Genomic DNA, 72,089 nt, shown 5'->3' on the forward strand with positions numbered 1-72,089 from the left:
TCTCATTGCCTCTTTGGTTAATTGCTTTTGGGGAATAATTGTAGAATAAAATGGTCTCTGAGGTCCCTTCTAGCCTAGAAATTCTCTGATTTTGGGAAATGTGGCATGAGAGAGGCAGTGATATTTTAAGCAATTTCTCTAGCCTTGGGAAGACTGGCACTGGCACCAGCCAGCTCTTTTTTGGTGTAAGAATCCATCTAGGATGGGGCAATGTGGTGTCATGGAAATAAGTTGGTAGAACTGAGTTCTAATCTTGCCTCTGGGATGTGGCAGTAGCCACATGGCCTTTGAGTAAATAAATTAATCTCTCTAGAGGCCTCCATGATTTCTAAGTCTCTTATCCCTTCTAACTCCGATAGATCAATATCATAAAATGCACCCTACACTGGGGCAGCTAAGTAACACAGTGAATAAAAGGGCATTAGGCATGGTGACAGGAGAGCCCGAGTTCAAATTTGACCTCATATACTTACTTCCTAGCTGTGGGACCCTTATTATAAGTGACTTAAGTAAGTCACTTATTCCCAATGGCCTAACTTTTACCTCTCTTCTGCCTTGGGACCTATACAAGACAGAAAGTAAGAGCTTAAAAAAAGGAGGGGGCAGCCCACTCATTTTATAGTTGAAAAGCCTACGGTCCAGAAAAGGGAAGTGACTTGCCCCCTGTCACACAAGGACTAAATAGAGGCAACAGAATTTGAACCCAGGTCTGCTCCCTCATCTAGTCCTCATTTTCCACTACTTTGTCCAAGCTCTGATATTCCAGCTCCATCGATCCCTGTTCTAAGACCCTTCCCAGCTCTGAAATACCACCGTTCTAAGGTTTCTTCCTCCATAATTCTAGGCTTCCCTCCACCTCTTGACTTTCGGAGGCTGCAATCTTTTGGGCTTTTCACTTCTTCTGCTTTTCCTCTTCCAGAAGGCCATTTCTTTCTTTCCAATCGGAGTTGCCTTTGAGGTTAGCGAGATGTGGCTATTTCGGGGTTCAAGGCTCAGTGGAATGAGATAACATATGTAAAGTGCTTTGTAAACCTTAAATCACTCGAGGACTGCTAGCTATTAGGAGAGCGGCCTTGGGTAGGAGAGTCCTCAGCCCTGCAAAAACTCTGCAAGGACTGTTGCATCAGCCTTGGCTGTGGTGAAGGACGATCACTCACAAACAATTCTGGGTACTCCATCACAGCCAGATGGCTGGGGGTGGGGTGAGGAGCGGAGCCCCCCCCCCGGGGCCCTGGCAGACTCCCAGGAACCCCAGGGGCCCCAACCGAGCCCAGGGAGGTCAGCAAGGGCTGAGTCTTGAGGCAGAAGCCGGCCACGGATCGGAGGAACAATGGTGTGGCCGGGAGATTTATTTTTATTTTTATTTTTTTGGCCCCAGTGGCAGAGTCGCCACCTTCCCTAACTCTCGGGGAGCCCACAGAGGGGTTTCAGAAGTTGGGGCTCTGTGGGGGGAGGAGTGAGGGAGCAGCCACCGGTTTCCTCAGTGAAGAAAACAACCTTTTCTGAGATGCAGAACAAAGAATTTAGCAAACTGCCTGATTTTACCCAGATGGGCTAGCTTGAACGTGGCGGGGAAGGTGCTCGAACCCTAGCACGGAGGCTCCCTGTCTGTGCATAATTCCGGGCTGTCTCTCAACTTCAGAATGCCCCAAATACATCAGAGCTCTCCCTTCAGCAAGCTCTGGCTCTTTGAGCGAGAAGGGACTTGAGAATCAGCTCCTCCAACCCCCTCAGTTACTAGAGCACGTGTTCTGCAGTCGCTGAGCCGACTCTCCGTCCTCCTGCCAAGCCGGGGCCCCAGGGTGTAGGACTCTCTTCCCTCTCCCTTCCTGGCTAGTGGCTCTACCTCTGGGGCTTTGCTAGACCTTTCTCTCTTGGCTCTATTGTTGTTCAGTTGTTTTTCAGTCTCGTTAGAGCCTTAGTGACCCCATTTGGGGTTTTCTTGGCAGAGATACTGGATGGGCTGGCCATTTCCTTCTCTGGCTCATTTTACAGGAGAGGAAACCAAAGGCAAACAGGGTGAAGTGACTTGTTCAGGGTCACACAGCTAGTCTCCGAGGTCTGATTTGAACTCGGGGAGATAAGTCTTCATGACACCAGGCTGGACACTTTATCCACTGCGCCTCCCTAAATGCCTGCCCTCTCCTTACTCTACTAGTTTGATTTTTAAAAAATATATTTATTTTTAATAATATTTTTCCATATATTTACATGGTTCATTTTTTTTCCTTCCCCTCTTCTCTCCCCACTCCCAAAGCCAACAAGCAATTCCACTGGGTTGTACAAATGTTGTCACTTGATATCCATTTCCATATTATTCATTTTTGCTATAGAGCAATTTTTTTAAGGCCTAAACCCCAAATCACGTCTTCATATATACATGTGATAAGTGATGTCATGTTTTTGCTTTTGCATTTCTACTCCCTTAGTTCTTTCTCTCAATGCGGATAGCATTCTTTTTTAAAAATATTTATTTGTTTGTTTTTATTTATTTTTTAGAATATTTTTCCATGTTTCCGTGGTTCATTTTCTTTCTCTCCCCTCTTTCCTCCCCATTCCCAGAGCCAACAAGCAATTCCAATGGGTCGTACAAATGTTGTCACTTGATACCTATCTCCATATTATTCATTTTTGCTATAAAGGGATTTTTTAAAGCCTAAACCCCAAATCACATCCCCACGTATACATGTGATAAGTGATGTCATGTTTTGCTTTTGCATCTCTACTCCCACAGTTCTTTCTCTCAATGTGGATAGCATTCTTTCTCATAAGTCTTTCAGGAGTGTCCTGACTTGTTGCATCTCTACTAGTAGCAAGATCCGTTACATTGGATTATTCCACAATGTTTCACTTTCCGTGTACAATGTTCTCCTGGTTCTGCTCATTTCACTCTGCATCAGTTTGTTGAGGTTCTCCCAGTTCATATGGAAAGCCTCCGGATCATCAATCAATTTTTTTTTTTTGCAATATGTCTGAGATTTCTTTTCTTTTCTTTTAACTTTACCCCTACACATGAAGTCATACAGAAAATATTTCCCCAAGCCATGTCGCAAAAAATAAAAAGCAAAAAAAATAAAGTGGAAAAAAAGAGTACTATCAATCCACTGAGCCACTCAGCCCCCCCAAATCATTCTTTATATCTTAATTATATGCCTATTTTGAGCTTATCTTGGTATACTTTGTGAGATATTGTTCTATGCCTAGTTCCTGTAAGACTCCTTTCCATTTTCCCCAGCAGTTTATCATATAATGATTTCTTGCCCCAGTAGTTGGGATCTTTACATTTACCAAACACTAGGTTGCTGTGGTTCTATACCCCTGTATATCACGGACTAAACTGACCAACCACTTTCAATCTTACCTAGTACCGGATTGTTTTGAAGCTTATCACTTTATAGTATAATTTGAGATCTGTTACTACTAGGTTGCCTGCCTTCACTTTTTTCCTTCTCATTTTTCCACTAGAGTTTTTTTCCCCAATTCCCTTGATATTCTTGATTTTTTAATCTAGATATATTTGTTATTATTTTTGCTAAAGGTGTTTGAATTGTTTGAATTGCTTTTTTAGTTGACCCTCCTGGGTTCTTTAAACATATCATCACATCATCTGCAAAAAATGATTGTTTTGTTTCCTCTTTGCTTGCCCTTATTCCTTCCATTTCTTTTTCTTTTATCATTATAGCTAACTTTTTTAAAAAACTTGTCTTCCATCTTAAAATTTATACTGTGTAATAGTTCCAAGGGAGAAGAGCAGTAAGGGCTAGGCAATGGGGGTCAAGTGACTTGCCCAGGGTCACACAGCTAGGAAGTGTCTGAGGCCAGATTTGAACCCAGGACCTCCCATCTCTGGGCCTGGCTCTCAATCCATTGAGCCACCCAGCTGCCCTTGTACCTGACATTTCTAATATCATATTGAATAATAATGCTGATAATGGACATCCTTGCTTCATCTCTGATCTATTTTTTAAAATGTATCTATTTTTTTGTTTGTCGCATTAAAGTTCCTAGGTATTTCCCTCCCTCTCTTCTCACCTCCCACTAGAGAAGACATGATTTGACCAAAAAAAAAGGTTATATATAAAACTATGTAATTTATCAGCTCTGGAGGGGAACATTCATGGTTATTCTTCAAATAACATTGCCATTGTTGTATACAATGTTTTCTTAGTTCTGCTCATTCTATTCTTCATAATTTCATGTAGGTCTTTCTGTGTTTTTGTTGTTTTTAATTAACCTGCTTGTCATTTCTTACTACACAGTAGTATTCCGTCACAGCCATATGGCACAACTTGTTTAATCATTCCTCAATTGATGAGCATCCCCTCAACTTCCAGTTCTTTGCCACCACAAAGAGAGCTACTATAAAATTTGAGAACAGGGGGCAGCTGGGTAGCTCAGTGGATTGAGAGCCAGGCCTAGAGACAGGAGGTCCTGGGTTCAAGTCCGGCCTCAGACACTTTCCAGCTGTGTGACCCTGGGCAAGTCACTTGACCCCCATTGCCCACCCTTACCACTCTTCCATCTATAAGTCAATACACAGAAGTTAAGGGTTTAAAATTTAAAAAAATAATAAATAAAATAAAATTTGAGAACATACAGGTTCTTTTCTTTTTTCTCTGATCAATTTAGGAAACAGACCTAATAGTGGTATTGTTGAGTCAAAGGGTATACACAGTTTTGTAACTCTTTGGGCATAATTCCAGATTGCTCTCCAAATGTTGGATCAGTTCACAGTTCCACCAACAATGTATTTCCATATCCTCTCCAACATTTATTGTTTTGCCCTTTTATCATTTAAGCCACTCTGATAGGCATAAGATGATATCTTAGAGTTGTTTTGATTTTGCATTTCTCTAATCAGTAATGATTTAGAGCATTTTATATGGTTATATGTAGCCTTGATTTCTTCATCCAAAAACTGTCTGTTCATGCCTTTTGACCATTTGTCAATTGGGGAATGTCTCATATTCTTGTAAATTTGACAAAAGTTCTCTCTATCTTTGAGATATGAGATCTCTTTATGTGAGGAAACATCCCTAAAATTTTCCACCAATCTTCTGCTTTCTTTATAATCTTGGCTACATTTGTTTTATTTGTTCAAACCCTTTTTGATTTAAAGTAAATACAATTACCCATTTTGTACCTCATAATGCTTATCTCTTGTTTATTTTCATCCCTGATCTTCTTGAGAAGGTTTCTAGTTTATTACCATTACAGATGTTTGCTCTTGGTTTTAGATACTACCTACTTTTCATTTTTTAAAAACTTTCATTTATTCCTGTGCCTTCTAGAGTTTTTTTTTCTTAATTTTTTTTTATTTTAAACCCTTAACTTCTGTGTATTGACTTATAGGTGGAAGAGTGGTAAGGGTAGGCAATGGGGATCAAGTGACTTGCCCAGGGTCACACAGCTGGGAAGTGTCTGAGGCCGGATTTGAACCTAGGACCTCCTGTCTCTAGGCCTGGCTCTCAATCCACTGAGCTACCCAGCTGTCCCCCTTCTAGAGTTTTTAATAGGAATGGGTGTTCTATTTTATCAAAAGCCTTTTCTGTATCTCTTGATATAATAATATGGTTTTTGTTACTGATATGGTTAATTATGTTTATAATTTTCCTAATACTGAACTAGCCTTGTTTTCCTGGTAGAAATCCTACCTGATCATAGTATATGTTTTTTGTGACATAGTGCTATAATTTCTTTGCCCATATTTTATTTAACATTTTTGCATCGATATTCAATAGGGAAATTGATCTATAGTTTTCTCTATTTTTATTTTCCCTGGTTTAAGTATCAAAACTGTATTTGTAGGGGGCAGCTAGTTGGCTCCAAGGATTGAGAGTCAGACAGAGAAACTGGAGGCTCTGGGCTCAAACTTGGCCTAGCTGTGTGACCCTGGGTAAGTCATTTAACCCTCATTGCCTAGCTCTTACCACTCTTCTGTCTTGGAATCAATATACAATATTGATTCTAAGATGGAAGGTAAGGATTTAAAAAGGAACACAAACATATTTGTGTTATAGAAGAAATTTGATAGGATGCCGTCTTGACCTATTTTTCAAATAGTTTATATAGAATTGGGATTAATTGTTCCATAACTACTTACTTGCATTCCCTTATGAATCTGGTAGTCTTGGGGTTTTTTTTTTCTTATGAAACTAACTTGTGATTTGTTCAAATTATTTTTCTAAGATAGGATCATTTAGGTATTCTACTTCATTTTCTGTTAATCTGGCAATTATATTTTTGCAAAAATTCATCCATTTCACTTAGATTATCAGTTTCATTGGCATATAATTGGGCAAAGTAGCTCCTAATAATTGCCAGTAGCTTATCTTTTTTTTTCCTCATAAAACCAGTCCCTCATTTATTAGTTCAATTGATTTTTTTAGCTTTAAATTTCATCAGTTTCTCCTCTGATTTTCAGGATTTCCATTTCGGTATTTAATGGAGGATTTTTAATGTCCTTTTTCTACGTTTTGTTTTGCTTTGTTTTTACTTGTATGCCCAAACCATTGATCTGCTTTTTCTCTTTTATTGATGTTTAGAGATATACATTCTCCTCCAAGTGTTGCTTTGGTTGCATCTGACAAATTGTGGTATGTACTAAAAGCTCCGTAATCCTTGCCCGTGTCCTCCCTAAAACCTTCCTGGCTCTTCTGCCCCCAAATTCTCAACACCTCAGTCCCTTCCTCCTCTCTGTTCTGATCCGGTCTTCATCATATTCCTTTTCTTTGCCCTCTCCCATTTCTTCTCCATCCAGTGATCATTTGCATAGCATCTGGTACACAGCATCGGAGGTGGTAATAGAAAGCTAGAAATGCCAGGCAAGTAGACCTACCACCCCCTTCTTGCTGGACATCTCCCTTCAGGCCCTTATGGAGACAGCTTAAAACTTTTGACTTCAAGTCTAGGGAATAGCAGTGCCATGAGACATGTTATCATCCCAGCCCCTTCTTCAAAACCACAAGCACCACTTGGTGACCAATTGCTCCCACTAGGCAGATAGGCACAAGAACCCTGGGAGTGGCAGCATCCCCCAGCCCACTGGTCCTGCTTCCATCCCACAGACATCATCTGGGGAAGCGACTCCTGTGGAGGAGAGGCCAACTGCCATTCACAGGACAGGCAAGTCAGCCTGGCTGAAGCAATAAGGTACCCCGAGAGAGACAGGAGGCAGCATGTGCCAGGCAGGTCCAACCAGCACCACCACCTTGATTATCATCTTCTCTTGGACCCTGATGGAAATAATCCAGGAACCCAGACCCAAGAGCCATGGGAATAGCAATGCTTACGATGCCAGGGTCAAATGGCTCAATAGTAGAAACTGATATGATTTTATCAGTGGAAATGACATGAAAGAGGAAGCATTCCCCCCTGCTTACCTACCTCTCATGGAGATGGGTGTTAAAACAATCGGCACCCGAGGAACAAAAAGCCGAGAGGGAGCAGGGGGAGGGGGAGAAGAGGTGCTGACGGTGAGGGGCAGGCAGGGCAGCAAAACAAAAAATACTGACTGAGGTAGCAGGTACTCTGCTCAGTGCAGAAAAATTGACTTATGAATAAAAAAAAATTAGACTATGACATCAAAGGATCATGGGACTTTTCCATTTGACTTGTAGCTGAAACCTTCCATGTGTTGACTCCTCAATTAGAGGGTGAGCTTCTTGGGAACAGGGGCTGCCTTACTATTTTTCTATTTATATTCTTAGCAATACTTTCCACATAGTAAGTGGGAGGGCGGAGTGCAAGTTTTTCAGCTGGGATGGGGCTGGGTGGTCAGAGAGAGGTAGAGAGAAGGGTGGGGAGACAAGAGACAGGGAGAGGAGAAGTTGGTCATCCCCACTGATACTTCACTGGCCTGATGCTCCTCAAGAAGGACAAGTCAGAAAGAGACAATGAACTTTTGGGTGAACAGATTTATTCAGTGTATTCATCCAGAATTCTGAGCCCATCACCACGGTCTCTGGTCATCAAGATTCATCTGTCCTCTGATTGGCTGGTCAGAGTTGCTGGCAGATGCTCCATCCTACTCACCCCTCTAATTCTCCAGACTTCTCCTTCTTTTGGCACACAAAATTCTGATGGATCTCATAGCCAACCTTGGCTCCCACACCAGCCAAGGCCGTGCTGCTCATCCCAGCTCCTGGAAAACAAACGCAGAGTTCCTCATGGGGTAAGTAACTGAGAGAAGGAAGGCCCACCCATCTTGTGGGGGCCTCAAGGAGAAAGGTGAACATTTTGCTTTAGCAAGAATATTCTCTCACTCCATAGTAAAAAAATGCCACTCACTCTTACTACAGTGGATTGGCTGGCCTCTAAGGCCCCTTCTACCTCAGTTTCTACAGTTCTGAGGTGATACCATGAAGGGACATAGAGCTTTTGACCCTAAAGAGTTCATTCAGATATACAGAGAGGCAGAGGGGAGAGCCCTAGACTTGAGATCTGTTACAGATCTTGTCACAGATGAAAGCAAGTCCTTGTGACCTCAGGCAATTGATTTCCCCTTTATGGGCATTAGATGGAATCCCTTTTCTGGGTCTCTGGGGTCCCACTTACCAAGGCTTTGTAGGGTAGCCACAAACCCACCAGCTGGCACACCACCACCATTTATCACTGCTGACCAACTCATCAGGGTTGAGGCCACAGAATTGGCAGCTATGCCAGCACCTGTGAACCCCAATGCTGGGAGGCCAAAAGCCAATAACCCTGCAACAAAGAATGGCTGAATCAGGTAAGGGCTCCATACTTGGAGGCATAAAGACAGTGGCCTCTGCCTCCATCCCCAGCACAGATGTCTGTCCTTCAGCCGGGCACAGAAGTGAGTCAGGGTGGGAAGGACAAATGACTAGGGATGCAAAGCCAGAGGCCATCTACCAAAGATCCTCAGAACCTCAGGGTTTGCCGAGCTGTCAAGAGAGGCAGTTGATAATAGCTCTAGGATCATAGCAATAGAGTTGGAAGGAACCTTAGAAGCTACTGAACTTGACCCCCTCATTTTACAGCTGAGGAGACTGAGGTAGAGAACAATTAAGTGACTTGCTCAGGATTACACAGTTAAGTCTCTAAGCCAGTGTTGGACCCAAGGTCTTCCTAAGTCCAAGTCAAGTACTCTGTCCAGTACTCCATACTGTTCCTCATCTGATTCCCTCCAACGTTCATATAAAGTCCTACCGAAGTGTGAGAAACAAGATGGCGCAGTGGGTAGGAGGACAGCTTTGAAATCAGATGAAAGCAAGTTCACCTCCTCCCTCTGACCCCTCCTTGCTGTCTAAGTGACCCTGGGCAAGTCACTGAACTTGTCCAAGCATTCAGTGACTCTCTTGAACCCCAAGTTTCCAGTGAGTTCTAGATCTGGAGAAGAGGAAGAAGTATACACATTAGGAGATCTCCACACCAACCAGATCACTTGCCTGGACCCAAAAAATCAATCTATGTTGTCATTATTAACCCCATTTTACACATGAAGAAACTGAGGCTCAAAGGGACCAAGAGATTTGTCCAACTTCCTACAGGTGTGCTATAGAGGCAGGACATCCAGCTTCAAAGTCCAGCTCTCCTTCTGCTCTCTTGGGGCTCAGCGGATTAGGTATAAATAGCCCTACTAGTCACCAACTGACTAAGAAGCCCTTCCTTTGTTACTGGTTGTGTGACCCTGGGCAAGTCACTGTACTCGAAAGTCAGTTTCCTCATTTGTAAAATCAGGGTAAAAAAAAAAGCATCTACCTCACAAGGTTGTTGTAAAGACCAAATGAGATTATAATGTAATGTAATATCATACTATAAAATAGAAATGTAATCTAATCTAATGAAGTAACATAATAAAACATAATATAACAACATATTATAATTATATGATATATAACATAGTATAGTATAATATTATTGTTCACAAGTGTCCAACTCTTCATGACCTTGTATGAGGTTTTCCTGCCGAAGATATTGGATTGGTGTGCCATTTCCTTCCCAATGGACTTGGCCAGAGTCACATAGCTAGTGAGGGTCTAAGGCCAGATATGAACTCAAGTCTTCCCTCCCTGTGCTCTATCCATTGAGTCATTCAGTTGCCTCTATAATGTGACATAGTGTAATCAATATATCAAGCTCTGCAGGCCATAAAGTATTCTGTAAATGCTAGCATAAATGATCTATTATAAATATGTATCTGGCCTTAGATACTTCCTAGCCGTGTGACCCTGGGTAAGTCCCTTCACTCCCATTGCCTAGCCTTTACCACTCTTCTGCCTTGGAACCAATACACAGTATTGATTCCAAGACATAAGGTAAAGGCTTAAATAAATAAATAAATAAGTGTGCATGAGATGAGTATATATGTCTATGTTATGTGCAGATATATGTACATATATGTGTGCATATTATGTGTATTTTTAAAATACATTAATTTTATTTCTTCATATAATTTGCAAATTATATAAATTTATTGTATATAATATACAATATATAATTTATTGTATTCTTTCTTTTTAAATACACATACATACACATACACACATACTAATCTGATGGACTAAGGACATGAGCTCTGACCCTTTACTAAAAGACATGTACTTTTGGGAGATGATATAGTGACCCATTACTAGCCATTCCCCACACTTGTGTGTGTGTGTGTGTGTGTGTGTGTGTGTGTGTGTGTGTCTGGCTGGATGATTCCTTTGGTTATTATAAGAGGTGTTAACTTCTCGAAAGGTCCTTGTTTGGGGCTTTCTCTTTGGGGATGAAAGCATCTAGCACCTTCTTTCTTGCAGGTAGGGCAGCAAATAATGACCCTGACAAATGGATCTTCCCAGTTGTGGCAGCTACCTCACAAGGGCCAGGATTCCAGGATCCTCGAGGTAGAGGCTGGCTGCCTCGGTGGGAGACGGGCTTCCCAGAACAGTCCTTCCCTCATTGGACAAGATGATTAACCTGCAACCGAAAGGACTAAAGAGCCACCATGCTTGGCTGGCTGGAAGCTACGGTACGGACAGGGCAGGTCTGAGGGGAAACCCAGACAGAATGAGAAGAGGCTACTTGAAATAGTGTTTTATGATTCGTCTTGTCGTCTTAAGAATTTTCCATGGTGGAGGAAATAAACCGATGCCCAGATCATATACGGAATAGCTTCTCTGGCAGGTGGAGTGAGCAAGCTGGCATAACAAGAGAGCTGGGAGTGGGAGGCAAGGTTGGTGCCTTCCTCCTGTGTTTGTGTGTGATATAGAAATATAGATCGATTGATTGATCATCTGTGATTTTGGCAACATATGGAGTGCTATGAGGGAACATATCTTGACTTAGAGGTAGCTAAGTGGGCACCAGAGTACACAGAGGGCTGGGTAGTTCAGTTGCTTTCCCTTGTGTCTGACTCTTTGTGATACCAACTGGAGTTTTAGTTTTCTTGGCAAAGACACTAGAGTAGGTTGCCATTTCCTTCTCTGGTTCATTTTAAGGTGGGGAAACTGAGTCAAACAGGATTAAGTGACTTGCCCAGGGTCACCCAACTAGACACAAATCTGAAGCCAGATTTGAAACAAGAAAGATGAGTCTTCCTAATTCCAAGTCCAGTGTGCTATCCACTCTACCACCCAGCTGCCTGCCACTACCACTGCCTACTGCTAACCTTAGCTTTAAAAAAAGAAAAAGACACAAACCCTGCTGCCTATGGCATCCTCCCCAGGTGGTATCCTCAGGAACCAGCTCACTTAGATCCCCCTTGACTTTATTCACATAGACCTACCTCCTCCTACCACCATATATGGAAGGGCATCCAAGATCCCACAACCATCATCAGATTCATCAGAGTATTCATCAGAGCCTGTTGGAAAAGAACACAAAACCCAAAGTGAATTATCTTCATAATAGCTGATAACAATAGCTAGCAATTATATAGCACGTTAATGTTTATAATGCATTTTAAAATATTGTCTCATTTTATCCTCACCACAACTTTGGGAGAGAGAGATGCTATTATTAGCTCCATTTTACAGATGGGGAAACTGAGACCGATCAGTGAAGGGACTTGTCTAGGGCCACATAGCTAGGGAGTCAGGATTTGAACTCAAATCTTTCTGCCTTGAGTTTAAGTGCTCTCTCCACTATGTCACCTAGCTGATAGGGTGTCAAAGGGTGGCTTAGTTTTGTCACTTTTCTTACATGATTCCACATTGTTTTCAAGCACGGGCAGACCAGTTCACATCTCTCCTAACAAGATATTAGTTTTTTTTTTTTAAACCTTTACCTTCCATCTTAGAATCAATACTGTGTATTGGTTCTAAGGCAGAAGAGTGGTAAGAGCTAGGCAATGGGGGTTAAGTGACTTGCCCAGGGTCACCCAGCTAGGAAGTGTCTGAGGTCATATTTGAACCCAGGACCTCCCGTCTCTAGGCCTGACTCAATCCACTATGCCACTCAGCTGCCCCCACCATATTAGTTTCTTTCCAAAGCCCCTCTGACTCAGACTGCTTCTGTCCTTTCTCATCATTGTCACTTGGCCGCTTGTCTTTTTTTTTTTGGTGCCAAGTGGTAGTGTGGTAGGACATAGCATCTGGACTTGAAGTGGTAGAATCACAGATTTAGATGTCATTCAATACCATGGCCTCATTTCTCAAATGAGGAAACTGAGTCAGAAGGGTTTCGGTCCTGGCAAAAATACTCAGGAGCTAGCCATGTACTTGAGTTTCTTTTTCTGCACAATGGGGCTTTCCCTATTTGCCTCACAAAGCTCCTCAGAGACACCAGCTATTCTAATGATGCCTCCCAGAGGCATTGCTCTATACCCATTTGCAGAAGCCTGTCTGAACCACGCCTTGTCTTTCAGCCCCACAAGGTCCAGCACCCAGAGAACCCAGTTCTAGTCACTGTCCCAGGCTCAGCGACCTTGAGATTAATCATAATTAGGGTGAGGGGCTCAGAGCGCTTTCCAGAGGGTGCAGAATTTGGGAGGCAAAGACGGAAGCACTCATCAGCGGTGGGGAAGCAGTAGAGTTCCTGGTTAGCAGGAATAATCAGTCAAACTAGGAAGCCGATGGCAATGGTGTAAGCAATGGTGGTTCCATCCGCACTGGGCTCACCCTTGCCCCCACCCAGTGTTCTGAAGTCTGGGTCTTTTCCATGGATTGCCAGGGTCGCCCTCCGCTGAACTAAAGGACCCATTTCATGCCCATTTCCCCGACACCAACCTGGCCACGCCTGATGGAGCCTGCTTCCCTCCCACTCCAAGCCGTTCTTACCAGCATCCACGAAGCAGCTGGACAGCAGCAGATAGCCCAGAAGGAGCAGCATCGACTTCTGCCACATGGTGGCACTGTGGCTCCTGATGCCTGTAGAGAAAGGCTGAAGGGTTGAATTCAGCTGGTGGGACCATAGAGCGCCTCCAAAGTGCCAGGCATGGTCCTGGGGCCGCGGGGATCGGCACTAACTAGGCAAGGTTGAGGCTGTACCTCGAGTCCATAACAGCCGCTACCCTATCCGTGTGGGGCTCGTGAGGCTTCGGACCCAGAATGCTGGCGAGGGAAAGCTTACCTTGTGGTTCTCCAGCAGGTGACATGTGGCATGATCATCCCCAGGACGCTACTGCTGGGGCTCCTTTTCCCCAGAGTTTGTTTCCCTGGGCCACGGGTCTTCTCGTGCTCTGGCATGCCTGTACCATTGACCTGACTGTCCTCTGCCCGGAGGTCAGCCTCCATTCTCCTTTGCAACTGAATTTACCCCCCAAGACAGCCCCTAGCGGTCTAATTACAGTCCCACGATAGACAAGGCGGTGTTGGAAAGACCCTTGGACAGATGCTGTCATTAATTCATTCAATTCACTCTAGATCTCAGAGCAAGTCCCTTTGCCTCTCTGGGTCTCTCTGTTTGCCCCTTAGCAGGTCGGACTAGCCTTCTGAGGAAGGTTCCTTCCAGCTGGAAATCTCGTTCTCCCGAGCTGCCTCGGAACTGCTGGGGAGCTATTCTCTTGCATTCTGATTCTAGATCGCTGGAACTAGAAGGGACTTTTTGAGATAATCGAGTGCAAATGGCCCCAAAGAGTCCAGCCTCTCTTTGAAGGAAGGAGGTGGGTGGAGAATGGAGCCCTCCTGAGGGTTAGACTTGCTTTAAGTCACAGCTCATTAGAGGGGAAGTGGCCACTTAGACCAGCGTTCTGTTCCCTTCTTGTCAGAGCCATGGCCGAGCCAACTCCCACAACAATCCCAGAATCTTTTTTTTTTTTTTTTAAACCCTTACCTTCCGTCTTAGAATCACTTCTATGCATTGGTTCTAAGGCAGAAGAGCTATCCCAGAATCTTAAGGGACCTTCCAAGTCCAGCCAATCCCAGCGGATTCAGTCCCTTCTGCAGCATCCCTGGCGGACAACTGTGGCCACTTGCAACCCTCCCACCAAAGGAATAAGAAAATCCCTTAAACTCGCGGGGCGGAGAATTCAAAGGGAAAGAACAGTCATGGTCCTTTTACCTTGGAGTGAGAAGCTTGCTTGAAGGTGTCTCAGCCCGACGTGGAGGCGAACACCGCGCAGAGCCCGAATCCAGGTCTTTGCGCTCCTTTTATAATCGTGCTTTGGCTCCTCCTCAGAGGCGGGCAGCAAACGATTTCCCCGTTAGGGTTCAGTTTCGTTTTCCGGGCTCTGCAGCACAGGAGAGAGTGTGCCTGAGGATCTGGAGGGAAAGGACGCTCTGCGGTCCTGCAAGCAAGGATGGGGGGAAGGAGAGGGTTTAGGGATCCACAGCATTCAAGAAGGAGCGCAGTTAGATTTCAGCGCATCGGGATGGCTCCTGCTGCTAGGAGGAACGGAACTTAGAACTGGGCGGGGGTCTGGGAGGGTGAGAACCTGGGCTCGCATTCGTGCCCAGCCCACTTCTGCGGAGCAGGTTTCATTTCTCTGTATCTCCGTTTCCTCATCTGAAAATGAGCTGGAGAAGGAATGACAAACCATGCCAGTATCTGCCAACAAAACCCCAAATGGGGTCAGAAAGAATCAGAAGAGTCTGAAAACGACCCAACCACAAGGTCTCCTCCCAGCTGTAAATCTACGGTTCTGTGAAAATAGACAATTGGAGTCAGAGAAAGTAGGGAAAGAAAGTGAGAAAAAAAAAAAAAGCATTTATTAAGTACTTACCATACATCAGGCACTGTGCTAAATACTTTATAAATATCTCATTCATGGTCATTGAGAAAAGATAAAATAAAAAGTAAATGTACAAATATTATGTCATTTGATCTTCTCAACAACTCTGGGGGGTAGATGCTGCTTATTATTCTCATTTTACAGAAGAGGAAACTGAGGCAAAGAGGTTAAATTACTTTCCCAGGATCATGTAGCTAGAAAGTATCTGAGGCTGGATTTGAACTCAGGTCTTTTATATCTCCACTTCCAGCACACTATCCACTGTGCCACTTAGGCATGGGGCCTTAGGGATCATTTAGCCCAACTTTTTTTATAGGTGGGGAAACTGAGACTCAGAGAGACTAAGCAAGTCACCTCAGGTGACACAGTAAAAAATAATAATGTCTCCAGGATTCAAATCTAAGTCCAAATTGCAGGTTTGCTTGGAGAGAAGATTAAGCAGGATAGGAAGACCCAGGGTTGCTGTTTTCATTGAGAATAAAAATTTCCAGTCCTAAATGTTGGAAGGGAATTTGGGAAATGAGGACACTAATACATTGTTGGTAGAACTGTGAAATGACTCAGACATTTTGGAGAGCAATTTGGAATTACATCCAAATACATTTTATAACTGTGTGTACCCTTAGACCCAGCAATACAGTTGCTGTTTCTGTTTCCCAAGGAAATCAGGGAGAAAGGAAAAGAATGTATTCCAAAAATATTTGTAGCCACTCACTTTGTGGTGGCAAAAAAACCCAAACAAACCCTGAAAATTGAGGGAATGCCCATCAATTGGGGAATGGCTAGACAAATTGTGACATGATTGTTGATATGCCATAAGAAATGATAAGCAGACTAATTAAAAAAGACCCACATGAGATAACAGTGAAATGAGTAGAACCAAGAAAACATATTCAGCTACAGAATTAATTCTTGAAGAATAACTTGTGGATGTCACCTCCAGAGAATGAATTGAAAAATGGAAACATGAAAGTCATAATCTATATATACATATGTGGGGAGAGGAAAGACTAAGATACCTATACATATAAATTCTATTAATAAAATAAAAGCTAAAAAAAAATTCCAATCCTACTGCACTTCACCCTTTACAAAGTGGTTTCCTCATGACAGTTGCATGAGACAGGGAGTGTGAGTATTGTTATTTCATTTTATAAAGTCATTCACTAAAGTTAAATGACTTGCCCAAGGTCATGAGGCTTGGACTTGACCATTAGGATTCAAACCTAACTCTCCTGATTCCAAATCTAAGGTTCTCTCTACTGTACAAAGGCTTGTCAGGTGGAAGGAGCAGCAGACATTTGTTGGGTCTCTCCCTGTTCTCTGCTCCCATCAGACCATCCTGGAATTTCAGTTTCAGTTCTGGAGTCCACAGCTTCAGAAGGATGTTATAGGGATGTGTATATTAGAGCTAGCCTGAACCAAATCTAGGGAACTCATTGTTAAATGTTCATTTTGAGTACTGACTCTTGGAAAATGGCAAATTAAGACAAATCATGCCTTGATCTGCTGTTGTGTTGATTTTTTTTGACTTAAGAAAGTGATGGAGAAAATGTTAATAATGCAATTTAAACTTAAAAGCGTATTTAAACTCCTTCCTCCCCTCTGACAGTAGACCATAAACATTTACCAGCATTCCACTGAATGTTGTGTAACAAACAGAAGATGCAAGTGTGAGAAAACAAAGGTTTGATCTTTTGAGCATATCAGTTTAATAAGCAATGCATGGCAATTCCCCAACAAATTGGGGCCAGCCCCCTTCTTTAGCTTAAGGCTACAGGAAGAGACAGACTTTTAAACAGTTAGTCATATAAGATCAGTTAATCAAAAGGAAATAATACAACATTAGGGCATCTAATTAATTTCTAACTGGGAAAGATTAAGGTCTTTCCAAGTTGGGAGGGGAAGGATGAGCAGGTAGTGTTCCCTGTATATATTCCGAGCATGTCTAAACAGTCAAAGGAATACGGAAATAGTAAACTGATTGCTTCGTCTGGGGCCAGTTTTCAAATAAGGCATATAGGAGGCTTATGATGTACAGTTATGAGAATAATCAGTCTTAGGACCTGACTATTTCTGGTCAGTATAACCTACATATTGGTTAAGGATCTCTAAACAGCAGGTATAGGTTGACGGGTTTCCCAATCTTGCAGGCATAGCCTATGATAGGCTTCAAAACTGTTAGTGAGTTAGAGGGATGTAGGTGAAGACTTCCCCCCCACCCACACAGTGGAATTGGCCAATGAGAATCTTTTGTTCCAGTTGAAGACAGTTGAAGCAGTTTAGAACTTGGTCAGACAATGAAGGGGCCAAAGTCACCTACCATCACCAGTTGTCCTGACTTTTGTTCTGCCACTGGACTTCAGTGATTCTAGATGAGAGAATGAGACTGATGACTTTGATTTTTTTTTAAACCCTTATCTTCTGTCTTAGAATCTTACAATACTAAATATTGGTTCCAAAGCAGAAGAGCGGTAAGGGCTAGGCAATAGGGACTTGCCCAGGGTCACACAGCAAGGAAGTATCTGCAGCCAGATTTGAACCTAGGACCTCCCGTCTCTAGGTCAGGCTCTCCATCCACTGAGCCACCCAGCTGCTCCCGAGATGGACAACTTTGAGCAACTCCGTCTCACTTAAATCCAATTTATACAAAAAGTCAAGATATTACTCCGTGATGTCACTGGTCCTCCTTTAAACACAAACAACCACATAGCATATTTGTTAGTTGAATTGTGTCCAAGCATATGTTGAACAAAGTGGGAGAGTTACCATGAAGAAGAGAAGACTTGAGGGGACACGTTGATTATCTTGAATTGTTTGGAGGATGTCATGGGAATGAGGAATTGGACTTTTCCTGTTTGATCCTAAAGGTCATAACTGGAAGCAGTTAGTCTGTCAGCATTCATTGAGCATCTATGTATCAGGCACTCTGCTAACAACTTGAAACACAAAAAGAAGAAAAAGGAAAGACAATTCCTACCTTTAAGGAGCTTAACCCTGCAATGGGAAAGTGTCCTAGAGGGATGTAAGATGAAATCCAAGAAGAAAATGAAGTTCAGTTATTTTTCAGTTGGAGACTCCCAGAATCCTTTCCCAGGGCTTACCTCAAAATTCCCTTCTTTCACTAACCCTAGAAAACTGACCATCCCTAACTTATATTCCTACAACACTCTATCCTGGAAAGATCATGAGGAGGTGTAGGTTGAGGTAACCAGTGTAGGGAACATGATAAAGAATTCTAAAATGCAGAAGTGATGAGAAAAGAACACATGGCTGACCTGGCATCTCCCTCAATGGAAGTCTTAGGAGGAGCCATCTTATGGAAAGGAGGGGCTGCAGAAACAGTATATTCTTCCAAAGTAAGAGGTTTCTAGATCATGGCAGAGAAGCCCTGACACATACAGCCTTTGGGGAACTGAGGGGCAGTTATTGATGAAGGGGAGATCCTTGGGGGTTCCAGGAAGGGAATTCTTAGGTGCTGAGTTGGAGAAGGAAAAGGAGAAGGACACAATTGGTAAAAGTTCTAGAAAAACCAGATTTTAGGTCAGTTTAAAGGAAAAAGTTGGATCAAAGGACTTTAGACCTAGCAGTAACCTTGGGCACCATCTGATCCAATAGTTAGAGCTGTTCACAAAGGAAGAATGGACTGTCTCATGAAGAAACGAATCTCCCGTCTCTAGGATTTTCCTAGAGGCAATTTCCTGCTTTAGAGATAGTTATAATGAAAATTCTCTGAGCACTCTTCTGGCTCTGAAATTCTCTGACTCCATGAACCAAAACTAACAGGCAGAAATTACTAGGAGATGTATTTTAGTTTAAAATATGGGAGAAACTTCCCAACAATTCAAGCTGGCCTTAAACTGAAAAGACCATTTGGAGAAGTAGTATGCTCCCCATAATGGAAGTCAGACAGAGTAGCTGGTCGATAAAATCCCCATCCCCTCTGTCATTTTCAGAAATCAGCAGAGTGATTTCTGACACAGAGAGTATTGTCCAGGCATGAATACCTCTCTTCACATGTTCTAGGACTTAATTGTCCTTGGTCGGGAGTCATATCACCTGGGAGAGCCCAGTTTAGGCAAAATATCACATCACCCCTCCTCCATCCCTACCCCTAATTCAATAAAATCTGTTGGTTTTGAGGAGCAACTACAAAGTGCTCTTTCTGGCATTCAAAGCCCTTCCTTTCCAGGCTTCTGTTTACACCTAACTCCCCGACATGTATTCTTTCATCCAGGGACACTGGTTTCCAGGCTGTTCCTGAAACAAGATATTCCATCTCTCCACTCTGGGTATTTTCTTGCTGTTGCCCCATTACTGGAATGCTCTCCCTTCTCCACAATGACTACAGATCTCATTCACTTCCTTTAAGCCCCAGCTATGATTCCACCTTCTACAGGAAGCCTTTCTCAACCCCTCTGGAATCTTCCTTCTGTTATTTCCTATTTATTTTGTATAGAGCTTGCTATGTATGTAATCGTTTGGATGTTGTCTTCCCCATTAGATTGTAAACTTCTTGAGGGGATTGTCTTTCACCTCTTTTTTGCATCCACTTGGTTTAGCATAACTCCTGGCACATACCAGTTGCTTAATAAATGTTTATTGATTGATTGAAGCTCAGAGAGTTGGAAAGGACTTTGAAGCTCATCTAGTTCACTCCATACACAGAAATCCCCTCTACGACCTACTTCTTTGAAGATTTCCAGGAAGGAGGACTCCACTGCCTCTTGAGACAGTCCATGCTACTTGGGATAGTACTAAAAAGTTTTGGTTTTTTGCTGACATTGGTTCTAAATTTACTTCTTTGCCTTCTAGGGGGTGGTTAGGTGGCACAGGATAAAGAGTACCAGTACTTACCTCCTCTTCCTGATTTCAAATTTGGTCTCAGACACTCCGTAGCTATGCGACCTTGGGCAAGTCACTTAACCCTATGACCTCCAATTCCCTCATTTATAGAATGAGCTGGAGCATGAAATGGCAAAACACTCCAGTATCTTTGCCAAGAAAACCCCAAGTGGGGTTATGAAGAGTTGGATGTGACTCAAAAATGCCTGATCAACAATAAAACTGCCTTTTAGAGCCAAATAGAACAAGCCTAATCCTTTGTCCACACAATAGTCTTTCATGTGCAGTGATCATAGCCCTCTGAGACTTTTCTCTAAATTAAATTTTCCTAGTTTCTTTAACCAATGTCCATATGGTGAGGCCTCAATACCTTTCACCATCCTGCTTATCCTTTAAATGTCCTCTAGTTTCTAATCTTGAGTTTGAGGGTTTATTTTATTTGGTTATTTTTAAAACTATGTTTCAATATGATTGTATTCCTTTGTAATCTTACGTATTTATTTTATTCATTTAAAAACATTGCTAAAGAGTTCCAAAGGCATCTCCAGACTGCCAAAGGGCCAGTGACACCGAAAAGGTTCAGAATCCCTGTTCTAGCTTGTTAATGTCCCTACTAAAATGCAGCATCCCAAATTGAAGCCACTATTTCAGATACAGCTTTATCAGGGAAGTATATAGCAGATCCCTTCCCTAGTCCTGGCACAATGCCTCTCTCCTGCCCTCGTGAAAAGATATGATCTCAAGACGGCAGATAAGGAGAGCTTAGAATAGCAGTTTTTAGGATGCATGTTCCAGAAAGTCTGTCTCTATATCTAGTCTGTCCATTCATTCATCTATCTACCTGTCTGTCTATCTATCCGTCTGTCTATCTATCTATCTATCTATCTATCTATCTATCTATCTATCTATCTATCTATCTATCTATCTATCTATATTTCCATCTATCTATATCTATCTGTCTGTCTTTGTAACTCCAAGAGCAAGGTTATCCCAGGTTTAGAGAGTAAAGTATCTTAGGAAACAGGGCAAATTTCTGATTAAGATGATGTGGCCTGGGGATGAATAATATTTTGTTATCAATACTATATTATGACATATAATATATTAATAATATGTTTGTGTAGAAATTCCAGGAATTCATTTATTTTGTTGAGATAAAGTGTGGTTTTACTAGCTCCACCCACCCTTTTCAGTCTTGCTCGAGATGATATCCAAGTTAACTAGGGTTAACATGTTAACTTGGAGGCTGAATGTCTTCACCCCATACCCATCCAGTGTGAAGTCCAGCAAGTCTAGAGTATGATAGAAGGCCAAAGGAACTTTGGGTCAAAACTCAATAAAGAATTTTGACCGAATCTGAGCAATAAAAGAAGAAAGGATAGTTCAGAAGACACTTTTTTGAAATTAATTTTTTCACAAAAGAAAAACATGTGATCGATCTTGTAGTTCGATGGGGATATGATTAGGGTTTTGATGTTAAAAGGTCACTTTATTGCAAATATGAATAACATGGAAATAGGTTTTGAACAATGATTCTTGTATATAACCAGTGGAATTGCTTGACAGCCTAGGAGAGGGGAGGGAAGAGAGGTGGGAAAAATCATGAATCACGTAACCATGGAAAATATTCTAAATAGAAATTAAATTTTTGATTTTTTTTACATCACCATTGTTCTCCCCGGTATCCCTCTTCCCCTTCCAGAGATCCAGCCCTTGTAACATTGGTTTGCTTGTTTGCTTGTTTTTTAAGGATGAAAAGAAAAAGAAGAGGGAAAAAAATCAGTACAACTGATTGATAAATTTTAAGTCTGAAAATATGTGCAATGTACAACACTTGTGGACCTCCCGCTTCTGCAAAGATGGGGAGTGTCTTCAGAAAATACTCTTTTGCTTGCCATCTCAGGGAGGGGGGGAAGGAAGAGGAGAGGGAAAGAACATGAATCATGGAACCCTGGGAAAAGAGTCTTAATTAATTAATTAATTAGTTAATTAATTAATGAGGAAAAAGAAAAAGAAAATACTCTTTAAATTTGGAAGGACTAGCTGGCTCCCGTCTATATCCCAGAAAGAATGAAATCGAGTTCCTGGGATTATAATCAGGACCTGAAGGATCCTGCCCCCTGCCCAGTGAAAACGGCCAACCAGCAGATGGCAATAGCAGCTTAGTAAAGAAGCTATATTACAGTTCAAGACCAGCAGATGGCAGCAGAGAGCAGAAACAAGTCCATGCAGCCCCCACCCCCACCCCCTGGAAAGAGTGATGTCCAGCAGGGAGGGCAACGCAATGACATCACCAGATGGCATTTGCAGCTCTGCTGCTCAGAAACGGTATGAACTCCTCTACAAAATGCTCTGTCTGGTGTCCTACACATCACACCCTGCCTCTTCCATCCAGGGACACTGGCCTCCTGGCTGTGCCGCAGACCAGACCCTCCATCTCTCAACCCTGTGCACATTCTCTTCGGCTGTCCCCCAAACCTGCAGCATTCTCCCTCCTCATAGCTGCCTCCCGACTTCCTTGGTTTCCTTCATGCCCCAGTTAAAATCCTACCTTCTTTAGGAAGCTTTCCCCAAAGCTCCTCAATTCCATTACTTTCCCTCTTTTAATTCTTTCCTATTATCCTGTGTATATATATATATGTATATAAAATATTGCATGCTCTCTCTCACTTCGATGTGGGCTCCCTGAGGGCAGGGATTGTCTTTTGCCTTTTTTGTGGGGCCTGACATAGTGTCTGGTACATAGTAGGAGCTTAATAAATGTTGACTGATGTGTAAATGGAATTAGCTCATCCTCATTCATTGTTCAGACTCTAGCCATCAAAAATAATGTCACCCCACCCAACTTAGAATTAAGTGGGGAGGAGGTCTGTTACCCACACGTGATAGTAACAAATCAAAAACAAGGGACTGCCCTTTGGGCAGTCCAAAACAGTGTTGAGGCTGCTATTTGTCCATTTGAAATTGGAGGTGGATGCAGGAAGTTACAAAAGCTGCTATCTTTCAAATATGATGGTAACTTCCTGTGGAAGCAGTTAGCGCTTTGAACTTTGTGTAGAAAGATCTCTGGGGAGACCTCAGACGGCTTCCCTCTGAATTATCATGTGGATAAGTTAGGCTGACTCTCTTTCTCCTTCCTTGGCGTTTCTGGAGGCTCTAGCCTCAAGGAGGCCTCTCTTGCCTCTCTAATTGTAAAAGGCCTTGTGGCTAGTAGCCTTGTTTAATTAACCTCTGTGCCCCTCTGCTGGGCCTCTAAATTCTTACCTGGTCCAGACCTCTGATTTAGGCCAGAGTTTCTCTCTCTCTCAATTTCCCTACCTTCAACCTTCCTAATTGTAAATAAACTTCCATAAAAGTCATCCTGACTTGGGGTCTATTTTAATTTGAAATCGCATTAATCCGATTTCTGGCGACCATACCTTATATATCTAGTTTTAACTCTTACATTGATCAACATGCATTTTTGTAGTTGCTGTTCAGGCATTTCAGACTCTTCATAATCCCTTTTGGGATTTTCTTGCAAAGATTCTGGAGTTTTCCATTTCCTTCTTTAGCTCATTTTGCAGATGAGGAACTGAGGCAAATTAAGTGACTTGGGTGCTGAGTTATCCTTTTAGGGATGTAGCCTCACTGAGTGCCTTTGAATCTGTGATTGTAGCCATGCCTTTAGGGAGCCAATTTGTGAACCTGTGAGTACCAAGTTGGGAAGTTAGCTCTCAGAGGGTGCTATAAGTCTATCTGCTCCAATGTTACCCCTCCTCCATGATGCCATGGTAACCTGTGGAAGAGTAAAGACCTTGCCCACTGGTGATATGTGGATTTTGGGGAAGGGGGAAAGGTGGGGGAAAGGTGAAGGAAAGCTTTCTTGTTATTTATCATGCCATTCTATTACATTAAATGCCTTTTGTTTTGAACAGATGGGCCCTCTGGTTGTTCTAGTAAAAAAATAAATGCATTGAAGGTTTGTGAGCTGTGGTTTTATGTTGAGTTAAAAAGAACCTCAAACTTGGGATTTTTTTGAGGGGGAGATGAAGGGGGAACCCTCGATGCTTCACCAACATGATTTAAGAGCTTTCAAAGCACATTCCTCACAACAGCTCAGCATAGCAAATAGTACAAACTCATTAGCTCTATTTTACAAATCTATTTATTTAGTTTTATTCAAAGATATTTTATTTTCCCAATTACATGTAATAACAATTTTCAACATTTATTTTCTGAATTTATAAGGTCAAATCACTAGATAAATGACATCACACTGAATAAAACGTATATGGTTGCTAAGCTACTGTTAGTGATCTCAGAACGTTCACAGAGAATGGAAAAGTTACCTCAAAAGTGAAGAGAAAATGTCTTAATTTTTCAATTAAAAATGGGAAGAGGGGGCAGCTGGGTAGCTCAGTGGATTGAGAGTCAGGCCTAGAGACAGGAGGTCCTGGGTTCAAATCTGACCTCAGACACTTCCCAGCTGTGTGACCCTGGGCAAGTCACTTGACCCCCATTGCCCACCCTTACCACTCTTCCACCTAGGAACCAATACACAGAAGTTAAGGGTTTAAAAACAAATGGGAAGAGAATGACATCAGCAAACCATAGGTCAGTAAGCTTGACTTAGATTCCAAGAAAAAGATTTTAAGTAATAAGAAAATAGATAGGGGCAGCTAGGTAGCTCAGTGGATTGAGTGCCAGGCTTGAACTCAGGAGAACCTGGGTTCAAATTTGGTCTGGGACTCTTTTTGGTCTTGTGCCCCTGGGCAAGTCCCTTAACCCCAACTGTCTAACCTTTATTACTCTTCTTCCTTGGAATCAATATTTGGTACTGATTCTAAGACAGTTAAGAGTTTTTTTAAAAATAGCATATATATATATTTACAAAGTAATTTATATTCAGAATAAATAGGAAGTAACTAATAGAGGGAAGGCTCTGGAATTAAGAGGGGTTGGGGAAGGCTTTCTTGTAGAAAGTTGGGTTTTAGGGAGGTCAGTAATTGATGAGGAAGAGGAAGAGCATTCAAAGCACAGAGGAGAGCCAAAGAAAATGTCTGAAGCCTGGAGATAGTGTCTTGTTCATGTTTATTATAACAACAGTCAGGAGGCCAGTGTCATTGGATCAAAAAATACATGTTGGAAATTAGGATGTAAAAAGACTGGAAAGTTATGAAGGGGCTAGGTTATGAAGGGCTCTGAATGCCACAGAAAGCATTTTGAATTTGGAGGCAATAGGGAGCCACTGGAGTCTATGAGTAGAGGTGTGACATGATCAGACCTGTACTTTAGGAAAATCACTTTAGTGGCTGAATGGAGGATGGATTGGAGAGGGGAGAGACTTGGGGCAAGAAAATCCACAAGCAGGCCTATTGCAATAGTGTAGGTGTTGTAATAGTTAAAGTAAAATAATAAATGTAATATTAATTTTAAAAATTGTGGTTGCCATATATATGTGTGTATATATGTATACATATACATATATATAAAGAGAGATGACAACCACAATTTATATATATATATGTATATATATATATAACTCTCAAGTCTATTAGTAGCTCTTAACAATTAAGTTTTAATCAAAATGGAGATAAAGTAAAAAGAGGGAAATGTAGGAAGGAGACAGAAAATATCATCTAGCTAAAATATTCTAAACTGAATCAGGAAGCCAAAATCCATAGCCCGCCAAACTGCTTAAGCCAGAAAAAGTTCTGGAGTGCACCACAGGCATTAGAGCTCCTGCTCCCAACCATTTTCCACTGAAGCACCCACAGGGTGCTTCCCTCACACACCACACCTTTTTACTTCTGTCCCCCTCTGTCACACAAAGTACACATGCAAAATGGATTCCAGAGTAGGACAAACTTAGGGAGTGGTTTCTATCTACACAGTGTGAAGTGAAGAGAGGCTGCACTAGAGTGATGATGGCAGGGCCAGGGGAGAGAAGAGGGTGTACTCAAAAAGTGCAGAAAAGGTGAAATCGACAGACTTTGGGAACAACTTGGAAATGAGGGGTGAAAGACAGTGAGGAGTTCAGGATGATCCACAGAATGGGAACATGAAGGCCTGGGAGAATGGTATTGCCCTCCACAGTAATAGGAAAAGTAGGAAATTATATGGGTTGGGGGAAAAAGTATGAGCTCTGTTTTGGACATATTGATTTTCAGATGTCTACTAGATGTCTATTCAGAGATATCTGAAAGGCAATTGGAGATTCAAGATTGGAGGGCAGCAGAGAGATTAGAACAGGAAAGGTAGATTTGAGGATCATGAATATAATGATAGTAATTAAATCCATGGGAGCTGATGTAATCGACAAGTAAAGTAATATAGAGGGAGAAAGAGGGTCCAGGATAGAACTGAGGGACACCCTCAGTCAGAGGGTATGATCTGGATAAAGTCCTAGCAAAGGAGACAAAGAAGGAGCAGAAAGATTAGGTAGAGGGAGAACTAGGGGAGGAGTCTCTTGAAAACCAAGAGAGAAAAAAGTATGAAGCAGGAGTGACCAACAGTATCTAAGTCTGAAGAAAGATCAAGAACAAGGCTTCTTAAAAAAAGGCCACTGAATGACCTCCAGGAATTGATGCAGCATGAAAGGAGCAGAACCAGGAGAACCATATACACAGAGATGGATACACTGTGGCATAATCAAACTTAATGGATTTCTCTACTAGCAGCAATGCAATGATCCAGGACAATTCTGAGGGACTTATGAGAAAGAACGATATTCACATCCAGAGAAAGAACTGTTGGAATAGAAACACAGAAGAAAAACAACTGCTTGATCACATGGGTCGATGGGGATATGATTGGGGATGTAGACTCTAACCATCACTCATGGAAATAGGTCTTGATCAATGGCACATGTAAAACCCAGTGGAATTACTTGTTGGCTGGGGAAGGGGGGAAAGGAGGGGAGAGGAAGAACGTAAATTACATAACCATGGAAAAATATTCTAAGTTAATTAATTAAATAAAAATGTTCAGTAAAAAAAGAAAAGGCCATTGGATTTGGCAAATAAGAGAGCATTAATAACTTTGGAAAGAGCGATTTCAGTGGAGTGATAAGGTTTAATATTTGAAGGATTAAGAAAGGAGTGACCATGATAATGGCGATGAAAGGATCAAATAAGATTTTTTTGAGGGTGGAGGAGAGCCATAGGCATGTTTGTGGGCAACAGAGAATGAATCGAGAGGAGAGATTGAAAATAAGTGGTAGCCGGGGGTTGACAAAAAAGGCAAACTGTTGGAAAAGATGGGATGGAATGAGATCACTCTTAAAGAGTTCTTTTCCCTGGACAGCTAGGTAGCACAGTAAAGCCCCAAGCATGGAGTCAGGAGGACCTGGGTTCAAATTTGACTAGATACTCCGAGTTGTGTGACCTTAGGCAAGTCACTTATCTCCAATTGCCTAGCCCTTGCACTCATAGAATTGTCACTAAAACAGAAAGGGTTCTTAAAAAAATTCTTTTCCCTGATGAGGGGGCTCCCTCTAAGATGGGCCTCCATCCATGATTCCTCCTCTTCCCAATTGGAAAAGGAGCTCCCATTCCCCCTCATATGGGGTAGTGCAAGATAATACTATCTTCATTCCCCTTTCTGTGCAGTCTCTCTTGGATTTGGTTTTACCTCTCTTCAAATCACCTTCATCTACCCTACTAACTTCGAGCCCGGGGCCACCTTTCTCCAGAAGCAGGTCACAGACCATCCCCCATGGATGCTACTCCCTACACACACTTGCCCTCTGGCTCCGCCCTGTCCCCACCTTCAGCTTTTCCTCCCAGATCTGGCTCCGCCCTGACTCTCCGTTACCTTTCTCTCTTCCCGGCCCCACAAGCGCTACCTCTCCTCTTTCTTTTCCAGGCCCCGCCCCGTCGTGATCCATCTTCGCCTCTCCCACCAAATCCCGCCCCTTTTCTTAGAGGAGGTGCGACTCTCCCACAACGCCTTTAAATTTCCCAGGGAGCAGGGGCAGAAGTCTCTCGCGAGACTTGCGAGTTGGGGTTTTGTTGTTTTCTTCCCTCCCCCCCTCCCCCCTCCCGGGGTGAGTGATAACTGCGAGGGTGGGGCAAGCAGGAAAGAGGACAGTGAAAAGAAAGTAGGCGCAGTCCAGAAGCGTGAAGCTTGCGGGTTGAGAGTGAAATTTTCTACCGAGGGCCCCTCCTCTCTGGACCGTCCGCCCGCGTGACCCTGGCTTTTACATAACCGCGGTTTCGTTACGTCACTTATGGCGTCCGTCCGGGCGACCCAATCGGAGCGTCCCGCGCCTGCGAACTCCGCCTCTCCTCTTAGGATAGACATCGGGACCGGCCAATGAGTGGGCGGAAAGAGCCACCGCGCCCTCCCTGCCCCTCCCCGCCGGTGCTACCGCCGCCGCCGCCGACTGGGGTGGCTACAGGTTGGGGTTGGAGCTGTCAGGGGGGAGAAGCGAAGCCCGAGGCGGGGCAAGTTCGGAGCGCTGCCTGGGGCTGAGGCCCGGAACGGGACATGGCGGCGCTCTACGCCTGCACCAAATGCCACCAGCGCTTCCCCTTTGAGGCGCTGTCTCAGGGGCAGCAGCTGTGCAAGGTGAGCGGCGGCAGCAAGCGGGCTGCAGGACGTCTGGGCCGGGGCGGGGCCGGCGGGCCGCGAGGGGGCGGTGGCCGTTGGCTACCCGTGTAGGGGGCGGCAGCGGCGGCAGCGGGGCCTGGTGGTGCCTCGAGGTTGGGCCCCAAATCTGGGGGAGCTGGGAGAGGGGTCGGAAACAAAGGGTGCGGACACCCCCGGCGAGCTTCCGCCTGGCCGCGCCTCCGCGGGACTGCCTGCAGGCCCCCGTGGGCCCGCCCGCGGCTTCCTCCGGTGCTTAGCAACGACTCGGTTCTTGGATGAGAGGGGGCACCTGTCCAACTCGACCTCTTCGCGGGAGTTCGCTGCTGGCGTCTGAGGATCATCTGCACAGAGAGAGCTGGAAGGGGACCAAGACGAATCCTCTCCTTGTATCCTGGGGAAGCCGAGGCCCAAAGAGGTGGAGGGGTTGCCTAGGCTTACTGGCTATGATGCGGCTGGATGCGAGCCGAGGGTTTCCTGATTGCAAGTTCAGCGCGCTCGTCTCTCTACCCGCTGCCTGCTAAGGAACGGGAGGCGATCTTCCTCCTTCGAGAGGCTGGGGTTGGTGGTCTTCTGGGGAGAGCCGAAGCTACTTTGAGAGTAGAATAGATGGTTGGATTTGGAGTCTATGAGATCTTAACAAGCTGCCTAACACAACCTCTTTTCTTTATAAATAGGGAATAAAAATAGCTCTTGTAATAAAAGCGCATTGTAAACCTTAAAGCACTTTCTATCAATATTAGCTATTGTTATTGTGAATTTAAAGAAATAGCCCCACCCATCCTAGAGACAACAGTAAATAGGTTTTTGGCCATGAAGCCCGACAATCGGAAGAAATCAAAGCCTCAACGTTGGCATTTTGTCCCATTTGTCTGCTTCCTTCTGGCCTAATGGCATAGTGGGGAAAACACTAGATTTGGAACAGAGGAATTAGATTTGAGTGTAACGTTTATTACTTAATATCTTGGTGAGTTTGGCAAATTATTTAACCCTTTAAAACCTCACTTTCTTTATCCGTTAAATGAGGGGACTGACCTGGCCTAAATAATCTCCAAGGTCCTTTCCAGCTCAAAATCATGCGGCACGTAGCAGATCACTTTCTCTCTCTGGGTCTCAATTTTTAAAACTCTAAAATGAGACCAGAAGAGAGTATATCCAAGATCCCTTGTTCTTCTCATTCTGATTCTCTGACCTTGACCAGTTACTGGTAATTCTTTAGATCTGCACCCCTTTAATACTAAGATGTCTGATTTTCCATGAAGTGGCATTGTTCCCATTTTTCTGGTGAATTGAGTATAGAGAAGTGACATATATTTACAAGTCACCTAGCCAGCAGATATCTTGATATTTTTTGGAGCATGATACATTAAACATTCTAAAATAATAATCTTTCCCAATTTGCCCCAGTTTTTTTTTTCCCCATTACTGATGAGAATAGGGCATCTTCTGCCACTGTTTACTAGAACTTTGATTCTTGAGTGCCTTGTGTCATCTCAAAATACCCATTTGGGTTACTAGAAATAGGTATATATTTGTATTTTTGATTATTATCCTTAGAGATGACCTAGTTCAGCCCTCTCATTTTACAAATGATCAGGTCTTGTGTCCTTAACCCCCAGGATCCTCCAGGGTCAACTATCAGATCTGGCATTTAAACCCTTCACAACCTGATCACTTATTACCTTTATAGCCTTTTTATGCTTTACTTCTTTCCACATATTCTTCTATCCAGTGGGCCAACTTGCTGTTCTTTACACACATCACTTAGTTCTCTTGACTCCATGCCCTTTCCACCTCAACATCCCCCATTCCTGAAATGCTTTCCCTTCTCACCTTCAAAACTAAGTTCAAATCCCTTTCTGCAGGAGACCTTTCCTGGTTCTACTTCTGCGGGTACTTTCCATTATTTGCATTAAACTGTGAACTCCTTGAGAACAGGAACCTTGTTTTTGTCTTTCCTTGTATTACCAGTGCTTAACTTAGTGCTTGGCCTATAATAGATGCTTAATAAATGATTATTTACCGGGAAATTGATGTCCAGAAAGTTGAAGGACTAGCCCAAAGTATACGCCTGTGGTAGGTAGCAGAACTGGCATTTAACCCTAGGTGCCCTGGCTCCAAACCTTCACATGCTCTTTCCTCTCTCTCTTATATCACCTCTCAGAAAGTCAACCTCCTTATTTGGCAGGTGAGCAGACCGAAGCATGGGATAAATGGTTTGCCAGAGTGACACAAATAATTTCCAGGGTTCTTTCCGGCATAGTGTTGTCTCCATTTGTTTTTTTTCCCTTTAGATACTTGTTAATGAATGCTTTAAACACTTGACTTTAATAATTGTACTTCATTACAGGAATGTCGGATTGCACATCCTATGGTTAAATGTACCTACTGTAGGACTGAGTTCCAGCAGGAAAGGTAAAGCTTCCATGCCTCTTGCCTTTTTTTAATAAACACATATTACCTACCCCCACATGAAAGCATTGTACTTTCTTTTAAAATGCTTCATTTCTTACTCATGCTACTTATATTTTTTTAGCCCCTAGCCACTTCATTATTGTAACTTATAATTTTAAAAATAGTCTTCACTTGGGCTATCTCTGTATTTCATAGAACTGAGTTACTTTTGGAAATATGAGAATCTTGTTCTAAGTGAGGTTTATTATCTCTGAATTACATACGAAAATTGGATTCACTACATCACCTTGTTAAGAAATGTGCTGAAAAAACCAGGGTGTGTGTGTGTGTGTGTGTGTGTGTGTGTGTGTGTGTGTATATATATAAATATAAAAACTGATGTCTTCCTGGGAACAACAAAGTAGCCTTTTATTATGGACCCTCTTATGCAGAGCAACCTTCTCAGCAAGGCCCATTGACTAATTTATGCAGAACTTCAACATTCAGCCTTTGGATTAGAGTTCTTGTCATACTTAGCAAAGGTTCTATTTTTCTTTTTGTGTTTTCTTAGTTCACATGTGTGAACTAATTTTGAATATAATGAGGATAAACAGTTTTGGTGATTGATAGATAGGCTTATGCACAGTTGAAAAGCTGTTTGAGTGAATAGGTTCATATCTGTCAAGAAGATGGGGTCCAGTGGCAAGAATTGGGTGTCAGAAGACCTGGACTATTGGTTAGGATTCCCTTGTTTGATCTTGGGCAGGTTTCTTCCTTCAGTTTTCTGAACTTGTTTCCTAATCTGTAGAAAGGGGATAATTAAATATTTCCACTACCTACCTGGTGGGGAAAAGACCTCAAAGCAACATACAAATGAGGAGGGATTGGCAGTATAGCAGTGCAAAACTCTCATTTGAATTATTTACAAATTAATTTATACTCTAGTAATAGATGATAATTTGCTCTGGGAGATATTTTAGACAAATAATTTTTTCAATTTTTTGATTTTCTTTCTTTTTTTAAAGAATAACCCTACAGTTTTATGGTATTTCTCTTTTACAGTTAGCCTGGAAAAAATACTTAGTCATAACATTTTAGAATATATTGAGTTGTTAATATTTTTATATTCTTTTGGAGCCATGAGATTATTCTGAATATTGTTTCCAAATGAATGCCACATTAGGTAGAAACTTCCCTGAAATAAATGGATTTAGAAAGGGAGCTAATCATTTTTTGCAAATCTGGATCATTAGCTCAAAGGCCCATTTGGTTTGTATTATGGCACTTAGAATTTCAAAAAGGGAATAAGGGTATGCTTACTTTTTTTATGAGCTTAGATTTTATTGAAAACAAACTATTGTACAAGTACAGACAGATATTAAATCTCAGCATCCAGAATTTTTTTCCACATTTGTGATTTTCTTATGCCTTTACTTAGAAAGGAGATCATGAAACAACTCTGAGTGAAGCCAAAAGAGTAGGCATATAGCCTCCAAAATTTATCTCACTTACTTTTCCTAATCCATCTTAATTCTGAACCCCCAAATTCTTTGTTTATTGAGGATTATTTTTCCTACCTATTCACTTGTAGACCTTTCAGTTCTGATTTCATATTTTTTGCTGATCCAGTCTGTAAGAGAAGTCACCAGTTATATTAATCTAGTGGTACTGGGAATACTAGCAATCACTAGATAACTTAGTTTAAATATCTGCTAAATTCTTGATTGACATCCCCCCACCCCACCCCCAATCCCTAGTTGCTAGAAATGAAGGGGTAGCCTCTATCCGAAATAATTTTATTAATTTTTTTCTTTTTAAAAATCCTTTGCCTTCTGTCTTAGATTATTGGTTCCAAGGCAGAATTGCAGTAAGGGCTAGGTAATGGGGGTTAAGTGACTCACGCCCAAGATCCCATAGGTAGGAAGTGTCTGAGGCCAAATTTGAGCCAGGACCTCCCTTCTATAGGCCTGGTTTTCAAACCACTGAGCCACCTACCTGCCCCAAATGATTTATTTTCACAGCCCTGTGTCCTATGGGTGGCAGGTCATTGAGGGAGTCACTCACCAAACAATGATATTTCAGTTGATATGAGTATTATCTTTAAACTGCTCTTTGAAAAACAACTTTCCAATCTTTAGAGATTATTTTTCTAGATAAAACAATTTTTTCTTCATGAAGATTTTTATGCATTTTTCCTTTAACAGTAAAACCAATACAATATGCAAGAAATGTGCTCAGAATGTAAAGTTGTATGGAACGGTAAGTAGACTCCTCTCAAGAATTACTTTATAAAAAATGTTTTAGTGATATCTTTTCTGAATAGATCTTTCCCCTGGGGGAGCCATCCCTTGTAACAAGGATTAAAAAAGAAAGAGGGGGAAGAGATCACTTTGGCTAGGCTGGCCAATTTGTCACCTGAGTAAGTTGGAGTACTCAGGCTTTCCACTGCCAATGCCTATGGCCTCTGCCAAGAAGGGAAGGAGGTCCACTTCTTCAGCTCCTCTTTGGGGCCATGTCTGTTTATTATAATCATGCAACATTTGCGTGATTGTTGTTTCCATTTATATTGTTTTAGTCATTGTGTACAGTATCTCCATTTTTTTGGATTTTGCCCAAGTTCTAAGAAGCCTTCCCACACTCCTTTGTCATCTATAGGCTAATTTAAAATTTGTATGCTACAAGCTTTAGTTCCTGTGTGGGTTTTAAATCTGTCCAAGGCAGCTGTTTGAAGAGTAGGAATCAGGTAAATCTTGTATATTAAGTTATTTAATTTATTTAATCTCATAAATTTTTGGCACTCCCAAAGCAAAAGAATTTTTTTTTAAGGAGATTGAAAGAAATTGATACTTTCTACAAAGGGCTGGTTCTATTCGTCTATTTTTAACACTTTGAAACACATCAGTGCACAGAAAAGTGGACATATTTTTTCAATTAGACAAATTCAAGAGCTTATTACACTCAGACACTGTTGGCAATACAGATATGAAAAATAGTAACCTTTGCTTTTCAGACACTTATGATCCAGTAGGGAAGTGAGACAGGTAAGTCAAGTGAACATTAGAAAAGGATTACATGTGTAGGAGAGATCAGAGTAGCCTGAGAAATTCAAGAAATGAATCCTCACTTGTAGAATGAAGGATCAGGCTGGAAGAGGTGATAACTGGGCTTTGAAAGAAGAGAAGGACTTCATTAGGTAGAGAATGGGCCAGCATTGGTGAGGGTATACACAAGGACCCAGAAGTGGGAAAAGGCAGGACAAACCAAAAAATCTATGTGTAAAAACAACACGTTTTTATTGTTATTGTAGCTGTTCTAGCTTTTATCTAACTCTGCTCTCTTTTCTTGAAGCCCAAGCCTTGTCAGTATTGCAACATTATTGCAGCATTTATTGGCAATAAATGTCAGCGTTGTACAAACTCAGAGAAGAAGTATGGGCCGCCATACTCTTGTGAACAGTGCAAACAACAGTGTGCCTTTGACAGGAAAGATGACAGAAAGAAGGTGAGTCTTTTTCTCCACATATTCTTTTTGAGACCAAAATTAAATTTGAAGGTATAGTTTTTTCAAGTTAATATATTGGATTGCCTACTAAGTTATTAGTTTTTTCTTGATGGGTAATTGTAAATTTATTAAGCATTACTTTAATGGAGAGTAGACCCTCATTTATTGAATTGGAAAGGAAGATCCATTAAAAAAAACTCAGTGGATTTTGGATTATAAACTTCTTGAATGCAGGAATCTCCTTCAAGTCAGGATTAGATATTTTATTTGTTCTTTGTTCTCCACTGTTCTTTTAGTGGAGCTCTACTGTGCTGCATCACGAGGGCATGGATATGATAGTGAGTTATTGAAGGCTACTCCAGGTTATGTCAGTACAAATTCTGGCAAGGCCTAATAAGCTGGGGAAAAGAGTGAGGGACTAGGGTTGGGCTCTGTCACCCTGGGATCAGCTTCGTGGAATATGGGGAAACTCATGACTATTGGCCACTAGTCAGGCAATGTGTATTTTTGATTACAGCTTAGGCGAAACACAGTCTATATTGGTAGAAGGAGTAACCACACCAATAAAAGTATGCATTCCTAAAGTATTAATATCTATTTTTATACCCTTTGAATCTCTTGTGGCAAAAATTAGAAAATAAAGAGGAAAAAAGTAGTTCAGAATCTATTAACACATCAACTCTATCTGTTCATGAAATATCCCCCATTCCCAGCCTCCTTTATATCAGCACACATTCTCCACTCTTCTTATGGCCAAGCTTGGTCATTTTAATTTACAGTGTTCAGTCTCTTTGTTCTTTCCATTTACATTGTTACTGTGTTCCTGAATCTGCTTACCTTCCTCTGCATCAATTTAGTATATATTTGTTTAATTAAATTGTGCTACTAGGTTAAGTTTTCCAGAGACTGCCTTATTTTTTATCATACGCTTAGACTTAACATTTTGAGAAGTCAGATTTTCTCCTTTGCTAAAAATAAAATACACAGTAGGCATGTGGAATGGATTGACAGGACAGTCTCAGTAATAGCTTAAAACACCACATAAATATTAGCTGTTAGTATTTTTTATATAATTTTATTGTGTTCAAAACCTTTTTTACTTTCATTATTCATTTGGTTCTCATAACACTGTGAGGTAGGGCAGACAATATTTCCACTTTACAGAAGGGAATACTGAGATGAGAAAAGATAAAGTGGTTCCCCTTAGTGACCCAGCTTGTAAATGAAAAATTAAAAAACTGAACCCTGAGCATTATGACTTCTGGCCTGGGCTCTTGAGTTGTTTTTTTGGTTTTTTTTTTTTTTAAACCCTTACCTTCTGTCTTGGAGCCAATACTGTGTATTGGCTCCAAGGCAGAAGAGTGGTAAGGGTAGGCAATGGGGGTCAAGTGACTTGCCAAGGGTCACACAGCTGGGAAGTGTCTGAGGCTAGATTTGAACCTAGGACCTCCCGACTCTAGGTCTAGCTCTCAATCCACTGAGCTACCCAGCTGCCCCCTGTTGGTTTTTTTTGTTTTGTTTTGTTTTTAATTTAAAGCCCTTACCTTCTTCTTAGACTCAATACTAAGTATCAGTTTCAAGGTAGAAGAGCAGTAAGGGTTAGGCAATTGGGGTCAAACAATTTGCCAATGGTCACACATCTGAGGAGTATCTGAGGCTACATTTGAACCCTGGACCTCTTATCCCTAGACCTAGTTCTCTATTCATTTAACCACCTTGCTACCCTGTCACATAGGCTTTTTGATAACGCATAGGAAAGTCTTTAACAAGATATAGACATACAGTGAAAATCTCCATCAGAACTGATGTTTGGTTTTTATTTTAGTACCAATCTCACTGAATATGTTTCCTACGCTTTTGCACTGTATTTAAGGATTCTTATTTTTAAGATTTTTGTTGAGGATCACTTACTTGGGGCTGTTCCAAAAGGTAAAACATTGCTTATAGTTTAATGATCATGGCTTTTTTTCTCCCTCACATCAAAAAGAAGGGCATTAGATATCTTCATGTGGGTTGATTCCTTTCTGTTTTATTTTTCTCTACTTGGGATAGTTTTTATCTTGGAAACTTACCCATTTACTGCTGTGATTCCTCAGAGATATTGGCAGAACTCTATAGCTATATTTCACTCCTCCCTGCTTCCTCCCCTAGCTTCCTTATTAGTACTACAGAGACATTTTTGTCACAGAATCTCAGATTTGGAAGGGATGTCAATAACCATCTAGTCTGGGGGTTTTATCCTGTTTTTTTAATCCTGTTTTATGTCATTGAACCTCTTTGGCACTTTGATGATTATGGACCCCTTCTCAGAATGATGTTTTTAAATGTATAAGATAAAATACATTGATTACAAAGGAAACCAAAGATTAGTGAAAAAAAAAATTTTTTTTCCATCCAAGTTTAAGGACCCTCCCAGAAATCTATTCATGGACTTCCTGATCTAGTCTAACCAGTACTTGAAGAAGCATTCCTCTCTATCACATCTAACAAAGGCATCAAGCCTTGACTAGAAAATCTCTATGATGGGGTATTCGTTACCTCTGACGGTAGCCCATTTCATCTTTGGATAGCTCAGGTGGTTAAGAAATTTTTCCTTAAATAAGCAGAAATTTGCTTCTTTATAATTTAGACAAGTAATGGACAAACTACAGCCCATGGGCCAGATACGGCCCCCTGAAATGTTCTCTCCAGCCACACGACATTATTCCTAATCTGACAAATACAATGAGTAGGATACAATATAATGAAACTTCGAAAGAGTTGCCTTAGAAACAGACGGACAGATAAGCATTTCCTTTCCTTTGGCCCCCTCTTTAAAAAGTTTGCCTATCACTGATTTAGACCCATCGATCCTTGTTCTGTTTGCTCTCTGAGGCTAAGAAGAATCACTCTTGTCCTGTTTCTATATGATAACCTCTCAGATTTAAAGGCAGTAGTCGCTGTAGTCATGTTCTTCTCTACTCCCAGATCGCCGCCACTGCCTGTCCCCCCTAACCCTCAGCATCTTCTCTTTTGGAAGATTTCAACATGGATCTGTGTATTCTGAATTAGGAAGAAACAGACATATAAGCATTTTCATTTTATCTTGTCTTCGTCTCTCTCAGGTGGATGGGAAGTTGCTGTGTTGGCTTTGTACGTTATCGTACAAGCGGGTCCTACAAAAGACTAGAGAACAGCGGAAGCACCTGAGTAGCTCGTCCCGAGCAGGCCACCATGAGAAGGAGCAGTACAGCCGGCTAAGTTCTGGGAGCCATTTTAACAGGTAATGCAGAGACTTGCTATCTAAAAAACCAGACTGGCAACTCTTCACCTTAGATGGAAAGTTGATATTTTGCATAATTCTCTGTATTTTCTAATAGAAAAAGCTCATTTATGAGATTACCTAATGCAGACCATACATTTCAAAAGAATAAGAGTCCATTCCACAAGAGATCAGGTTTTACTGGCATATTTTGTAGATTGCTTTAAGGAAATTTTTATGAAGTTTGCATAATGATCACACATAACATTTTTAAGACTCTTGAAATGAATAGGGTTATTTTCAGGTTGCATCCAAAGTTAAGCATTCTTTATGAGGGAAACTTTGCCATTTTGTCTTTTGAGGTTGGAGGACTTTGTTTACTCTTCATTTAGGCAAATGTCTGAACCACTTTCCAGACCTTTTCATCTGGATGACCAATAAGAAAGAGGTCCTGTTGTGACTAGAATCACAGACTCCTTTTCAGAATGTCCAGCATTTTATGAGAATTGCTGATTAAGAAGTTCTGTTTGACCATGTTCTCTGATAATAAATAAGAGCATATCATTAACAAGGAAATGGGCAGAGAGTTTGTTCAGGGTCAAATAGTCAGTAGCAGATCTGGGATTGGAACTCACCAATATTCTTTCCAATATTCCACATCATCTTCTGGTATCTAAAGCAGTCCAATAAATGAAGCTAAAACCTGGTGAAATTCATTAGTGAGGAAATGAGAAACATCAGAGCAACACGTGAGGTTGAGAGATATTTAACCTGTTTTATGCCATGCTCTAGGGTTAGGTAAGACTATCCTCTAGCTCAGGGGTCGGCAACCTTTTTGGCCATGAGAGCCATAAACGCCACATTTTTTAAAATGTCATTTCGTGAGAGCCGTACAGTGCTCACAGTGCCGCTCCTGTAACAGTGCCTAAGAAAAAAATGGACTTTATGGCTCCTGCAGAAAGAGCCTTATCTGGCCCTCAAATGAGCCAGATATGGCTCAAGAGCCACATGTTGCCGACCCCTGCTCTAGCTAGTTTTTAATTCTGAGAAATAGAGTGTGGGGCTAGAAAGAGGGTTGGACTTCACTTTGTCACCATGTCTAGAGTGGTTCCTTTAGATCAGTGGTTCCCAAACTTTTTTGGCCTACCACCCCCTTTCCTTAGTGCCCTGTCACATACTATCACCACCCCCTTACAGTTATTCACCACCCCCAAATGCACCTGTGACCATCACTGCTCTCCCCTGGATTGCTGCAGCTCCCGCCAGGGGGTGGTGGCGCCCACTTTGGGAATCACTGCTTTAGACCATAGCAACTTTGTCTTAGTATAGGTTTATGTTTGGGCTAAGTGGAGACCAGAGATAGTTTTGAGCTATATTTCAGCTTTTGAAGATTTCAGAAATAGAATAAGGGTGAACCCCACAGGTCTGAAAGCAGAAATTTTTAACACTGTATTTGGGCCTCAGAGCTTAGCAGGTTAGATATGATCAAGCCTTTATTGACCTTGATTTCATGGCCACTAATGCAACTCAGAAACTTTCTGTTGAAGTTTGTGGGGGGGCAACACGATGTGGTGAACCAAACACTGGCCTCAGAGATTGAAGAACTGAGCCAGGGTTCTGGCTGTACTGTTTACCTGGGCAGGATGACTTTGGCCAAGGTGCTTGACTTTTCTTAGTCTTTTTACCTCATCTGCAAAGTGGGAATAATAATACCTGCTCTAAGTACTTTACAGGTGATTTTTGGGGAAAATGCTTTGTTAGAGCTTAAGTAGGAATGTGGATTACTGTTATACTGTAAAGAGCAATGTAAATGTAAGCTGCTATTCTAGGTATTTAGCCATTTAGGAACCAGGATCTCTAATTGAAAAGCACTTTGCATGATTCACTTAAATAATATGAAAATAAGTTAGGATATTATATAGCTATACCCTGGGTCTTTTATGGTAGTCACATTTGGAAATGAAACTTCATTTAAAATTTTATCTATTTCTAATGTATTCCTTTTTTTTTCTTTGCTATTTAAAAGCCAAAAAACACTGTCTACATCTTCAATTCAGAATGAAATTCCAAAGAAGAAATCCAAGTTTGATGCTATCACAGCTAATGGAGACAGGTAAGCTAGTTTGTGTGTGTCTGTGTTTTTGTGGGTGTAGATATAGATGTGGATGTGTTTGTATGTATGAGATGCATGTGCAGTTTCTATATGAAGAACACATTTCAGAATGTTTTGCTGCTAGGCCAAACCTGGGTTATTACACTGACCAGTTGGTAGATATAGGTGTTTGTATCACTGCCTGTATTTGTTGATATTTGTCTATGGTTCTGTTCTCTTCAGTGGAATTCTAACAACAATCCAAAAGCCCTTAAATTCTATAGTTCATCAGGCATAGGCTTTCATGGTAACAATAATAGTTCTAAGGTTGGAAGAACAACTGTGGGACACGTTTTCATGTGAACTATACTGGGAGCACTCCCTAGGCTATGTAAGTCTGTTAGTTGATAGGTAGAACAGTCAAGTTAGCTTGAAAACAGATGTCTTTTTCCTTTTGTTCAGAAAGAAAAAGTGAGAACTTTCTGTGACCAGTTCAGAAGCTGTATAAGGAAAGCATGAGATGGATATAGATATATAGTTATATATTTAATTTTAAACTTGTATAAATGCATATTTTTATTCCTCGCTTTCCTCTCTCCTTCTCAGCGTTCCTTCCTCTTACGAGCTGCTTTGTCCTAATATCCAGAGTGCCCCGTCCGTGTTGGTGCAGTGGGCTGCTTCCCAACAGAGTCTTGGTGCCAACCATTATCCTGTTCCTCCAGGCACTGGCATCCTGAAGTGAGATCACCTGACATGCTCTTCCCTTAAATCCTTGGAATTATCTCCGTTCTGGAAAGGATCTCCCTCCAGAGTAGACTGAAATCGGGAGCAGATCATCGTGCAGGCTCTCCAGGGCTGGCTTTTGTTTATTTTAGTGGGATAGAAGGTCTTTTAAATTCAGTTATCACTCATTAGCCATCATTTCAACTTGTTTCAAATCCCTCACAGCTGCTCTTCGGATAGCTGATCCTGTTGATTCTGGACTTCTTGAATCTACTTGTTGAAAATGCCTAATTTAAATGTGCAAATTAAATGGGGAAAAGAGTTGTAAGGAATTTCTTCTTTCTAGTCAGATTTAGTGCTCCTGAGAAGCTCTAAAGGCCCCAGGGCTAGTGCAAGTTGTTTCCTATTACCTCCAGCTTGCTGGATTAGGCCTGTAAGGAAACATTTCAAGGAATATGTGGCAGCAGGATTTAAAGTGAAAGATGCTAAAGGCAGGCACTGAGGCTTGCTTACAAGAGCCAAGGCCAGGGCCTTCCCAAAAGTTTAACTGCAGCTTATTCTAGATCATTACTGAATCTGAGGTAAAGTTTAAACAACCTGAAAAAAATAGCCAACTTGCTATAAAGTTTATCGTATAATATTTGATTCTTTGTCATTTGGGTTCCTTGGATTACTTTATTTTGGCCTAACTCTAGAGTCTTTCCCATAGCTAGGACTATACTAATACCTTTCCATTCTTACTGCTGTTCTGTGTTATAATCCAATTACCTAGGATGTCTGCTTTTTCTCTAGTAGGACAATTGTCCTGCCTAGTGAGCGCTAAGACTTAATCCTACAAATGTAAACTTTCAGAATGTCCTGCTTAATAACAGATACACTCTGGACTAAGGGATCATTAGTAATTGTTTTAGGTTTTACATAGAAGCTTTCTTCTAAACAGCTATTCACATGTTTCATTCTCATACTTTTTGTTAAAAATAGATTTTGCAAATGCATATAAGTATATATATTTTTAAAAAACAAATTTTTATTCTAATATTTCTTTATTACAACTCTATGCATTTCTACTCCAGTTTACTATAAAAAAATTTTTAGCAGAAAATTTTAAAGAAATCTGAATGAAAATAAGTTTTCCCTTATCCAATCCTCTTCAGTCCCTGGGACAACTTCTTTTGAAATGCTTCCCATTCATAACTACCTGTTCTAGTCACTATCATTTCTAAACAACCAACTGTTACAACTGCCCCACAATTCCTTAATTTTCAGTATACATTCCCTCCTTTGCTGTGCTGACTTAACAAATTTACACTTTCCTTATATTTTATCCCTTTGATTTCTGATGTTCTTTTGTCTCCTGCAAATTTCTTAAACTTCCCACTGTGTTTCTCATTCCTCCCTTATCAAGAATATCCCAAAACCTTACATTTCTTTGAGCTAATAGCTTTACCTTCTACAAACCATGTTATTTGTTTAATTAAATTAATCAGAAATTTCATGTTCTTAGAATTTCTTAGCCTTTCATTTCTCTTTTCCACCCATCTTTCCTTCTTTACTGCCTCTTTTTCACCTCTCTTTCCAGTTTTGCCTTATTGAAATCTTAATAAAAAGTGTCACATTTTTTGGAGAGGGGAGCTCTTACATTTCTATAGTACTCTTTAAGAGACAAATATAGCAGTTGCTTTTAATCTGATTCATCTGATTGTTTCTTAAGTCAGAGCAGTGTTAAGAGAAAACACCATCAGTATTTGGTAGCTAGCCTTGGGGCTTCCTCTTTTAAAAAAACATTTCTAGTCCCTATTATTTTTCCTCTTCACTTTTTTCCTCTAACCTCTGAGACTGATTTTGAATCTTTCCTCCAAAATATGGCAGAGTTTTTGATGATTTCAACCTTCTTTTCTTTTTGATTCTTCTCCTTTTCTCCTTTTGTCCCATCATTCTTCTGGGTTAGTGGAGTCTGAACTTGGAACCAAAAAGCCTGGATTCAGTTCTGTGCCTAGCATAGTGCTTGGCATAGAGGTGCTTCATAAGTGCAACTTTTTTGGTTAGTAATCGAGAGCAAGTCATTGAACCACTTTTTTGGATCTTATTTCCTTATAAAAATGGGACTGTGAATACTTGAATAAGTTGAGAGGCCATGAATGGCTTATGACCTATTTATGCAGAAAGCCAGAACTTGATGGATTAAATATATGTGATGCACTTTGCAAAACCTTAAAGCACTCTACAAATGTTAGCCATTTTAGCCATTTATTACCATTGTAGGGAGGTTTAGTTTCTTGTTCAAGGTAAAATTATCAGTTTTGGAATCAAGACTAACCTCCAGATCTCTGATCCTCAGTCTTTCTATGGGGTTATGGTGCTTGACTAAACTCCAGTAGGAAACTTCCACTTAAATTCATATTTTGAGCCCTTCCTGGAAAGTTGCTAGACTGAGTTGGCCTGTTCATTCTCAAGAATTGTTGGAGTTTTAACACTGCCAAAATTGCCATTGATTGAACTGTGATAAAGTCAGACTGGCTTGCAGGGCTGGTAGGCATGCCCTGCTAGAAGCAAAGGGAAGAAATACTAGTCTAAAGGTATTTTCTGCAGAAACAGTGTCCTCTTGCTCCGTGTCTGGGATAGCCTTAGATCTCAGAGCTCCTCCATCCCAGGTCACCAATATAATTGTTAACTATTTCATCACTTTTACTTGTTTTACCTTTTTCAGTTGTAGATTCTTTTTGTCAGTTTTGCTTAGAGAAGAGCACCTTCTCTCCTAAAAAGAAAAGCTACTCCTGAGGATACAAGGCTAGAGATTGGGCCAGGGTCCTCCCACATTACACCACTCTCTTAGCTCTGCCTCACAGGGAGGAGGCATTGCAGGTTAGACACTGGGTACTAGCTGCCACTTCCCCACAAGTATCAAGGGCCAGCAACTCTTTGGTCCCATTGGTCTTCTCTGGTCTCACTGTGTGAATGTAATAAGGAATGATTGATCTGCTTCTGCTCACCCTTTCTTGCATCTTGACCACCTCTGCCTCTAGTTTTTTTTGCATGGGTAAAACTACCTGCATTTAAGCATGTGCTTTCATTTCACTGAGTTTATTTTACTAAATTCACTAATCCTGGCTTAAAGCTAATTAAGTAAAATTAGAATTTTGTTTGGGAATTATATAGATGGAAAATGTATGGAAATAGGATTCTAGATTCATAAATGTGGAGCTGGAAGGGACATTTGGGTCATTTAGTCTTAACTCCCTCATCTTATACTGTTCAGTTTACACAGGTAATAAGTAGCAAGGGCAGGTTCAAAAACAGTTCACTACCACTTTGGCAAGATGGAATTCTCCACACTTTTTCTACTCTGGAATGAATCCAGGGGGAAATCCTAGCATGTGGTCCCAGGGTTCTTATCACCATTCCCCTCTTTTTCTCTTGTGCCTGATAGTCATGGAAGTTTCTTTATTGAGAGAATAAAACAGTAGCCAGATGGTTAAAGTTCTTTAATGATAAGTTACTTAACTGTTTGGGTAAACCTAGTTTCTCTCCAAATCAAGTCTCTCTTCATTTATTACTTTAAGATGAGATTGCCTCTGAGTTGGAATGCAGCTGTTCAACAGTTCTAACAAATTATAATTTTTTCTGCTTGAAAGTAGAGAGATTACATCTAAAGTGAGACTCTGAGAAGTTAATGCGAAGTCCTCCAAATTGTCATTTGTTCAGGAAACTAGTTTGTTATTCCATTCAGAACAAAATAATAAAATGTAAATATGTTAAGTCAAGAAGATCTTTAAAATAGCTCAGATACAGATAAAAATCTCCTTAGAGCTACTGAGGCATTATGTGAGTACTAAATGTGAATGAAAAGGTTGGCTTGCAGGCGCATTGTTGGAACGGTTCAGATGTAGTTATCCAATGACTTTAACCAGACCCTGGCTCCAGGGACCACAAGCAGAGTGGATAGGAAATCCATCTAATCTCTTGCTCTCCCTCTTTTTTAAAAGCAGCTTTTCACCAGACTTAGCTCTGGATTCTCCAGGCACTGATCACTTTGTCATCATTGCCCAACTGAAGGAAGAAGTGGCCACACTTAAGAAGATGCTTCATCAGAAGGATCAAATGATCTTAGAGAAAGAGAAGAAGGTATCATTTTTGGTTCAAACATTCTAACTGTATGTGTGTATGCATACATATGTAGTGTATTATGATAGAGTACGTCTTTGAGCATAGGAAGGTTGCTATAATAGATAACAGGTAATTGCTAATAGAGAGCTGTTGTGGAAAGAAATATTAATCTGTTAGGATTCTACACTCTCTTGTTCCCTGATAATTCATTTGTGTGATGTTAAGAATAGGCCTCTTAATTTAGAAAGTTAATAGTAGAGAGTGGTCCTCACTTCATAAAATTTTAACTCATCTCACTCTTCTTTCTTTCCTATATATTCATTGCAGTTTTAAACCCAAGTAGATTTTTTTTGCTATCAAGAGAAGGTAGGCAGTCTAGCTATGCTGTCTTTATTAGCTAGAAACTGAACTTGTTGGGATGTCAGTTACTAGTTTTTTAATAACATCAGCCTTTCATAGATCCAATGCTGATTCTAGCATCTCATTTAGAATAAAAGTTCAGAATAGAATTTTTTTTTTAATCCCTTGTACTTCGGTGTATTGTCTCATAGGTGGAAGATTGGTAAGGGTAGGCAATGGGGGTCAAGTGACTTGTCCAGGGTCACACAGCTGGGAAGTGGCTGAGGCTGGGTTTGAACCTAGGACCTCCTGTCTCTAGGCCTGACTCTCACTCCACTGAGCTACCCAGCTGCCCCATAGAATAGAATTTTTAATGACTCAGATCAGAGAAACAGGCAAAAACCTGAAAATCAGTAAGTACTAGTATAAGTTAATGTACTTATAGAGCAAAAGACTACTATTGAAATAGAAGATAAGAAATGTTTGTCCCAGCAGAAAAGATGTAAGAGTCCTAGGATCACCTATTAAGAACTGAAAGGATGATAAAAGATTTTATTCTAAGGAAGAGGGCTTTTAAATGCAAGTAGTAGCAAAATACCCTTTCCACTATAGTTTAATGTGAATTATGTCTTCCATCTTTTTTAATACCACTCACTGGGAGAGAAAACTGGAGCAATTGAAGAGAATCTCTAGAATTGTTCTGAAATTCAGTATAGGAAAATTACTGTCATGAGGAAAAGTTAAAGTTGGAATTATTTGGTCTAGAGAAGAAAAAATTAAAAAATTAATTAGATTCTGGATTCTAACTACATGGAACAAAATTTTCTGATGGTTATATTAGTTACATATTACTTGGAAAACTGATGTAATCTTCTAAAGATCATTAAGAAAAGGAAAATCAGTTCATTGGTTTTAGGTGGTTTAGATATGGACCTTTAAGGGAAGGGATCCATGGATTTAATGATCTTTTGGAGAAATCATCAAGATCTTTGATTTACCATATTCCTTAGTGCAAAGGAATTCCTTCTGATTTCTCTGTCTCCCTTCAGATTACTGAATTGAAGGCTGATCTGCAGTACCAGGAATCTCAGATGAGAGCTAAGATGAATCAGATGGAAAAGACCCACAAAGAAGTCACTGAGCAATTACAGGTGATGCAATTTCTTTGAATGTGGTGAAATATGTCTCTATAGCTGGCTATATTTTAAAGGAACAAATGCTTGGAAAACTATTCTCATAGTTTGGTAAATCTGTAAATCTATACATATCTTCCTTTTTTACCTGTGGATCATTTTAGTTTTAATTTATTCAAAAATATATTTATAATTTTGTACCTTCTTTGACCTCATATAAGCTGACTATACTTTCAGATATCAGATCATAGATTCTAGTCATTACAGAAGAAGCTCTGTGGTTTGTAGATGTATATAACCCCTTGCACAGCAGGGTGACAAGAGTTCCTTGTGATTGTGAGGCTTGTTTAAGGATAACTTCATTTCCTTCAAGGGCCATACATGTTCATTGGTGACTTTTGTTTTTACTTTTGTTTTTGTACAACACTTTTCAACTCTTTTGCTCTCTTTGTCCTCCTTGCCTACCCCTGGGTTTCTTCCTACTTGGGTTTCTGCCTTTGCAATTCTTCCTGTCTTGTTTAGGTTACATGTCCCCACCTGTTAAAACCTTGTCCTTGTACTGTATTTCCAGGCCAAAAACCGAGAGCTGTTGAAGCAAGCAGCTGCTTTGTCGAAGGGCAAAAAGCCTGAGAAGTCGGGAGCAATGACTTCTCCGTGAAAAATAGCCCGGTAGCTTCTTGAGCAGCAGCAATGTGGAGTCTTGGACTGGAGCTGGAGGCATAGTGGCTGGGAACTGCAGGCTTCCCTGGGAGCCTCCTTTAGTGACAGTTGTCCCTCTTTATCCTGTGACTGTGGGCAGGGTGAAAACACCGGGTGTGTTGTATTGCATTAGGACCTCATGCTGGAAGGTGTCAGGGTTTAATGGAGATCTCTCGATTTTTTTTTTTTTTTTGTATTGCTTTTCATTTTTTAGAGTAGCAACTGCTCATTATTTTGTGCAGAAGGAATTATTTTCCCCATCCCTGCATCCTATAATTCCCATGAGCAAATAGTTTGGCATTGAGTAAATATTATCACTGCCACCTTTTGATCTCAGAAGCTGCCACCCTAAGGGGACTTGACACAGTGGAGGTTTCCACTCTTCAATAAAATTGCTGCTTCAGGGGATACTTTTTTTCCAAGTATACTATGAACTTTGTACTATATACAGATAGAGGTTTATTTATTTAACAAAAAAACCCTTTTTCTTGAGAAGGGGAAACACTTAGACCAGCTAGTTTTCTTTATGACAGGGCTGTGATGACTATTGGAAAAAACACCCCAATCTCCATTTAGGCTACAGAAAAGGATGCCAATTTCATCTGGTTTGATACCTAGTTGTTGCATAATGTCGATGGTTATGGTGCGTGAAATAGTTGGATTCAGAAGTGTGGCATTAGGTGCTTTTTTTTTTTTTAGACCCCTTGAGGAAAGGGCATCTGAGTATATATTTTAGAAGGGAACAGGAATTTCCAATTTCTGTCACTTTAGATAATGGCAGAAAGATTTGTCCAGGTTGTACTGGACATTTTTACTTTCCTAATCATTTTATGTAATTAATTTTGAATTCTTTTTCACACTGCCACTTATTTGTTTTTTAAATCCCTTTCCTTCCCAACACCAGTTGTCAGATCAAGTCATTGCCAAGGAACATTCTGAATTGGAAAACTTGCTAACTGTAGTGTGCGTCTTAAGACGAGCTGAGTATCTCAGGATGGACAGACTATTGGAGTGAGAGGGAAGGATTGTGAGAAGTACTGGGGTGTTTGCATGTGTGTGGGTGTGGGTGTGTTTGTATGTATGTGTGACACCACCCCAAGTTTGCATGGAAATAGAACCGAAAGATGTGTTTTTTGGATATGGGCCATCCTTAGCCATAATTGTGTGTTGTCCAAGAAGATGACTCACTGACTTTCTTTCAGTAGGTGATGCACTTTTGGGTTATTTGTTTAATAGTGGGAATAGATTTGCAGTTCTATTTGCATACCCTTTTTTTTTTTTTTAAACCCTTACCCATCTGTCTTGGACTAAGTATCAGTTCCAAGGGCAGAAGTACAGTAAGCGCTAGGCATTTTGGCATTAAGTGACTTCTTGTCCAGCTAGGAAGTGAGGCCAAATTTGAGGCCAAGACCTTCCATCTCCCAGGCCTGGCTATCCATTGAGCCACCTAGCTGTCCCTGCATATTCTTAATAATGATAATACTCTTAATTTTTGTCAATACATCATATTTTTGGAAGAAAACTGCTTGGGATTAGAGTTTGCAGTCTGTGGTCATGAAACATACTACCCATTACCGTGGCTCCATTAATCCACTAGGATATAACCATCAGAATTAACCATATGCCCAAGTCAGAATTTGAGATAAAACCAGTGGGAAGGGGGGGAGAGAGAGTGTGTTTTCAGAAGAGATGAATGAGTTTAAGCTACCATAATTATAGGTATAAGTTCAGCTTCCATACATTTCTTAGAAACAGTACTACCATTAAGAATAGACTGCACTGGTGGCTTAGTATTATAGCTGTTTCTAGTCTATTGACATCTCAGAAATCTCACAAATAGAGTAATTCAAAAATTGGAAAAAACTGATCTGGAAATGGATCTCTTTGCCTTATATAGATGGGGTATAGACTGTGTGTGTTGTCCATGCATTGTTGTCATTTGAAATGCCAGGTTCCCTTCCAAACAAGGGGACCAGGACTTCCAGTTAGTTTTGTATATTTTTGAATCAAAACCTTTTAAATAAAGAAAATCATAATACTTTTCAGGTATATTTGCTCGAGTTTGAAGAAAAGGACAGTTACTGTTTTTTAAACCTTAGATATTGAAAAATTGTTCATCAAGTGTGATACTATAAAATTATGAGCTTAGTTTTGTACTAAATCTTTTTTGAAAAGTCTTGACATTTAATATGAAACAAATTCACACATTTTCTAACTTTTCCTTAGATTTCAAAAGAGAGGGAGGGGACCCCTGGATTTGAAATTTTGGTTTTTAAAATCACAACACTGTTTTATCATGAAACTAAATAGGTGACTTTTAGTAACATGGTTGTTTCTTTGTATGTTTGTAATAATGGAAATTTTAAAAAGCAGGAATGCTTTGGTTTGTACAGACTTCAACAGATGTAAGAGTGTAAAAAATTCATATTGACTGAAATACAATTGTTGTTTTTTCCTATTCATTCCTTGTTTGGTCATTATATGAATATATAATCCGAGGGAAAAGGGGCTTTCCTTAAAAGGTTATCTAGTTTATTCCCTGCCTGAATTCATGCAGAACTGACTGCAATCATCCCAGAGAAATATTTTTTTTAAAAGGTGTGTTATAAAACGCCTACCTTGTACAAACTGGTGAGATGAGGATGAAAAATGACAGTACTTGCTATATAGTCTACTCATGGGACTGAAAACATAAAGTGAAATGGAATATGATAAGGGTTGACTGATAACATTCAGATGAGGGATAAGGAAAGGTTTCATAGAGGTGGTGGCACTATAGCTGAGTTTAAAAAGAAGAGTATTGATAGGTAACAGTGAGGGGGATTGAGTACTAGGCATGGGGAAACAGTCCTAGTAGTAGTAGCTAGCATTTATATATTACTTTGAGGTTTGCAAAATGCCTTACATGTATTATCTCTTGATCTTTATAACAGCCTTGGAAGGTAAGTGCTATTATTATCTCCATTTTGCAGGTAAGGAAACTGAAGCAAAGGTTAAGTGATTTGCCCAGAGTCACACAACTAGTCAATGTCCAAGTCTGGATTTGAACTTGTCTTCCTGAATTAGAAGATTGAGAGTTGATAGGAATAAAGGAAGTAGCAGTGTGAGTAGGGAGAAGATTAAAGAAATGTGTAGGGATAATCAACAGGACTTCACAGAATCTGAGATGGAAGGTTGCAGAATCCAGCCATGCCCATGTTGTAATGCAGATTAGAAGTGGGGTGAAGGGATAGGGGTGAGGGAGAAGGAATAGTTAAAAAAGACTTAGTTTTGAGCCTGGGTGATTAGAAGCACAGTAATAGTGATAGTATTAGTGATAGATAGTAGTAGTGATCATGATAAACAAGGGATGTGGGAGGAGAGGCAGGTTTAGGGAGAGAGATAATAGAATTCATTGGCATGTCTCAGGTATTGACTGAATATTCAGCAGACAATTTTCCAACAAATCCTTGATAGCAATTTTTGCTTTGGGAGTCATTTGCAAAGATGATAATTCAACCCACTTGAATAGATGAAATCACAGGGGGAGATTATAAAAAGAGAAGAAAAGAGGACTAGGACTGAGTTTTAAGGGATACTCACACGTTAGGGGCAGGAAGAGAACAGTGAACTAGTAGTGAAGGGGAACAGTCAACCAACAAGCATTTACTTAGGGCCTTCTAAAGTATCAGACACTATTCTGGGTACTGGGGATACAGAGAGAATGAACATAACAATTCCTATTCTCAAGGAATTTGCATTCTAGTTGGGGTGACAAGTACAAGAAGTAGTCAGGAAGAGAACCAGGAAAGAGCATTGCTATGAAAAAGTCCATCAAGTTTAGTAGTTAGTCATGCATTAATTAAGCACTTAATATGTGCCAGGCATTCTGTTCTAAGTACTGGGGATGAAGAAAGGGGCAAAAAAGCCCTCGAGGAGTTCACAATCTATTGGGGGAAACAAGCAAACAAATATGTATAAGCAAACTATTGCAGAATAAATGATAATAATTAAAAGAGGGAAGTCACTGCTCTAAAACCCCTCTAAGATTTTAGAGGGTTTAGGAATTTTTCCTTAGAAGATGAGATTTTAGTTGGGATTTAAAGGAAGCCAGGAGACTTCTGAGTCATGTGATCAACAAAATGAAGGACTAGACATTTTCTCGGATCCCCATGACCTCTTAAAACTCTCCAGAACACAAATTATGTATCACAGATAAATTAACGTGAACTTTTTCCATGGCCTAGGATACCAATAATCCCAAAGAAGACAAAAAATGAAAACCCTATACCCAGGAACTGACTCACTGACCTTGAAATTAATCAACACTTTTCATGTTACCAGCAGCACAATTACACAACAGACCCAAGAACTCAACACAGGCTTACATCAAAACCCACCCCTACAACCTATTACCCACTCCCTCTTTCCATTGCTGAAGGAAGTTTGCTCGGGCATCAGCCCTTCATGAGGAAAAAGCCTGCCAGGGGCTGCAACCTGAAAGTGCCAGTGCTGCAAAGCTCTGAACTGTTGATATTGGGGAGAATAGACTGAACTTTAGGTGCTGGACCAGAAAACTGCAGAACATAGGGAGTGAGGCAAGTGATCAGGATGACGTGTGTGTGTGTGTGTGTGTGTGTGTGTGGCCATACAGCATTCTAAGCCTGAAGGAAAGAACACAGCATCCAGCTGGGGCCAGTTCTGATCATCCAAAAACCAGTTTGGGCTGAGACAGGTTGGAAAACCATGATTTGCCTAGGGTGGGAGAAGGCTAAGATACGTCTAGATCCATCACCCAAAGAAACCACCATCAAAGCAGAGGGAGTCAGGAAGTGAGTAATAAGGAAAATAAGGGGAAGGAAGGAAACAAAGTGCCAAAGATTTCCAAAAGAAGAGATCTCAAAGTCCTTGAACATAAAAGGATAAATCAACAGGAAAGATGAATGACAAAAGGATATATGACCCTCAGATTTAGTAAAGTTCAAGCATCTATGAATAAATACTGCAAAATGAAGTAAAATTGATGAGAGAGAGCCTCATGAAATTTGAGAACATGGACCATGATATGCTTCCTAAGTGGCTTAAAATTGAAATAAGAATTATGAGGATAGCATTTATGCCTTGCACAACAAAAATAATGAACAGAATAGAAAAACTTGAGCCAAAAATGTTAGGCCTCACAAAAAAGAACAATAGATTCCGGATGCAAATATACAGAAGTAAAGAACAATTTAGAAGAAAAGAGGCAAAAAAAATTAACATTAAAAGAAAATATGCTCACTATGTAAGTAAAACAAATTAACCTTGAGGACAGGATATGCAGAGACAACCTAAGGTCACAGGTCTTTCAGAAGAACACCACAAGACAAAAAAAAAATTAACACCATAATGAAGGAAATAATCAAAAAGAATTTTTTTTTCAGCCCAGAAATCTGAACATAGAAAATGAAATTCCATTGGAAAGAATTGATAGATTACCTCCAGGGGAAAAAAAAAACAACCAACCCAGGGCTGCAAACTCCAAGACACATACCAGTTAAATGTAGCAATTCAATTTAGAAATAAATTCTGCAAGCTTTCAAGAGACAGACCTTCAAATAAAATGAAAAGGATATTTAAATAATGCAGGACTATTCTTTATTCACTAGGAAAAAAAAGGAGAGAATAGAATAATGTGTTCTGAAGGACATTGGGGCTTAGCATACAGTCCTGTTGCCTATGCTGCATATTTGAGCATTAACCATCCTGGACAAAAGATGGTCAATTCAACCATAAAAAAAAGTTTGAAACGTTTTTTGAAAGAAAACTAACCGAAGAGAGCATTTGCTTCTTGATCACCCCATCAGAATTCATTCAGGAGGAGCAAATAAATGTAGAACAACAGAAAAAACAGTGAGCAACTTTTTTTCTGAATGAACCCAAGACTACTGAGGGTAGAAATCTGCTAATGGTAACAGTAAAGATTAGTCTGAGGACATGATGGACAGAACCTGGCAACAGGGGAATTTGTCTTTTGTAGGGCCACATTACAGCATAGGAAGGTATATAAAAAGGGGGCAGAGGAAGCAGAGGGATAGAGAGGAGTGAGTTCGGAGGTAATAGGGGAGCCTCTACAATTTATTCAGTAAAGACAAGCCATGATCCAACCTGTGCTTTAGAAAAATTACTTTGGTGGTTGAATGGAGGATGGATTGGGGCAGGGAGAGATTTGAGGCAAGCCAGCTTAGGCTATCACAGTAATCAAGGCATGAGTTGATAATGATCTAGACCAGAGGAAAAAAGGGTGTATTGAAAAGATGTTTCAAAGATGAAATCAATAGACTTAGGTAAAAGGTTGGATATGGAGAGATGTTTAAGGAAAGTGGAGAGTCTAGGATGACTAAGGTTTTGAGCTTGTGGGCATGAGAGGATGGTGTTGCCCAGCACAGTAATAGGGAAGTCTGGAGGGGACAGGGACTTGGGGGTGGGGGTGGTGGATAATAAGTTTGATGTTGAACATGTTGAGTTTAAGATGTCTACTGGATATCCAGTTTGAAATGTCTGAAAATCAAGAGGTCATTTTTGACCTTTGAAAGAACCTTTCATTAGACTAGTGGGTTATAAACCCAGATTATAGGAGGTTGAAAATGTACAATTCGCTTTCTGGAGTTTAGCATGAAAGGGAAGAAAGACAGGATAACTTGATGGAATGGCAGGGTCAAAAGAAGGTTTTTTCCTTTGTCTTTTGTTAGAGACCTGAGTATGTAAGGGAAATTGAAAATAAACAGGGAGAGACTGAAGATGAGAAGAGGGATGATCTCATGTTCTGAGAGATGAGACGTATTATCGAGGGTGTGTTAAGGTAGCTGAGGGGCATAGTGATGGACCTGCAATCAAGACCTCAAACCCTAGCTATGTGACCCTTGACAAATCTTTTAACTTCAGCCTCAGTTTAATCATCTATAAAAGAAGAGAGTTGGGTTTGAACATCTTCCCGCTCTGAATCTTAGATTGTATTAGCTAGCTTTGGAAAGAAGGGCTGTTTAATTGTCTCAGACTGGAGCAGAACTGAAAACAGTATGGAGGAAAGAAAAGGGACCTTAGGACTCTTCTGCCTTGGAACCAATATACAGTATTGATTCTAAGACAGAAGATAAGGGTTTAATAAACAAATAAGGGATGTTAGGGAACTGCCCTGCCCGATGTCACAGAGCAAGCAATTTCTCAGCTCTTTTTCTGTCATAGGGACACCCCCAGTCGCTTCAGGCCAGCAGGACGACCTCCCAGCCCGGTACTCCTGGAATGCCGGGCCCCTCCCCGAAGACAATGAGGTCACCCCTTCTGGGACAAAAACGAGACGACAGATGCTTACATTTGGGCAAGGGGGCAGTGTCTGCCCACTTGGGGCTCTCTGGGATGAGGGGGTGCCGGATGGAACAAATGCGATAAACCCAATTCTCTCTTATGCCCAGTAAAATCAAGTACCACAAAGACCACACGGGGAAAGAATCTAAACCTCTTTCCGGATCCACCTAATCTTACGTGAAGCGCCGGGAGGGTGGGGCGCAGCGGGCGCATGCGCGCAGCGAGAGGCCGGTGAGCACGCAGCTTCCTCCCTCCCACCTCCCCGCCGCCTCCCGCATCCCGGTCCTTCTCCTTCTCCTCCTCCCTGTCACACCTCGGTGGTTCCCCTTCCCCCTGGAAATCAGTGCAGATCTCTCCCGGCCTGGTCAGACAGCAGCCCTCGCCATGTCGTACGGGCCCCTAGACATGTACCGGGCGCCGGGGCCTTCGGCCCCGCAGGGCTCCCATCCCCGGGACTTTGGCACCATCTTCAATATTTGCTGCGGCAACATCCAGAAGATCAGCCATGCGAGTGAGTGGGGACCCGAGGGTTGCCGGACTGGGAGTTGGGGGGCGGGCTGGGCCCCGGTCCGTGCCCCGATCTCAATGGGTGTGGCCGTGGAAGGGCTGAGGGCTGAGCCTGGGGCTCCCAGGCCCAGCTCCAGGCCCTGGCCCTTGCCAGGGGTGGGGTGGGATGAGGGGGGCGCCTCCCCAGACCCCTCCTTCTTACCTGCCCGGGATCTCCCACGTTCCGCGTGGGTCGGCTGGCCTGGAGCCCCTGAGGAAGCCCTAGAGGGCTTGGACGGCCTCGAGCCTTCCATATTAAAATATTGTATCTGTCTAGTTTTAGGGCCGGCCGCACCTCATTGATAGGAAGGGCAGGCTTTTCCTTTGACAAGTGGGAAAACTGAGGCCCAGAGAAGAGAAGGGCCGAGGCCAAAGTTACACCGGGAGTAAGTTGGTGTCAGAGCTGTCCACGACTTGGAGCCCAACGTCCTAGCTACCACAACCTGCTTGGCCCATAGATGTGGCTTTGAGTATGGTACTGGTGGCAGCCTACTTTAACCAATCACCTTATTGTCCTCCCTACAGCCACCCTACTCTCCTTCACAGTCTGTTAGGTTCAGGTTTTATGTAGTCATTTAGCTTTCGATTCAGTATTCCCTATTGTACTGAACCACTTGAAATAAAACTTGAATGTCAATTAAGGTGAAGTGAAGGTTTGTATGACTTAAAACCCTTGGAAAATTTCAAAGACATAGAGCTAGTAGTGTCCTCGAGGTCTGCTACAGAGGCTTTGGGGTCTTGTTTGTTTTTCTGACAGGTGCTAAACATGTCTCATTAATTTGCCCCAGCAGCCTAAATTTCAGGGATTTCTTTATATTCTATTCAGCTTTCAGACAATAGTAGCTATGGTATGGATCAGGTTTATTGTCTGTTTTCTTGAAATAAGTTTCATACCCAAAGAAGTTTTCGTGACTGACTCCAAATCATCTAGCAGCCTGTTTCAGAGCCACTATTAGCGGTGTTGTATTTGGAACTTGTCTTATTTCCTCATCATGTAACCCATCCCCCTATAGAGAAAAAAACAACTTTAAAGTATATACCTTACTGATGAGTGGCATCATCCTTGTACATAAAAGTTGGCACATTCCATTTATGTGTTTTAGTGATTGGAACTATTTCCCTAGACTAGTTATTAGTAATAATTGATCTCGAGTGACTATATTTAGCACTGAATACTAATAACATATTTATGTAGTGCCTTTACATTTATTTGCAAAGTACTTTCCTCATAACAATCTTGTGAGGAAATAGAATATTAAATCCACTTTGCATATGCCAGAACCTAGTTTCATACCTGGTCCTTCTGATCCTTCTGATTGGTGCTGTTTCTACTACTTCATATGAAAGTTTAAAGAACTGTCTCAAACCTTGCATTTAATTAGTGGTTTAGAAAACAACAGGCAGTAAGTAGATGGTAGTTAGAAATTCTTCGAATCAAATAAAGTTAAAGCAATTAAAGTCACTAGTTGCTTTCCCCTGTTGTATTTAGAGATGGCTGTAATATAAGTTTACCTCATAGACCTAGTGTGTAAGATTCATATATTTTGATGCCTGCAAAGTAGAGCTCAATTCACTAGAGCAGAAAAATTCATTACCCTGTGGTTTTACTGGTAATAGACCTCCCCAAATTTACCAGAGTTGGTCCTCGGACAATAAATATATGGTCTCTCAGTTTGTACTTGAAACTTTAATCTGAGAGACCTCCTTTGAGCTTATATTCTAGCCTTTGAAAACTCAGAGTCACCTCCGTATCATGATGAGACACTGGAAGATGACAGGATGTGACAGGATGCGATGATAAGCCAGTTATAACTCATTTACCATTTCAAAACAACCCTGTGAAATGCATAGTGCAATATTATATTATACAGGTGTTGAAATTGCCTTGGCTAAGTTAAGGGCCTGGCCAAGATCACAGAATAAGCCAAAAGAGCTCGGACTCCAACTCTGGTCTTCTGACCGTTTTGATATTACATATTTAATTTCTTGTTTGGTTTTGATATACTATTTTGTTTTCTCAGGGGGAGAATGATAGGATTTGGTTAAAGATATGGTGAAACAAAGTTGTGCAATATTAGACTAAAGTACATTTTAAACATTACCCAGAGTTAGTTTTCACTGGGGAAGATTGGCAAGTGGGTAGAAACATTGTTATAATTTTATAATTAACAATGTTAGAGGCCAATAAATATTACTACTTCAGATAAATAAATGGAACTTATTTTTTTTCTCACTTAAGACAAATATGAGGATGTGGAAACCTTTTTCTTTTATGCTTTTCTTGCCAACAACATTTGAGGACCCTTCTATTTTTCTTTTATTCTGACAGACCCTACCATAGCCTTTAACCCTCAGTAGTTTTAGCTGAAGTGTCTGTCCTCCCTTGCAACTCTTTGTGGAGAATCTAAGATGCCATTTGGAGATGAAATAGAGTGAATATCTCAATTGTTGCCTCGTTTGTCATCTGGCTAGGTTCACATATCCCAAACCTTCCCAAGATACCCTGTCCCACTACATTCACTATATTACACTCCAATTAATGGAAACCATGATGCTCAAAATTTTATTTCTTCTCCTTTTCATTTGATAACAGGATAAAGAGAAGATATTGTACCTATGTTGCCCATTTCTAGTTTTTGTTAGAGCCAGACAACATCCATATTTAAGATGTAGTAACATTGTTAAACCTTTTTATTTCTAGTAATTTTAATTGCATTTTTAAAAACTGAAAATGCAATTTTAATTTCTATGCTGGCATATTTGGAAAATTGCAGGATCCTAATTACCACATATGTTCTTGTCTCTGTAGTCTGACTAATGTACTTAAATTTTTTCTTAAGCTACTGAGTCATCTGGTGGGTCAAAGGCTGTTTTTCCACTTGTGATGTCAGTGTCTTTCATATCAATGGATTTTATGTTTTAGATGGATCAGAGTTCATTTGGAAACCCATTAGCCTCTAAAGTCCTGATGTTGAATTATAGGAAATGTATTCATTTTGCAACAGATCTTTATTTGAATCAAAGGATGTTAGAGCTGAAAGTGTTCTTAGGGATCATCTCATTTCATCTTACAAATGATGAAGCTGAGACATTAACTGTCATAGAGATTTTATTCAAAAAGTCTTTCAAAAATTTTCCACTAGTCCTTGCTTTGAATGAGATGTTGGTTATAGAAGAAGTTAAAATATCCTCATCCCCAAAATACATAAACTGCTTTAAAAGGAATGCAGTACAACTGAGGAATTTGCATGTGTTTGCATTGGTTTGGATTTCTGATTATCAAGGTTTTTTTTAAAATAGGAAATCCTGTCACAGGATTGTTTGGATTATCAGATTTCTGATAATCAGAGTTGTTTTTTAAATATTTAAACAGGAAGTCCTGTCTATTAGCTTGAAATAAGTAAATCCAGAGTAAAACATATCCTGCAGAATGCTTTCATTTGAGTGGAGAAGAGTTGTAATGTTAGAAATTTTCTGATTTACTATAGATTAATCGATTAATACGAATTTATTAGGCATAGAACTATGGTAAGTGCTGGGGATTTTTCCTTTCAGGACAGCTAGGCAGCTCAGTGGATAGGGAGCCAGGCCTGGAGAAGGGTGGTCCTGGGTTCAAATTTAGCCTCAGATCTTTCCGAGCAGTGTGATCCTGGGAAAGTCACTTAACCCCCATTGCCAGCCCTTACTCCTTGTCTGCCTTGGAACCAATCGATTCTAAGACAAAGTAAGGATTTAAAAAAAAAAACAAAAACCCTTTTCCTAAAAAAGCTTACGTTCTAATGGGTGAGACAATATATACACATATAGGTGTGTAGAAGATATATACAAATTAGATATAACATAAACATAAAAGGGGTTGCTGGGGGCACTGAGAATGGCCTCTAGCAGAAGAGGGCTCTTGAGCTGAACCAGGGATTCTAAGAGGCAGAGAGGTGAAAAAGGACAATATTCCTGGCATTAGGAACTGCAGGGAAGAATCAAGAAGAGGGTAGATGGACCTCACATGTGTGAGAAACAGCAAGTAGGCAGGCCCAGACCATAGAGTATGTAGAGGAAGTACAAAGACTAAAAAGACACAAAGGGGCCATGTTCTTGACCTAGGAAAATGTAATTATCATTGTGCAGTTCTCTACAATAGGTGATATGTAGTATAGGAAATAGGTCTGAATTTATCTTAATAACCTTCAGCAGTGGTTCCCAAACTTTTTTGGCCTACCGCCCCCTTTCCAGAAAAAATATTACTTAGCCCCCTGGAAATTAATTTTTTTATTTTAATAGTAATTAATAAGAAAGATAAATGCACCTGTGGCCATCACCTTTCCTCCTGGATCACTGCAGCATCCACCAGGGAGTGGTGGCGCCCACTTTGGGAATCACTGGTCTAGAGGAAAAAGCTTCATTGGTGTTTTTGGACAATTCTCATTGTTGATTTTTATGATAAACCCTTTTCTCCTAAAAAATGGGATGTAAGAGGAAAATTTACTTAAGGGTTCTAACTAGTGGGGTTCTGATAAAGGTTTGACCATTAGGATTTAATATGGAGGAGGTTGTTTACCATATAGCAATTTCTTAGGATCCTGATCATGTCAGTCCCCTATTTAGTAAACCCTTGTGGTGTTCAGTTGCCTCTAGGAGAAAATACAAACTGCTCTAAGGTTTAGCATTCAGAGTTCTTCCTAACCTGGCTCCCTCCTACCTTTCCAATCTTCTAGCACAACAAAGTAGGCAGTCAATAAATAATGAATGAATACAATACAAATATCAAAGGAGTAAGAGTTCTTTCACCCCAACTAGCTAGTGACTCTATGCAATCTTTTCTCCACTAGGAGCCTAGCACTATTGTTTGCACATACCAGGCACTTAAAAGTGTTGCACAAATAACACCAGAACCACCCAAATTCAACTAAGTTTCAAGAAAGGCTCAAGGTGAAAAAGAACTCTCTAGCTTTGAGAGCATGCCATGACTTAAGATCATTGTTTTACTTTTCACCCTCTTTTGCAGAATCTCCACACAATAAAGCCATGTATCCCGGTGTGTTTAATTTCCTATATGTTAAGTAATCATAAACCATTTGTAATGTGTCATCTTTGGTCTCTGAAGAAAGCCTGCTTTTTGATAGGGAAATCCAACCACATTCATGGCTTGGTGCTGAGGTTTTACTTTGTATAGCTCCCAGTGGTTATTATTGATGAGGGCACTGTGGTTCAAAGAAATAAAGTGACAGGTAGTGAGAGTATTAAAGGTGGAATTTTAACCCAATCTTCCTGATGCCAAGTCCAGCTCTATATTCACTGCCACACAGTCTCCCCATCTATAAAATGGGGAAAACCCCACACAACTTTGAGGGTAATTGCTAGGAAGACACTTTATAAATCTCAAGATTTAAATATAAAGGTCAGCCACTATTTACTTGTCTGCTGCAATGGCTTTGATCTCTTCTCTTGCTACTGGGGTATTCTCCCTTCACCTGTGCTGGTTGCAACCCTTCTTTACCTTTCCATCCAATGTAATGATTAGCCGTAACTTTCTATCAGTCCTCAATAGATTCTTGTCCAGTGTTCTGGAAGCCTTCTTTTGATTCCTTTATTATTTTTTAGTGATCACAGTGGCACTCAGGCTTACTGTCTGAAATCCCTTGCTAAATTTAGCACATGCCTTCTATTTTAGAGTCATACATGTTCCCGGGATGTGCTTCATGCCACTTCTGGCAAACGAATCATTGCTAATAATATTCTGATGCCTCCTTATACCCACCATGAATCCATTACCACTTATGCAACCTATAATTTTGATTCTTCTGAAATCATGTTGGGTTCAATAGTTTGCAGCCATATAATATTCCTATTGAAAGCTCTACAGTTTCTCATATGGAATCTAACTGATTATATCTTTCCTGTTCAGTTCTGGGGCCAGTAATTGTCTTTCACTAGTGCCTGACCAAGTTATAGGTACTAGAGAGCTTCCTATCCCACTGCATGTCATAATCTGGGCAATTTGCATTCATCATTCATTTATTTTTCCCCCCTGTATAAATTGTTAGGCTGCTCTCTTTAAAGTGACTATGGATTTCATTGAGGAAGCTCTATGGTATAGAAAACGACCTTCTTCAATCAGCACAATGTTATTTTCAAACAAGAACATCAGGAGAATCTCACCATCTATAAAAATCCATCTTCTGTTTGGACTTTGACTACAGTATCCTCCATTGTACTAATGAACCCCTTCGATGAGCCTATATGTCCTGTTTTATGCCTTATTCGATGGTGACTTTATTGAGAGAGCCTATATGTAATATCTGGACCAGTCAAGGAGTTTTGTAGAGTCTTAACATATGCTGTGAAATTATGGTAATTAAGTTTAGACCCAGAATTGAGAAAAGGCATCTCTGTCCTTTCATTACAGAGGTGATGGACTATGGGTATAATTTGCATGTACTAAAATATTGAGGTTGGCTAGTTTTGCTAACTATTTTTTTCTCTTTTAATATTTATTACAAGGGAAGACTCACTGCATAAGGAAGGAAAGAGGTTACATATCTTTGGCAATATTTGACAAGAATTTATTTTGTTTTGGGGTAGCTAGGTGATACAGTAGATAGAATGCCAGGCCTGGAGGCAGGAGGCCTCTGGTTCATATCAGGCCTCAGACCCTTCTTAGCTGTGTGATCCCCGGGCAAGTCACGACTATATATGCCTAGTCCTTGCCCTTCTATCTTAGAGTTGTTACTAAGTCAGAAAGTTAGGATTTTAAAAACAATTTTGTTTCTATTTGTGTTCATGTAGCATTATCGAACTAAAACAATTCATTTCTTGATTTCAAACAATATTCTCTACTACTTCCTGTCTTAATTGAATACACCAAGTGCAAAGGTATATGTTGATTTCACTGAGAAAATCTTGTCAAGCTTTTCTTCATTTCACTCCTTTATCCTAGGTACTACATGTAATGGAACAAGTGACCCATGAAATGCTCTTTCTTCAGGCCTTTGGGAGCACAGCGAAATCAACCTCATCAGCTCCTTTATTTAGTCCCTAAGGAAAACCTGTGAATTATCATTTCTCTTTGCCTTCTGAATACCTTCTTGTTTCATTTAGAACAAGAATAACACTATGGATGGGAGAAGTTCTTCCAGTAATAAATCGGCTCATTGGACAAACATTTCAGCATTGAGCATTAGCAGTGACTCTAAAATAACTGGTTCTTTTCTGTCCCTTTGCCTAGAAATGGAAGAAAGCCATACAAAATAAATAGTTGTGTTGTATCTTTTACCTTTTTCATGGGTCATGGTGGCCAAATAATTCATTGTTTGTGGTCATCTTACTGGGGATGATCATTTTTGTTTTTTACCGGTCTTGGGCCATCAATCTGTTCCTTGGGACCTTTCTCAGAGTCTTTCTCACTTACTGTAGAAATTGTCAGAGCTTGCATGCACTAGCATAGTTTTCATACTACAAGAACTATCAGAGGAGAACTTTTGTAGAGGGAGCTGTTGTTAATATTATAAGTAAGATTTTATTGACCTCTGCAAAGTATTGTTCCTTAATATACATTAATTAATCAGGTTTTGAAGACAGAAGGAGATGTGGGCACACTAGCTTAATGATAAGCATAAATCAGTGGCTGGGAATCTCAAGTTCTGTAAATTTGAAGGGTATTGGACTATAAAATGAATTTGTAATCACAGAATTTTGAATTTAATTAAATAATAGCCAGCACTTATATTGCACTTTAGGTTTTGCAAAGCACTTATGGTACTGTCTCACTTGATCTTTACTCTAGAAGGTAGATGCTATTATTATCCCTATTTTATAGATGAGGAAATTAAGGCAAGATAAAATAAGTGACTTACCCCTGATCACACAGGTAGTAAGGTGTCAGAAGCAGGATCTGAACTAGATCTTCTTGATTCTGGCTCCAACTGAGCTAGAGCCACACAGCTGCCTCTAGTGAAATATGTCTTTTTTTTTTTTTAACCCTTTACCTTCTGTCTTGGAGCCAATACTGTATATTCCAAGGCAGAAGAGTGGTAAGGGTAGGCAATGGGGGCAAGTGACTTGCTCAGGGTCACACAGCTGGGAAGTGTCTGAGGCCAGATTTGAACTGAGGACCTCCCGTCTCTAGGCCTGGCTCTCAATCCACTGAGCTACCCAGCTGCCCCCTAGTGAACTATGTCTTAATGGTCTTTAACACATGGTGGTATTAAACTTTGATTCTCCTGATAATATATGAATTGTTCATTTGCATTCGATTCTACTTTTGTCTAACCACTCCCACAAGTCACCCATGAAGCCACCTGGAATTGAATCAGATTTGAATAATGATTCAGAGAGAATGCAAAAGATTCTTTTAGAGTTATAGTGTAACATGAAAACAAATATGGTTGATTTAAGCAGAAATTCTTCTTTCAAAGTGTTCTCATATCATGGCCAGGTGCCACAAAAATTATACTTTAAGATGCTATCCTTTTCCAAAATTCCTGCTTTTGTTGGTATGGATACTCATACCATCTGTTAGATTACAAACTCTATAGCTCAGTAGATTGTCTTTGAGAGTTACTATGGCCAAAATTTTCATTACCCTGTTGCTGACTGATGAGAGAGTCTCTTAAGTTAGCTAGACTTGTCCTTAGATGTCAGACATCCAGTCTGTCACTGGGCCTGTAATGAAAAGTCTTTTCAGCTTGAGTAGAACCTACTAGGATTTATCCTTCACATACTTAAAACCTTTGAGAATCCACTTTGAGAATCACTATGATATCATGATGAAGCATTGAAGAATTCCCCTGATTTTGTGTAGTTTGGCACTACTCTCTGCCCCCCAAAAAAGTCAGAAAATAGATACTGTTTTGAAAAAATCAAGCTCTAGGCCCGAGACTGGGGTGGGTAAAATTGATCCTGGAAAGATAAATCTAGAAATGACATTTTTAAAAAAAAGGATACTACATATGGTCAAAAATTGATAAGGATGATGACCTAGTGATTTTTTTTTAATTGATGCTCATTTAAATATAGAAACATAAAGTCTCTACAAAATTGACTTAATCCTCATTGAGTGGTAAAATTAAATGTAGTAGGTCTGAAAGAATGCCGATGAGATCTCACATCACAGTAACAAAACACTGCCCTCTTCTTGTATGTGGTATACAAGCCGTGTCTAGAAAGGATATATTCGTATGATGAGAGAAAACTCTACCTTGTTATTAGTGTGAAATAGAATAGACTTCCCCAGGTTTTGATCCCAGCATGCTTCCTTATAGATATTTATATGGGAAGGTATGAAGATATAAGTAAGAGAAATAAATATAGGGTATCTGTGACGAATGAATGCAGTTTCTTCCTTTACTTATCACTTAATTAGAAGACTTTTTCCTTTTTCTTTTTTCCAGCTGCTCAGATCAAGAATTTGATGATCCAGCTGGGAACTAAGCAAGATTCCAGCAAACTGCAGGAAAATCTGTGAGTACTCTATAAGAAGACTAAGATTTTTGAGGTCCCTTAGCCCTTCAGGGTTAATTGAAGCTCAAGACTCTTGAGGTCAGGATTAGAGCTTATGGAAGGTTAAAGTCACAGCTGGATTTGGAATAGAAAGTAGCAAAACTTAATGCTTAACATGAGCTTTATAATTCAAATATCTGTGATTTTCATTGTAGTGGGTACTTCTCCCATTGAGAGAGACCTAAACACTGTCTTCGTGAATTGCCTCTACTGAAAAAAAAAAATAATAATAATCACCTAATGGCCAAGTCTCATGTACTTGTGTTAAGACGTGCATCTGTAGGCTCCAAATTGAAGTCTTTCCAATTTGATAGTGCCTTCTAAATTTTTTCTCCTCTCCCCATCCTCCAACAACCTTGTCGAATCTTGAGACACTTCCATGGTACCAGAGGAGGACTTCGGTGGGTTAAAAGCTTTCCTAACTAAAATCCCAAGGATCTGGTTTGCCTTGTTCTTTGGGCAGATAAGTATAGCTTTTAGGGGAAGCTAGAAAAGGGACCCTTACCATTCTCTAAATATAATTAGTTGGAATCTTTGTTGAAATAAACCTCATCATAGTTAGTATTCATGAAAGTCTATAATAGGAGACTGATTCCAAACAATGTTTCACAATGTTAACAGTATATTTATTTTTAATAAAAGTATTTTAAAAGCATACTTATTTATTTTAAACGAGGACTGCATTTTCTAGTTCATTTGTAAACCTTAATTTGGAACTCTTCATGTGAAGGAGAATAATGTGAAATTATCCTGAAAAGGCAAGCAGGAGTCAAATTGTAAAGGAATGACTAGAAAGGCTAAGGTGAAAATTTGTTAAGTTAGTTTGGAGCTACTGAAGATTTTTGTAAAGTTAAGTGAATAAATTGCTTCTCACTGTTTAAGACTATTGATTTTATAATTGGATGAATATTTTTAGTTTCTGCTTCAACATCTGCTTTTTAGAGAACAAGGGGGTAGAAAAATAGACTTTCAGACTTAGTGACCTCAATGTAGAAGTGGGCACAGGGGAGGAAGATGAAAAATGTGTTGGAAAACATGATGTAGGGGTCAGACATGAGAGAGGCCAGAGGCTTACAGACTACAACACAGACATTGGGTGTCCCAAAAGTCTTAAGGGCTTAAAATTGCGCTAAGACTTTTGAAATACTATGTTGAAGCTAATCTTCTCTATACAATGAATACATCTAGAAGAATTCAATTCAGTTTTCAGTTCAGTGCAGTGAGTAGAGGTGCTCAGGACCTGGAGCCAGGAAAACTCATTTTCCTGAGTTCAGATATGGCTTCAGACACATCCTAGTTGTGTGATCCTGGGCAAGTCACTTAACCTTGTTTGCCTCGGTTTCCTTATCTGTAAAATAAGCTGGAGAAAGAAATGGCAAATCACTCTAATATCTTTGCCAAGAAAATCCCTAATGAGGTCATAACGAATCGGGCATGACTGAAATGACTGAACAACAACACATTTTTACAAATGAAGAAACCAGAAAGTGAGTGATCTGTTCCTAAATTACCCATGGTAGGGGTCTGTAATAGTTTCAGGAAGGAAAAAGGAATATTGGTTAGGGGTACAGTGATAGCTTTTATGATAGTGCCAGATTGAGATGGAGGTAAAGTTTTGGTATATGTTCGGGATAGTGTCAGGCAGAAGGTGTTTGATCTCAGGGTGTTCACTTTTATAATGTCATACAGAGAGAAGGGTGCTGGTCTAATAGTGATGGGCTCTGAGAAGGTATCAGAGAAGGTTGTAGGTATGAGGTGGTTAGTAAAGTAACTGACAAACAGTAGGAGTCATGAGGTGCAAGATCTGTAAATGGCCTCAGACTCAAATAGGATATAGAGCTTTGTGATGATATCAGATGTTAGTGGGGTGTTAGTCTGGCACTGATGGGCTTCTAGCCATATTGGATGGAGAAAAGGTAAACTTGAGATGGGGATGTTAGGCATCAGCATCTCATTCTGTGGAATTCTTTTTTATTTTTTAAATTTTATTTAATTGATTAATTAAGAAAAATTTTCCATGGTTAAATGATTCATGTTCTTTCCCTCCCCTCTTCCCACCCCCTCCTGTAGCCAACGAGCAATTCCACTGGGTTTTACTTTATTGATATTTGCACTAGAGTGATTATTTACAGTCTATATTCCTCATCATATCCCCATCAACCCATGTGATCAAGCAGTTGTTTTTCTTCTGTGTTTCTACTCCCACAGTTCTTTTTCTGGATGTGGATAGTGTTCTTTCTCATAAGTCCCTTAGAATTGTCCTGGGTCATTGCATTGCTGCTAGTAGAAAAGTCCATTACATTCAGTTGTACCACAGTGTATCAGTGTCTGTGTACAATGTTCTCCTGGTTCTGCTCCTTTCACTCTGCATCAATTTCTGGAGGTCATTCCAGTTCACATGGAATTCCTCCAGTTTGTTACTCCTTTTAGTACAATAGTATTCCATCACCATCAGATATCACAATTTGTTTAGTCATTCCTCAATCGAAAGGCATCCCCTCATTTTCCAATTTTTTGCCACCACAAAGAGTGTGGCTATAAATATTTTTGTACAAGTCTTTTTCCTTATTATCTCTTTGGGGTATAAACCCAGCAATGGTATGGCTGGATCAAAGGGCAGGCATCTTTTAAAACCCTTTGGGCATAGTTCCAGATTGCCATCCAGTCATTCTGTGGAGTTGAAACCAGGCATAACTGCAAATAGGAAGTGGAATGAGCTGGAAGTCTAATTTCTGCCCTATATAAAGGAAGAGGAGTATAGTACTCTATCCTCTAGATCGGTGATGGCAAACCTATGACATGCATGTCAGCACTGACACATGTAGTCATTTTCAATAACACACAGCCACATACAGAGAAGTATGGGGCCGCATGCTGCTGTACTATCGTGTAGACACTCTGTGTATTATAGATGACAATTCTACCTATATTAATTTACCTATTTTGGTTTATTAAATACAAGTATATATTACAATTATACATTTTTGTTATTTAAACTATAAATATCATGAAATTATGTTTTTTTTTCTCAAAGTGACACCCCACTTGAGTTATGCTCGGTTTTTTGGTGAATTTTGACACACCAAGCTCAAAAGATTGCCCGTTACTGCTCTAGATCTTCAGGGGGAAGGGAGAGGAAGTTAAAGGAGGTGGTATATCTATGGCTTAAATTTTCAACCTAGGGATAAAATTAGAAATGATCAGCTTAATCTGGGAGAGGCATCTTTGTTCTTTGGAGATGAAACCGGGCAAGATTGAAGATGGGGAAGTGGAGTGAGCCATGGACATTTTGGGCACCAAATAACATCATAAAGAATGAGTTAATGGCTTATATTTTAGAAGAAAAGAAATTACTAGTTTATCCATGTGAGCAAAGATGAAAATCAATATCTTAAATTAGGAGAAAGAATAAAATTAGTTGTGTTGTCCAAGTGAGATGATTCTGTCTTTTTTTTAACAAGTTGACAGCTCTGAAAATAAAAAATGGATAGACTAGCTGGTATAGTTTAACCACTGTAAATCTGCCACAACAAACTAAGAGCCTAGAAACAGCCTCCACCAGCAGAACACTTGATGTCCTTGCCAAAAGAAGAGATATGGCAGTCAGGGGCAAAACCGATTTAGAACGTAAACTTGTTTTTAAAATCTTACATTGGAGGAAGGTGGAAAATCAGGAGCAGTATTTTCTTGTGAGGTAGTATAGAAAGCTTAGTAGGAAACCCAGCGAAGCCATATCATGCTGATAGTATTTAAGGATGGAACAAGAAGGAGGACAACGATCAGTAGAAAACAGAGAATACTTGTCAGCATTTCTCTAAGGCCTTTTTTTCATCAGTGGTGATGGAGCCAGCATATTTGGACCTGAATGTCCTAGACCTGTGCTACATGAGGACTGTGGCTGCTTTTTCTTTAGTTCAGAGCGCAGTCATGCTTGAAGTAGAACAGTCATACTGAAGTAGAACTGGGGCTAAAATAGATGGGACCTAGCAGCCAAACCAAATCAAGTATGGGCAGAGGAGTTCCATGCTGGAGGTGAGGCAGATATGAAAGATCAGTTCTTAAGAGAGTTGAAAGAGATGGGGCAGCAAAGTGGCTCAATGGATTAAAAGCCAGGCCTGGAGAAGGGAGGTCCTGGGTTCAAAAGCAGCTTCAGACAGTTCATAGCTGTGTGACCCTGGGCAAGTCACTTAATCAAGTTTGCCAAACCCTTACTACTTTTCTGTCTTAGAACAATAATATCAGTTCTAAAGCAGAAGGTAAGGATTTACCAAAAAATAAAGGAAGGAAGGAAAAAGAAAGATGCCAAAAGATTAGAAAAAAATCTGACCTCCACCCCCCAAAAGCAATCAATAAATGATTGATAACTGTTGATTTATGTGCCTACTTTCTAGTCTCTACAAATTCTTTAGAGTAATGGTAGCCTTGAAGGTCTGAAAAGGGAACAGAGAGGCTTTGACCTCATCTTTACTGTCATATAATTAGTCAACTGAAAGGTGAATAGAATACAAGATCCTCCTGTACAATGTTAAAATCTAGACAAAAGATCCCACAGGAAAAATTTAAAGGAGGATAAGGATATGAGGTCTTAGTATGGATGGTTCACCATCTATCTTGTAATGAGAATCCATAAAACCATCAAAATATTTTAAATGGCTCAAAGGAACTAGGGTGGAGGGACATAGTGACATAGAAAAATGGAATGACCATAGTAATGCAAATTACAACATCACTAAAAGGCAGTTGACAATAAATTAATTGCAATAAACAACTTGGTTCTAGCGGATGGAGTATATAATATCCACCCTCATTTTCTTGGTAAAGGCATAAAGAACTACCAATGCAGAATATAGTATATGTTGTCAGGCTTAATTGGATGATTATTAAGTTATGCCTAACTGTTTTTCTTTGTTTCTTTGAAAGATCAGTGGGGATGGAGTGGGGAATTATATTGGGAAATAACTGTTGTAAAACAAAAACAAAAAGCATCACTTTCAAAAAAAGGAAAGAAAAAACCACAATAGATTGGCCTGGTGAATTCCTGGGTTCTTTTAATCACTTTGTTTTGACTCCATTTCTGCTTTTGGAACTGCAACTTCCCCATCTCTAAAATATTTTTAATATTTCCTCATTTTATTCAGAGGATGAGTGAGAAAATGTTTTTGATATATTTGAATTCCTTGCAGAAGTCATTAAATAACTCCATGGTGTGCCACTTTTAGAAATGTGGGACTTGTCAGTTCCCTATCTCAGTTACTTCCTCTGGGCTAGGAGCCTCCTTTCAGTGACAAGATTTAATAAATTGGAAGCACTGTGCTCAATATGGAGATTTGCATTACTTGGCCCTGCATAGATGTTAGAAAGATTTTCTTACTCTTCTTTTTGTTCAATTGTACAGGGAGGAGACAAAAAAATAACTGCTTGTTAATTGAAAAAATAATGAAGTTAAATTTAAAAAGTAAAAGGAAATAATGTGGTCCTACCATTCCTGCAGGAATCCTTAAGAAATGGGCAGAAAGAAGGAAACAATGAAGGAAAATAATTTGTGTCCCATTTCCACTGTATTCTTTACCGTAGCTTCTCTAATCTCACCCCACTAATCACCTTTCCTTCATTTTTTAGTTCATTCTATTCCTCACCTGTTGTGTTGTTGTTTTTTTAATAACCCCTTACTTTTTGTCCTAGTAACAACTCTAAGACAGAAGAGCAGTAAGGGCTAGGCAATTGGGGTTAAGTGACTTGTCCAGGGTCACACAGGAAGTGTCTGAGACCAGATTTGAACCCAGAATCCAAGCCTAGTGTTCTATCCATCATGCCACCTAGTTGCCCCCTTCCCCACCCTTTGTAAGTGTTTCCCCCCTAACTACAAAGGGCATCTTGAGTTAGAAGGAGAGAAGAGCCAGGCAGGATTGGAAGCAACAGTGGAGATGGAGACTCGAGTTGACACAAAGCAAGTGTGGAGCCAAGGCTAAGGCCAAAAATATGACCAGTGAAGGTATAAATCTAGGACCATGTCTTAGGAACTTTCTTACAGGCAAGATAATTGTGCTATCTATTGCACATTTCATTCAAATGCCTTTGCCTGAGATTCTGACTGTGGTAAGTTCAATTCAAAAGCTTTGATAATAGCTCAATGAATCCTATTTTACAGGAAATGTAAATTACTCTTTGCCCTTGCCTCTGATAAAGCTGATTGCCACATTCTAGAATTGACAAAGAATGGTTGTTCTTTATTAACTGTTCATTTATGCTTTTGTGTTTGTTTGCTGAAATAGTTAATGTTAGTTTGCAGTCCCTTCAGAAAGCCTAATACAGATAGGTGTCCTTCACCTTGATTATGGAATAAAATGATCCAGACATAATAACAAAAAAAACCCCTCAGGAAATGGTGACATTCTTAAAACTGTCATTTCTCTCTTAGACAACAACTGCAACATTCTACAAATCAGCTCGCTAAGGAGACAAATGAATGCCTGAAAGAGTTGGGATCATTGCCATTCCCCTTGTCTGCTTCAGAACAGGTTGGTGTTCTTCCTGTTTGGAGGAAAGATTAGTGTAAAGGATTTTAATTGAAGGAAAATCTTGATACTTCTTTCTGGTAAATGTTTAACACTTGTATATTTGCAAGGTGAGGTTAGATTCATTGTCCAAGATACCATTCTATACATAGTATTCTCTTTTCCATCTCTACCCAAAATGAAACCTTCAGAGTTTGGATTGTTCTCTGGACATCAATAATAAAGGAAAGGGGGACAGCTAGAAGGTATAGTGGATAGAGCACCAGGCTCAGAGTCAGGAGGATCTGGGTTCAAATTTGACCTCAGACACTTCTTAGCTGTTGACCAAGGGCAAGCCACTTAACCCATTCTCCTAGTTCTTGCCTTTTTTTTCTATGTTACAACTGATACTCACTTTTGATTCTAAGAAAGAAGGTTACGGTTTTTAAAAGAAATGTTTATTGATACTGTGATTAAGTAGGAATCCATTTCCATCTATCTCAAATAGAAAAAATTCAGGCCAGAAGTATTACCTACAAACAGAATATAGATTCTGGACTTAATACTTTGTAAGATACAAAGATGAAAAATGTAACAAATGAATCCTGGCTCTGCCATTCACCTGGGTGACCCCTTGCACAACTCACTTTCGCCATCAGTAAAATGAAAGGAATGGATTAGGTGATCTCTAAGACCCCTTCTAACATTAAAACAATGATTTAATGATTGAGCAGCTACTCTATGTAAAACACAGCTAGGTAGTGCAGTGGAGGACATGGACTCAAGACTTGAGTTCAAATCCAACCCTAGACATGTGTATTGGCTCCAAGGCAGAAGAGTGATAAGGGTAGGCAATGGGGGTCAAGTGACTTGCCCAGGGTCACACAGCTGGGAAGTGTCTGAGGCCAGATTTGAACCTAGGACCTCTTGGCTCTCAATCCACTGAGCTACTCAGCTGCCTCCCTAAAGAATTTTTATAAATACAAAAAGCAAGGTACAGACACAGAAGGGGACAGTGAAAGCAAAGGAAACACACCCAAAGTCCAAAAGAAAAATATGGATAGGATACAGATTCTGGAAGAACTCAAAAAGGACTTCAAGAACCAATTAAGAGAAGCAGAGGAAAAGTGGGAAAGAGAAATGAAAGTGACGCAAGGAGAAAGGAAAAATTAAGCCATTGAAAAATTCGATCACATTGGTTACTTTATTTTTTGTTTTTATAAATAAAATTTCATTAATTTTTTTTTATAGGGAACTGTGAATCTTTATCATATAGGCTGCAGCCAGACACTAAAAGATACATATATATGTTTTAATACTTACCTTCTGTCTTAGAATTGATAATAAGTATCCATTCCAATGCAGAGTAGTGGTAAGGGCTACGCACTGGGGGTTAAGTGACTTGCCCAGAGTCACACAGCTAGGAATTGTTTGAGATCAGATTTAAACCAGGACTTCCCATCTTCAAGCTTGG

General features: G+C 40.3%; 3 protein-coding genes across 5 annotated transcripts in view; 2 read left to right on the forward strand and 1 right to left on the reverse strand.

Moving 5' to 3' along the window:
* Nucleotides 1–7,901: 7,901 nt before the first annotated feature.
* Nucleotides 7,902–14,514, reverse strand: IFI6 (interferon alpha inducible protein 6). Its single transcript, XM_044671385.1, is given in 7 exon segments — nt 7,902–8,143; nt 8,557–8,706; nt 9,242–9,269; nt 9,272–9,351; nt 11,732–11,809; nt 13,224–13,313; nt 14,446–14,514. Coding segments are annotated over 6 exon segments (516 nt in total). The 5' UTR covers nt 13,291–13,313; nt 14,446–14,514; the 3' UTR covers nt 7,902–8,030.
* A 13,918-nt stretch (nt 14,515–28,432) lies between these two features.
* On the forward strand, nt 28,433–49,219 carry FAM76A (family with sequence similarity 76 member A). 3 transcript variants are annotated; one of them, XM_044667932.1, is made up of 9 exons: nt 28,433–28,513; nt 30,882–30,946; nt 33,130–33,184; nt 34,274–34,426; nt 37,531–37,688; nt 39,694–39,780; nt 44,469–44,604; nt 45,975–46,076; nt 46,630–49,219. In XM_044667932.1, exons 1-9 carry the CDS (start codon nt 28,433–28,435, stop codon nt 46,714–46,716), a joined length of 924 nt encoding a protein of 307 aa, XP_044523867.1. In that variant the 3' UTR covers nt 46,717–49,219. The 3 variants fall into 3 exon arrangements, with proteins under 3 accessions (XP_044523867.1, XP_044523868.1, XP_044523869.1); XM_044667933.1 differs by lacking the exon at nt 39,694–39,780; XM_044667934.1 differs by lacking the exons at nt 34,274–34,426; nt 39,694–39,780.
* Nucleotides 49,220–54,357: 5,138 nt separating this feature from the next.
* Nucleotides 54,358–72,089, forward strand: part of STX12 (syntaxin 12) — a 31,207-nt gene continuing 13,475 nt past the window's right edge. Inside the window, exons 1-3 of the mRNA XM_044667935.1 lie at nt 54,358–54,591; nt 64,013–64,082; nt 70,540–70,639. Of these exons, the coding sequence (XP_044523870.1) occupies nt 54,465–54,591; nt 64,013–64,082; nt 70,540–70,639 (297 nt within the window). The 5' untranslated portion in view covers nt 54,358–54,464. The remainder of the gene's footprint in view (nt 54,592–64,012; nt 64,083–70,539; nt 70,640–72,089) is intronic.

This window comes from Gracilinanus agilis, chromosome 3 (assembly GCF_016433145.1).
Source record: "Gracilinanus agilis isolate LMUSP501 chromosome 3, AgileGrace, whole genome shotgun sequence".
Lineage (NCBI taxonomy): Eukaryota > Metazoa > Chordata > Mammalia > Didelphimorphia > Didelphidae > Gracilinanus > Gracilinanus agilis.

Coding starts and splice junctions, on each gene's coding strand:
- FAM76A (XM_044667932.1), top strand. CDS start 28,433: ATGGCGGCGCTCTACGCCTGCACCAAATGCCACCAGCGCTTCCCCTTT. Junction 30,947..33,129: donor ACTGAGTTCCAGCAGGAAAG/GTAAAGCTTCCA, acceptor TTCCTTTAACAG/TAAAACCAATACAATATGCA. Junction 37,689..39,693: donor TCTGGGAGCCATTTTAACAG/GTAATGCAGAGA, acceptor GCTATTTAAAAG/CCAAAAAACACTGTCTACAT.